Source organism: Haliotis asinina, chromosome 15 (genome assembly GCF_037392515.1).
Source record: "Haliotis asinina isolate JCU_RB_2024 chromosome 15, JCU_Hal_asi_v2, whole genome shotgun sequence".
Taxonomy (NCBI): Eukaryota; Metazoa; Mollusca; class Gastropoda; order Lepetellida; family Haliotidae; genus Haliotis; species Haliotis asinina.
Genome location: NC_090294.1, coordinates 18,740,153 through 18,801,935, shown reverse-complemented (window position 1 = coordinate 18,801,935; position 61,783 = coordinate 18,740,153). Strand labels below are relative to the sequence as shown.

The following is a 61,783-nucleotide window of genomic DNA, read 5'->3' as shown; positions in this document are numbered from 1 at the left end:
TATGTTGACAAACCATTACTATCTCGTTATTTCAAACCAACTCAGACGCTTGTCCATTGTGCAGTATAGATGATATGAAAGGTATGTAGCTCAAAATAACTACAAATCAGAATCGGTGCATAATATTTCTTGGCATATTGTTTTGGGACACCCCTCCCCTGAAGCTGTCAAGTCATAGGATAGTCCTTCCATCACTTTTTATGCAACATCGTTCCATAATTGTCCCAAAAGCTTTGATGTTTTTAGATATCTCTCCCTGAAGATGTCATGTTTTAGATATCCCCTCTCTGATGCTGTCATGTTTTTAGATATCCTTTCTCTGAAATTGTCATGTTTTCAGAAACACTTTCAGATATCCTTTTCCTGAAACTGACGTGATTTCAGATATCCTTTCCCTGAAACTGTCATGGTTTCAGATTTCCTTCACTGAAACTATTACGTTTTCAGATATCCTTTCCCTGAAACTGTCGCGATTTCAGATATCCTTTCCCTGAAACTGTCATGGTTTCAGATATCCTTTCCCTGAAACTGTCATGGTTTCAGATATCCTTTCCCTGAAACTGTCATGGTTTCAGATTCCCTTCACTGAAACTATTACGTTTTCAGATATCCCTTCACTGAAAATGCCATGTTTGTAGATATCCCACCTGGTAACCAGTCATATTTTTAGATATCCCTCTCTGAGTTATAAATTCACTCATGATGCTGAGAGCTTTCATGCTCTCAACTGGTAAGGAAACTTTTACTTTGAACAACCTGTAGTAGGATGAGAATAAACAAATCAACAAATATCCCATACTTGCTGTGTACAGTAGAATATATAGTTTGTCAGGTTTTAACTCAACAACTGTTTTTGTCATTGTAAGTGTAAGTTCTCAGTTGACATAAGTATATGCTCAGATATACTGCCCAGATATTTTTGGATAAGGTAGTGTGATTTTGGATGCAATACATGTAAAAGATACAAATTCATGTTTATGACGTACCTTTTCTTCACCTCCAAATATCAGGTTTTGAATATTGAATGAGTTCCGTCCGCTGCACTTTGTTCCGTGGCAAGACTTAAAAAATATGACATATTGCCAAGACACCCTACACCTACATTAGATGAGTCATGAAATTGTGCCTTTATTGTTTGATTTGTATTTTGTCTTTTTTTCTCTGTTTATTTTTTTTAAAGAATTCCATTATAGATCTGATCATAGTATACTTTGATTCCGGGCGTAAAGGTTTCAATTATAATTCCCAGAGATGAAATAGAAATAGCAATGTTTGTAAGGTAATATTCAGGAGGTGTATTTGTGTTGAAATATCCATCCAAATTTTTCAAACAAATCATGCAGTCATGTTTGTTTCTGTAATATTTTGTTTTTCCAGTATTATTGATGTGCATTGATTCAGGATTTGATTGTCTGGGTTCACTGTGAGGATATACAGAGGTCAAAGTATTATGTGTTTTTGACAGACATGATATTCATAATTTAGGAAATGAAATAAATGTTATGTATTTATCATGAAAGTTCAACATGTGTTCAGATAAGAAAGATATTATGTTTTTTAAAACACTTATCATGTTTACAACATCAGGTGGCTAAATAAGGATAACCAGTGTTGTAACAGATGATTTTATTAGTATTTGAAAAGAAAATCTTTGGCACAATGTTTTTTATTTAGAGATTTAAATACGAAAAAATGTAGATGCGTTATTAAATATTTGTCTTGCAACAAGGATTTGTTCACATTTACACAGTCTGCTTTTTTCATTCTCTTATCTGTAGTTGGGTATCTGAGGAAGTCAAATAATGCTTGTGTAAGACAGAAAATGTGAAAATGTACTATGTTACTGTTATTGCAATGTGCCTGTTCATTTTTGTAACACTGTTTTAATCCCCCACCCCTCTTGACAATGTCAGTCCCTTGTCCTACCTTGACAGGACTGTGGTAATTTTCGTAGAATTTATTGCATCATTGATACATATCTGTTACAACATGGAGATGTGAAAGAGTGTGTTTGGACATGTTCCATCCATTTTGTCTGTTTTATGTAATTGTTTCTGTAAGATGAAGACAGTTTCACCGCAGGTGTCAACTTTTGTCCCAGGGAGTTTTGCGTTTTCACGATGTAGGAAAGTCACAATATTGTGACAGGCCTGAAATCAGTCAGATCATAGTCCTGAGACATTAGACATTACTTTGGCAGTGTTCACGATGGTGTTTCAAAGTGACAGGACATTGGGTCCTGTAAGTTTCAGATGTCTGTCTGACCAACTGAAAATTTGCAGGACCCACAGAATTAAGTGAAACAAACATTTGAGATTTAACATTTCTTATAACTGGCATTGAAATTATTAACATTATATGATAACAGACATTAGATTTATAAAGAGCCAATAAGTGTCACATGCCACAAATAACAACTTCACACAAAGACATTGTGAAATATTAAAGTAGACACTGGGGCTGACGGGTTGGTGATTTCTATCTGACCACTGGTGAATCTGCCAGATTTGTCAGAGGTTCAGATGCTATTCGTGAACACTGCCTTGGACTTATAACATTAAGATGCTGTCAGTCTATAGACCACCTAAGTTTTAGTTCTCAGTTTGTTAATGTAGTTGTGCTCTTGATTACCCAAACTGCTGCATTAGACTTTTGACACTATAGCAGATTGAATTTGAAAGTCTAATGTTTCATAAGAAATGGTCACATTTTCCAGGATTAACAGAAATTGCACAACTCATACTTCTGTTGCCTGAGTGAGTGAGTGAGTGAGTGAGTGGGGTTTGATGCTGCTCTTCACACCATGTAAGTTTCATGTGGAGTAAGACCTGAGGGGATAGAGGGGCCAGATGCTTCCCTGTTAAGTGAAACCAGCAAGGAGGAGCATGACACTGACCTAGCTAGGAACATTACTAAGTGAATGAAATACTGTGGAGACTATACAATGATACCATTTTTCCTAAGCAGTGATGTCAAAAGATGCCATGCTTTTTGTTTGAAAAAATAATTTGGAATTTTAACCAAGGTGCCCTTTTAAACAAGTTGTCTTGATGGACATAATTCTTAGATATTCTTGGTACTGTACATTCTGTGGTAGGCTTGTCAGTCAAGATGGATGTGTCGAAAGGTTAATGTGGTCAATCAATGTACGATTATAAACCTTACAAATATTCAACATCCTTTCTTGAACGTATGTATACAAGTCGAAATAAGGTAAGGACTCTAACTTTTCATATTACTACAACAGGTTAGCTATAAGAATCGGAAGGCACAACAGTTTCCAATGGCAATGTGAAATAATCTTGAAATTACTTTTGGTAACAGAGGTATGAGTGTTTGATGAAGTAAAGCAAAGATGGGTGTTAACGGAGATTCATGACAGCTTAGTAAGTATGTTGTACTTACATAAACAGGTGCTAAACCTCTGTATAAGGCCAGAACAATTATATTTCTTGTTTTCTGGGTGTGCTGGTTGTATTTTTTCAAGAAAAATGAACAAAAAATTCACAGCTTAAAAAATAGATTCCTAGATGTACAAGAGCAAGACTTTGACTATGCAAGGCAGTTTGTTGGACACTAAACTCTTTATCTGTTCTCAGAGACTTTAAACTGAATTATCTAACAATATACTTTGAACACTTCTTCAGCAAGCGAGAACTTGAAAAACAATGCCTTAGAAAGCTTGTGTGGGGTTTTGCTGTGACAGGTGATTTTTTAGTTTCAATTATCTCTCCTGTCTGTAGGTTCCCTGAGGAAAAAGTATGTTAAACAAGAAATAAAATTGGTCTGGCATAAATAATCATTTTATCAATATGCCCAGACATTGTTCATGTAGGATGTTATGGCAGACTTGTGATTAACTGAAGAAATGGCGAGGTAGCCTAGTGGGTCAAGTGTTTGCTCATTATGCTGAAGACCTGTGTTTGATCCACCATATGGCAACAGCATGTAAAACCAATTTCCGATGGATTATTGTTGAAAGTGTTGTAAAATGGTGCTCAGTCATCACTGTGAATACTGGGGTCTGATTCTCCACATTGAGCCAGTACATCAGAGTCCATATGTTGGAATATACTCAAGTGAAAAAAGGTAATATCTAGTCATGGATGTTGATGGAATATAGCAGCAAAAACTAAACTAACTCTCGCTCACTCACTCAACAGGGGTGATGGAGTAGTCCAGTGGTTAAAGTGTTCGCTCGTCACGCCGAAGACACAGGTTTGATTCCCCTCGTGGGTACAGTGTGTGAAGCCCATTTCAGGTGTTCCCTGCTATGCTACTGCTGGAATTTTGCTATCAAAAAGTGGCGTAAAACCAAACTCACTGACTCACTCAACATACCGATACCAGTTATTTCTAAGAAGCCATCCTTGTGTGTATATACTATACAGTTGTATATAGCTGTATATAGCTGTATATAGTGTTATATTTCTTCTTATACCATAGTGTTCAGTCAATCTACATATGTTATTGTATGAGTGGTGTTTATTTTGTGTAATACATGTCCATTCTTTATGTCAATGAAATAATTCATTGTATCTTTGTTAATTGTTTCATACAATACTCAGCAAGAAAAGCAATATTATCAATGAACTTGGGATGATATTCTTCCCGTTTTTGACTTTGTGTCCATTTTATAACATGAAGGTGTTTTGCATGCTTTTATAGCTTTTCGTGTCAGTGTTTTTGTTATTGGCTGTGTAGAGAGTATACCATGTGTAGAGGCAGTATATAGGGCATAATGGCTATATATGTGCATTGAAAGTGGAATGATAACAATTTTCATCTGTACAAGATAATGTCAAAGGAACAAAGTTTTGGCAGTCTCAAATTTAATTGACATTGTAGTTTGTCTGAATGCAATAAATTACAGACAACTGATTCAGAAATAACTTTCCCTTACTATCATTATCATCCCCAGAAACAAATACACATATATTTTAGAACCTCCCTATGAAGGTGTGGACTGGTCTGTCCACTGTTGCACCTTTCAAATAGCTGACCCCCTCTGAAGTTATGGACTGATCCATTAGACAACTAACCACAAACAGATGTTGTGAAAAACATGGAAGCTTTCAACTGTCTTGAACCAACATTTTGTAACAACATTGTTGTAAACTTGAGTTTCTTTAACTCTTTTTCATTTTCTTCCACATGGTCTACGAGACATACTCACGAAGGAAACACAAACTGATTCTGGTGTGGAGATACTAGTACTCATTGGTCAGCAGGAACTATACTTGTTGTGATATTAACACAGAACCTAATAAACTCCTGGTAAATATTGCAATCAGTACAATGAATATACCATGATAAACAATACATTTGAGTGCTTATGTATACAATATAGAAACAACACTATATATCTTGTATAATCTATCGCTGGTATATTTACATCAATAAATAATATTAATGCTTATGCTTTTACAGGTAGTTGTCTTGAATAACAGAGCAGCTAAAAATACATAACAGCATGCATTCTTCCCTTGAAACAGGTGGGTGAAAACTGTTTTTGTTACAGATGTTGACAAGTATCAGCTGAAAACGAGACTCAGGTACACCCTGGAATAACTAAGGCCAGGTATATTAGAATATTAGAGTACCATGTTTTCATATACCAGCTGAAAACAAGTATTACCAAATGATGCATAAAAAGAAAGTTATGTTTGAGGTAACTGAGTTAGATTTGCATGAATTATTCATGCATTAATGCATTATAGATGCAAGTTATACATACATGACAAGTGCAGAGATGCCAACCACTCTGATTTTGGAGGAGGTACTCTGATTTTCAAACACAAAATCATATCTCTAATTTGTCTGTAAAAACTCCGATTTTTAGAAAAACCAAATATGTTGATAAATTTAGAATGTTTGAAAGAATTTTAGTAAGTAGCCATTTTAATATGTTCATTTGAGTTAAGTATTATCTGGTTAAGTATGCCCAGAAATTGCATTTTGTCCAGCAGACTAAATATATTTTTGAAGGGAGGCCGTCCTCAGACACTCACCGTCAAAAGGGTCCCGATCCCCCTCTTACGCTCACCCCAAACTCCCACCTTCAGGGCCTGAGAGCTGCTTTGGACAAGGCATGAATCTGCTTTCATTTGATTCAGGGTTGGCATCTCTGCAAGTGAGTCATTCCTCACCATGCATAGGTTGTTGCCAGTGTGAACATAATCATCACCAAGAACTGTGGTTTGTTATGAACATATGGTGGTTTTAATTGAGGACTTAACTGTAACTATCCACAAGGTGCAATTATATATTTCATTGATGGGCGTAAATAGATCCAAGTCATTGTTACAAGATTTAATTGAAAAGATAACCTGTGGTAAAGAAAACAGGCTAGACACAAGAAGATTTTGTTTTTACCAACATTTATTGACATCAATGACAACTGTAGCTGATATTCCAGTTTGCTAATGTCAGTGAGCAAGACGAGCAATATCAGAATAGAGTGATCACCTCCTCCGTAGCCCACACTCTATTTGATTATTAACAGTCAAAACATTAATGGTTCAATTAAAAACTAGTTTTAGGGTTTTAGAACTGACATTTTACAGCCATTAAGTGGTTTTGGGTCATAGCAACCAACATTTCTGTTTGGCTATCATTTTCCCAAAACTTGTTGGTCATAGTTTGGTAGATATGATCTGTTATTGTTTTGTTGCATGGTTCAGGGACTGCAGACTGTTGACATACAGACATTGGTTAATGGTATTGGTTATGTCCTTTGTGCCTTGCGTACCTAGTGTGTTGATTTTGCCATCACCAACTGTAGCTGTGTAGGAAAGATCTTAAGTCTTGTTTGTCCTTGGCTAGTGCTGAACAATCATCATTTGTTCCACTGGAGGAATAATCTCGTGACTTAGTTCAACAACAGTTCCTTTTATGATGACCTGTTTTTGATGGAATTTTTGTCATGTTTTTAGAAGCCTGATTGAATACAAATAAACTATAATTTCTTAATGATTTGTTATTTTTTGCACGAAGATCGAGGTTATAATTGGTCTTCACCAACCCATGCTTGTTGTAAGAGGTGACAAATGGGATTGGAGGTTGAGGTGGCCTGATTCATTGACTTGGTTGATATATGTCATTGTATCCTAGGTCAGTGCTCATGCTGTTGATCACTGGATTGCCTGGAATATAGCTTAGTGCTGTATAATAATATAACACAATGTATGTTGCATACAAACACAAGATAATAATATAAAACACGTTGAGTGTTGTATGCAAACACAATATAATAATATAAAACATGATGAGTGTTGCATACACAGTATGATAATATAAAATACGATGAGTGTTGCAAACAAACGGAATATAATAATATAAAACATGATGGAGTGTTGCATACAAACACAATGTAATAATATATAACACGATGAGTGTTGCATACTAACACAATATAATAATATAAAACACGATGAGTGTTGCTTACACAGTATAATAATATAAAACACGATGAGTGTTGCATACAAACATGATATAATAATATAAAACACGATGAGTGTTGCATACAAACACAATATAATAATATAAAACACGATGAGTGTTGCATACAAACACAGCATAATAACAAAACGCAAATGTTGCTTACAAACACAATATAACACAAAACACAGTGGAAGTTGCAAACAAACACGATATGGGAGTACATATTACACGAGGGGCGCATTATACACACAATATAACAACATAAAACCCAATTGGATGTTTGCCCGGAATATTGCTGAGTAATATTGCGACGTAAAACTAAACTCACCCCCAATTGGACACAAACAATATAATAATGATGGGAAATGCAATAAAAATGCAATATAACGGAGCTAACAGTTTTGCGAGCAAAATCTATAATGTGTATCTCGGCACAGTTATATTGTAGCGAGTGACGAAGCTCCGCATCACCACAGAAAATGTTAAGGTAAGCCCAAGGTGTATAACCACTCAATGTTCACGCAGCCATCACGCCCAGCTGTACACTGACATTTGTATCTCCCGGCGAGTTTTCAACAGTATGAGCCTCCGCTATCAAAATACTTGTCAGACAGGAATACTCTCCTATAAATACACTGATAAGCTGGGATGGCATGTGCGCGTGTGCATGATCAAATAACATAACGATGTCAAGTAAAAATTGAAATGCCAGTTCTATTCTGACCGAAAAGTACACATATATAAAAATACCGATGACGTAAGGCTGAGTTTGCATTACAGTTCAACGGAAAATGTGTTCTTTCTCTCGGTTTACTTTATTGGCCAACAATGCTGAATTCAAACGAGGGCATTTCGTTTCATTTCTCGAAAAGATTATTCTAGGAATTGCATCATATTTGATTTCCACCGCGAAACGCAAATTAACGTCTTAAACCCGTTTACGTAGTCTGTCGCAGGTAGTTGGGTATGTGTTAAAAATCACCGGAGGCTAAAGCTGGGTGAATTTGTGTTTACTCAGTCTCACTGTCCCTGAACCACATCATTTTACCTTCTTCTCCAGTCCTATCAAGAGTGGTAAATGTTAAATGAAGCAAGTCCAGATTTCCCCACGTGCAATCTCCCGACTCACGACGGCTCCTTTCCAGTTTACATGTAAACGGGTTCATTTGCTACTATCAGTATGATACATTCAGGGACTGAGTGTTAGTCGGACATAGGTTACGTGTGATGGAGTGCTTTACAAAGGTTACAGTTTTGTTGAACTTTGGCTCACAAACATAACTTGTTTCCCGAGTTGCCATGGACAAAACGTGCGCTAATAGTAATTTGATTTATTCTTACAATGCAACGAGGTATAGAAGGCGATACTACATCAACAGAGGCACGGAGACCCATGATTGTCGGAAGAGGCGACTAAATGGCCACGGCTGGTTACTTGCTTCATGCATGTCCTCCAAAGAAGTCCATTACAAGATTGAAAAAAAACATCAGGAAATAATCCAATATGTCTTAGTGTGGCATTAAACACATCTCATTTGCGGTTGCATACGAAAGATATTAGCTAGAATGTATTAAATGTTTTGTATTGTTGACAAAGTAAATTCTAGTATTCTTGTTGGGTTGAGTCACATCCTGTATACCGCCTTTAGAATGTAGAGTTGAATTTCAGAAAATGTAATCCCGTTGAGTTTCAGAAATTCTAATTCTGTTACGGAAATAATTCAGGGTTTTCTCAGTAAGGTACAGATTCCAGTATACTCTTATCGGGTTGAGTCCCATCCTGGAGAATATGCAGTTCCAAGTATAACATGTGTTGCAGGATCCAGGACCCCGTTTCACAAAACTCTCCTAAGCCTAAGATCTCGTAATCTTTCTCGTAGCGTTCGTACCTCCTATGCTACAATATACGAGGTGTGAATTCTAGGAGAATAGTTACGAGGTCTTAGGCTTTCGAGAGCTTTGTGAAACGGGGCCCTGGTTCACAACTCATTAGATCCTTATCTTGACCTAAGACCATTACAATTGGTGATGTATTGAACAGAGCAGATCGTATTATTGACGCTCAGCTAAGCCTGATTAGCCTTCTCACGTACCTTCATACGTCATTCTTTCTGTGACCGAGATATGTTGCTTAAATGGGTAAACTGGAACAAACTGAGCACAAAGCGATTGCCATTTCCTAATCTTATTGCATTCTTTGTTTATTTAGAAACGAAAATCATTTGTTTACAAATCCAAAAGTTACATTCATGTCCCGGGAATATGGACACAATAAAGGTGTGTGATTACCATGTTTTGGTACAGGTACAGAATACCGGATACCTTGTGTCACGTCACTCTAACCCTAACGCAAACCCTAAATCTTACCCTAACCCTAAACCAAACGCTAACCCTAATCCTAACCAAACGTAAACCTGCTTGCTTTTCAAAGATGGCAGAAGGTGTCCGGTATTCTGTAATCGTGTCCCATTTTTCGGTGTGTGTATGTACGCAGTAAGTCTTAGCATATGTAACTATCACCGTCAAAACTTATTTTGGTATTTACATATTACTGGAACACTGATGAGTGCTGCTGCTCAACTCAAAACAAACACAGCACCTGAAACTTCCACCATCATGATGCATACGTTGTTTAACTGTACAGCGTCTGTTATGCTTCCTATGTGTTTCTTAATTCCAACGTACCGTTTCTGCCACCTGAAAATAATAAGAATAAGGAATGCATCAGACATCGTTTTTATCACTAATGCCTTTAACACGCCCAATATACGTTTAGCTTCACCAAGACCTGGTATGTGTTGTGTCTTTGAAATCGTAGAAAGAGTAGACTGCATTGTTTCACAAAGGTTGTGTAATGAAGGCACCAAAGGTGATGATTGTTTGAATGACACTGGGAATGGCACCTGTTGACTGGTGGATACAGGTTCAGTCAGCCTAATGCCATACGCTCCTATGGCAAGTCTATACTGTCACTCTGAATCGTCATCCATTCATCGAAACACTAAATACATGCTACATTTTCAATGATCCTCATTGATGAAGTAAAATCAACTGAGGGAAACTGGCTATGGGCGTCATTGAACGATTTCAGATAATCGGCAGACCTGGGGACTGAGTTCTCCAAATTAATCTGTACTGATTATTAATCCTTGTTAAACCTGTCAGACAAAACTGTTTTTGTAGCTGATCAAAATTGGGTATGAATAGGAAATTAACTAGAAGATCCGTCCAAAATGTTTCTGGCTGTGTTTTTCGACATCCGGGGCCAAATTCATCAATGTAATAGTTACATCAACTACACCCTCCTCATGACTTGTTTAATTATCATTCTATCGCCCATACATACTAAAGAAGTTGTACATCCATGGAACTAGTCCTCATTTTACATGCCCCACTGGGACAGTGGAACAGCCTAGCTGTTAAAGGGTTGGATCGTCGCGTGGAAGGCCCGGTTTCGAATCCCTACATGGGTACAATGTCTGAAGCCTATTTCTGGTGTCCACCGCGGTGTTATTGATGGAATATTGAAAAGACAAAACAACTCACAATAACATAAAAAGAATTCCCCTCTGTCTAAAAAAAATCAATAGACCGAAAACATACTTTCTCTTCAGTAAAACGCCACGTTTGCTATAAGTGAGATGGAGTCAGTCAGTGGTTTTGCGTTCTTTGTTATTCGGAGGACCCGGATTCTGCACTCTATAAGTTCACAAACTGCTTACCGGGTACTAGCTGAATAGATTATTCTTGTTAATGCATTAATTCAGCAGTATTTGTCTCAAATCCATCTCACCTTGTTCTCTGGCTGACGGCGTAAAACGCTTTGTCATTGACAAGAATGTCCATTGTTCGGATGTAGGACCCGAAACCTATATGATCTCCACATGTGTGGCCCACGTGGGGCTAATCACGTCCATATAACATTTGATCGATCTGCGTCTTAGTCCCCTACCGAGCGACCAGGTGTGTCTTCTGTTGACAACGAACACGTGAAGATCCGGGTTGTAATTGATCTTCAGTAACCCATGCTGATCATAAGAAACGACTAACGAGATTGGGTGATCAGGCTCGCTGATTTGGTTGACACATGTCATCGTATCCCAGTAGTGCAGATTGATGCTCACGCTGCTGATCATTGGGTTGTCTGGTCCAGACTCGATTATTTACAGACCGCCTCCACGTAGCTGGAATATCGTTGAATGGGGCTTAAAACTAAGCTCACTCACGTACTCTGTTGACAATGCAGTGTGTAGAGCCTGTTAGACTTAACCTTAACTTATCAGATGGTCGGTGGTTTGACTTGGACATATTGTGTTGGTTCTACCGTTACAACACAACAGCACGCATGTTGATCTATTTCAATTCTGATGCAATGGGTGTTATTAGTCTGTATCCCAGTTCACAGCCATATTGTTTCCCTTCCGCCCAGTTCAGCATATAATGCCAAGGTGAATGAGTGAGTGAGTCTAGTTTTACGCCGCTTGTGGCAACATTCTTGTAATATCACTCCGGGGGACACCAGAAATGGGTATTCATACATTGTAACCATGTGGGGAATCGAATCCGGGTCCACGGCGTGATTGGCGAACACTTTATGTACTAAGCTATCCCACCACCCCATAATGTCAAAGACATGTTTAGATTTTACTCAGGTTCAGACTAAAATTTCCGTCTCACCGGGGCTCATTTTCAATTGAAAAGATTTTTTCTTTGCCTTTTATTAAAGATATACTTCCAGAGATTAGCTTATAGTTACTATGTACTAGTCCACAAGGAAGAGATATCACCTCTTACTGAGGGAGGGCTGGCGGGGGGTCAGTCAGGTCACGTGTCCTTGTGTAGGTACGTGACATAATGCAGAGTCATGTCTGACTGTGTGAGAAGGTAACGTGGTTTCAACCATGTATCAACTTCGTTTTCGAAAATTAAAGGTTTTGAGAACCGTCACCGGGTTAAATGACAATAAGGACTGTACTGACAGTCTTCAAATAATCACAGTTAATTAAGTGAACATACGTGTCACTTCATGCGTTTACACTACTATACCTTTATTTGGTGCATATAGTTGATGGAAGTTGTGACGTGCGAGTAATCAGTTTATGTATAATTGGTGTGATATCTTATATGAAAATAACTGGTTTTGTTGTTTCAGTATCAGTGATGTCGGGTGTTGTACATTGTTCGTGAATGAGTTCGTGAGTGAGTTCTTGAGTGAGTTGGTGAGATCGTGGGTGAGTGATTGAAAATAGTTTTAAGCCGCTATTTCAGCGGAGGACACCGAAAATAGGATTCACACATTGTACCCATGTGGGGATTCGAACCCGGGTCTTCAGCGTGAATACCGAACGCTTTAACTACTGGGTACCCCACCGCCTATACTAAGAGAGAATTATGTCTATAATATCTTATATAATAAGCGCATTTCAGTGTTAATTTATTATGGGCCGATTGTAGGTATAATATCATGTGCATAATCCTGCTGTAATGATTAATGGGAATACATTTGGTTTTACTGGTTTATGTGCTTATAGTTCGTGTGGCATATTTTGACCCATATTCAAATGGTAAATAATTTATCATAACTGGCGTTTTATATTATGTGCACATTATCCGTGTAATTGATTATAAGCACATACTTGTTGCAGTTATATCACATGCTGTCATTGCTGTACGCGAGCGGCTCGTTGAGTGAGGTGAGGCTTTCAACCATGGTGTGGAACACTAGAATTGGCTTCACGATTTGTACCCATGTGGGGAATCGAACTCGGGTTTTCGATTTGACGATCAGATGTTGTATCCAAATAGGTTACGTACCCCAATGTACCCTGGTGAAAAATGACGTGAATGACTGGAATGTACAAGAAATATTGATGAGAGTGTATTCGCCGTACACAGCTGGTGTGTTTATCATGGAAATACATACTGTGGCATATTTGTCCTGTATTGGGGTGGTGGGGTAGCCTTGTGGTGTAAGCGTTCGCTGGTGACATCGAAGCCCCGGGTTCCTTTCCCCACATGGGTACAATGTGTGAAACCTATTTCAGGTGTCACCTGCCGTGATATTGCTGGAATACTGTTAAAAGCGGCGTAAAACCATACTCACTGACTTACTCACCCATTGCAGTGTACTGCTAGTTCAGTCATGCAAACTCTGAGGCAAATATGTCCAATAAAGTCCACGCAAGTGTAGAAAATGTGGCAAGTCTTGATTTCCACAGCTTCTGAAAGTGAAGCAAGTCTCTGGGTTCATTTCCATGATATTTTATTCATTTTTACTTTGAAAATTTTTTTGTAAAAGATGTTCATTTTAGCAACTAGTTGTTAGTCTAGTGTATTGCTTGAATATATACAAATGTTCGATTTACCGTACACAGTTGGGAGATTTTACCATGTATGCAGTAAGTATATGTGTACTTGTGGTCGCTCCCTGACTTACGAATATAGGACACTGGCGCTAAGTGGTGATCAGAGGCTAGGCAAATATATATGGCTCGGAGGTTTTCATTGTTAGAAGTGAGCATAGGCCGTCAGTACAAAGATCACTGACTATGTCGCTATCATTGTTTCGCAAATATTGATTCAGCTGTGTTGGTGTTCTTTGGTATATTTTCTGATCTAAATTTATCTATTGTTTCCACTGTTTCCTATTTGTATAAAGCCTTTTGACAACTTTGTGATTCAAGTGCATCGACAGAGCTGGTAGTTTGGTATGTGTGATAATGGCCCCCTCACACACTCACTCACTGTTAGTGGAAAAATTCATTTTCTATGTCACTATGTATAGCTACATAACTCACAGTGGTTGCTCTAGTGAATCTAAACATTTGCTGGGTAGTATATATGGGATTGCACAATTCTACAGGATGGAACTCAACCCGACATATATATGAGTACTGGAATCTGTACTTTACTGAGAAAACCCTCAATTATTCTAATTACGGTAACGACCCGGGAAGGTCCGGGGTAGAATAGGCCTTCAGCGGCCATGTTTGCCATAAAAGGCGATTATATGCTTATCGTACGAGCTCGGTGACTTACTGGATTGGGTGGTCAGGCTCGCTGACTTGGTTGACACATGTCATCGGTTCCCATAAACCATAAATTCAGCACCTCGATCTAAAATGTCGGCAGACGACAATCGTTTTTGGAAGATTCCATGGAGTAATGAATTATACCATGTCGACAGGTTGTTTTACATTCTTCCAAACACCTTTGATAACTGTATTTGGCGCCATGTAAGGCATTCCTTACACAATTCAAACAGAAGAGCTGTATCTAGGCCTAGCATAGTTACAAGTCACTTAAACGTTATGGCCATATATTCCCCTCTGTCAATATCATTCTTCATTCAGTAAATGTGATTACCCGGTTTGGACGAGGGTGAGTGGGTATATTTTTACGCCGCTTATTGCAATATTCTAGCAATATCACGGCAGAGGACGCCAGAAATTTATAGCTTCACACACTCACTGCAACCATGTAGGGAATCAAACACGCGTCTTTCGGCGTGCTGATAGAACGCTTTAACCGCTATATAGGCTACCCCTACGTCGTCATTGATCAAGGCAAACTGCAGGGACTACGTGTTTTGCAGAAAGTAGTAAGTGTAAAGTTCGTATGTCCCGGAAGCACTTACGTAAATTTCTGTTATATATAGAGTCTTATATAGAGTACACAAAACACGTACAGCTTATCATACCTTATCTAATCATGTCACGCCGTTTCTTTAATAAGAGACCAAAAGAATCGATCTATAGTGAGAGAAGTGATTTATGAAACTTTCTTGTAGGTCGCCTTATAACGTGTTTGACAGCACGTTGACTCGATGAAGCTATGTATGGAACGTTTGTATTACTTATCTGCACAAACATCGATCTACTTACATCGATAATGTGAGTTTGATTTTACGCAGTTTTTAGCTATATTCCAGCAATATTCCAGCAATATCAGGGCGAAGGACACCAGAAATGGGCTTCACACGTCGTTTGCATCTACAAAATGTATTCTGTAAAACATGTTAACATCAACAATATATTACCTTTAAAAACATGGTCTGTACGTGTTACATTACATCTATAGAATACTGTATAGTACAAATAATTGTTTTTATAGTCATTGTGTTCTTTCTTCTGTAAAGACCTTTCTGTATAAATTAATCAAAGCACCATCGACCCAATATTGATAATAAATATTTGATATACATTCCTGTTGAATCTGTTTATTTATTTCAACCCTCAAACGACACTAGCTGTCACCAGAGACCATATAATTGATTATATGGTCTCTGCTGTCACGGGATGACTTTTCAGAGACCTGAGAAAGACTTGTTTTTGAAAACCTCACAAACATTTGGATAGCATCCATTCTTCGTCAACAATCTTTTTAAAGTAATTTATTTCGAAGATACGTTTTTATCTTTATTTCGGAATCCTTTTCGATGGCACTGGAAAATGTTTTAGTTTAACAAAATGTTGAGAACAAACGGGAAAAAGCGGAATTGGTGATTGAAGCTAAAAATAGATATCACGTGACATGTCAGCAGCGCCATTTTGTCTGTTGGACAGATCTTGCAAATAGTCCATTGTTGCTTTTCAATATACAATAACACACGTGCATGCATTGTGTTTGTAGGAACGCATTTTCATTCTTGCTATTCTGAAGAGACAATATATATGCATTTTTACAACATTAGTGCTGGGTAAACTAATGTTTGTGCCCGATGACCCCAATTCTATATCACTGCGCCTCAAACAGCTGACGATAAGACAGGAACACCTTGCGTTAGACATTTGACAGCTTTGACCCCTTGAGAACCACTATATGAGAATAGCGCTTCCTCTGCGACATGTGAGTAACACAGAGTAGTATATGTTCATAACTTTCAAGTGATGAAGATTAGCCCAGCTCTATTTACTTGTATGCTACCAGGAAAGGTAAACGCGTTTGATTTCATTGAACATTTTAGGCTATTTAGATAGGAAAGATAGCCCAGGCTTTTAGTCCAGTTGTAACAGTAATCTGTTGCCCAGCTTAGCCTGGTATTATGTATATAAGTCAAGTCAAGGCACACGAACATTTGCGTGCAACCAAAAGGGTTATGATCGGATTTACTTCCAGGTGGACTAAAGCATTTGGATTAGATCGAACAGCAGCATAATATCTTGCATTTTATAAATTAAACCTGAAAATAATTTCACCATACATGATATGAGATACTGAAGATGAAGGTGATTAAAAGGTGGGGGGCAGCTTGGTAAAATCTCTCTCTCTCTCTCTCTCTCTCTCAGAATATTTTTTTCACATATATATGTACAATTTATGTAGTTAATATGTGAAAGAGTGAAATATCTGTTACACTAAGATCAACCTAACTACAGTCTCAGTGATAGGGTAATATAAAACATAGAAAAGAGACTTTACTGAGGAGAACTCTGTGCAGAAATGTCTGATGCATTGGGTTTTTTTTAAGTCCAAAGGAACTTACTAGAACAGATCATGGCTTTATGCAGATTAGTGTGCCATGATATTGTAAATTGAAGGACACATTTTAAATGCCCAGTTTGAAATTAGACTTAGGTCTATTATAAACCATAACTAACGTAAAAACTAAAAGTTTTAATACTGAAACTGGTAGTACTTTTATACCCTATCAAAATGTTTATTGGTGACACTCTCAGTCTCACAGCTTAACCTGCCAGTAAGCACAGTAGGAAATCCCATTTTGGATGCTAACATAGTTTCTGGGTTGCTTAAAGGGTCCAGGAGAAATGAAGTTAAACTGTTCGTGCAGTCTTGATACTGTTCTCGTAATCCATCTCCAAAATATGGATTGGTGTCACAGATGGTGGTTCGAGTCACGCTGTGAGATAGAGATATCAGCTAAAATAAGATAATCATATAGAGGAATTAAACTGGGGAAAGAAAACTGCATGTCATGACAATTAACAAATATTATCCAGACCTGCTGATCTTTGGGTTTTCTTGCCACCTATATCCTTTCAGACATTTAATATGATGGTTGATTTAAGCTTTTCTTTGGGTATCATATTCTTTTAAATATTTCCACATAAACAAAATGAAAGACACATAAGAAGATTATCAATGGATAAGACATATTCAGCAAACATGATGAAAAAGCATAAAATATTCGAAATAGCCCTTTGTACCTGTTTGTATCACATGCATTTCATGCCAGGTGATCATCATCATACCTGGCTGAGTGACCTAGCTGCCGTCTGTAGCCTGATCTATTGTTTTCTGAAGCCATTTGTACTTTTTCTAAGTATTGCCCTATTTTACGAGTAAACATGTTTTTCTGGATATCCTATTACAGATTCCACTGAACGCCCAATTAGGCTGATGTGGGTTATTTTGACATAAGCAGTTTTCAATTCTGAAGATTTTAGGGACTCAGAGTGACTATTTAAAACCGTTTTTTTCCCTTCTATTTCCGACAGTACCTTAGAATTCAAGAAGGCTATGATATGCATAGAACAGTACTCAATAATATTTACATGTTTGTTGTAATATGAAGTACTATTACATGGACGCAGTTTAATCATTGTCATTATCATCATCATCATCATCAAGCACCAGATGAAGACCATGCGGTAGTGTATTTTGCAGAGGTTGCTTATGGCACTGTATCAGTGTATGAAGCTCCAAAACAGAGAAAACCCACAGGGCTGCGAACTAAAAAATGTTGCCGGCCCTGTTAACATGTAACCAGCCCTGTATTAGATATAGGAAACTGAGATATGGTGTTAAAAGAAAGTAATTAATGAATTACTTGTAGTGATGTAAAGTGAAACATGTGCAAAAGCAAATTAATATAACCATAACTTGTTGGTCACTGTTATTTCACTTAGTGTCACTGCCATCAGAAAAGAATAACATTATTCATTGACTGAAATCATTCTCTATACCATTCACCTTTCGTGTCACATACATGGGTAGGTTGATCTGTAGAAGTTACAGTTTGACTGAACATGAACTATACAGACATGATCTAGTTACCACATTTGCAAATTATTTTCGAAATATTTCCTGTATTCAATGACATGGTCAAATATATACCCTTGGAAAATGTAATGGCACACAGGGCCAGCTATGAAATAAAGTTGTAAGCCCGCTATGTAACTAGCAAGCAGCGGCCGCCAGGCAGACGCTATTTCATACACTCGGTATATGACAGTCTCTTCTTAGTGTATTGCTTTTATCTCATAGAAAATGCCATTGAAGTGATTCACCTAAAGGAAGTATATGATTGTGATTTGATTTTATTGTTAATAATGTTATGCAAAATAAAGTATTCATGAATGCAGTTTTGTATTCATTACTCAGTGTTAAAAAATGATACATTTGTGTGACATGAATGAAATATTTTCAATGTGCTTGACTGTATGAATAAAGTTATGTAAATGACATTCACCATGAATCATGTAATGGAAATTGTGGTAAATGTCAATGATTCATAATCTACTTATATACCCTATCAAAAAGTTTATTGGTGACACTCTCAATCTCATAGCTTAACCTGCCGGTATGCACAGAAGGAAATCCCAATTTGGATGCTAACATAGTTTCTTAAGGTTGCTTAATGGATCCAGTATTCCCTTTTGCTATATATTTGTACAACCTACCCTGTTTTTCTTGTTGTAACCTTAAATAGTAGACACTGCAGCTGAAGGGCATAACCTTGATAATAGTTCTATGACAGTAGACACAATCCCAGCACCTGCAGGGCATAACAGTGCTACAGGAGTAGAGATGATCCCTGCAGCTGGAGGGCATATCAGTACTATAGTAGACAGCATGATCTCAGTAACTGCAGGACATAACAGTGCTACAGGAGTAGAGATGATCCCTGCAGCTGTAGGGCATATCAGTACTGTAGTAGACAACATGATCCCAGCAGCTGTAGGGCCTAACAGTACTACAGGAGTAGACATGATCCCTGCAGCTGTAGTGCATATCAGTACTATAGTAGACAACATAATCCCAGCAACTGCAGGGCATAGCAGTACTACAGGAGTAGACATGATCCCTGCAGTTGTAGGGCCTAACCGCACTACAGCAGACAACATGATCCCAGCAGCTGTAAGGCATAACAGTACTACAGGAGTAGACATGATCCCTGCAGCTGTAGGGCATATCAGTACTATAGTAGACAGCATGATCCCAGCAACTGCAGGGCATAACAGTACTACAGGAGTAGACATGATCCCTGCAGTTGTAGGGCCTAACCGCACTACAGCAGACAACATGATCCCAGCAGCTGTAGGGCATAACAGTACTACAGGAGTAAACATGATCCCTGCAGCTGTAGGGCATATCAGTACTAAAGTAGACAGCATGATCCCAGCAACTGCAGGGCATGGCAGTACTACAGGAGTAGACATGATCCCTGCAGCTGCAGAGCATTACAGTACTACAGCAGACCACACGGTCCCCGCAGCTCTAGGGCCTATCAGTACTACAGCAGACAACATGATCCCAGCAACTGCAGGGCATAACGGTATGATAGGAGTAGATATGATGCCTGCAGCTGTTGGGCCTAACAGTATTTCAGCAGACAAAATGATCCCAGAAACTGCAGTGCATAACGGTACTACAGGAGTAGATGTGATCCATGCAGCCATTTAACATTACAGTACTACAGCAGTAGACATTATCTGATAACAACACTATGATCAGCTGCAGTTGTCTTAGACGTTTGAAATAGTGATGAGTTTAGTTCCAAACTGAATTGAGAACTACCAGGTAATTGCTTACATTATTCATTTTGATCTCTAATACATCCATACATATATACAATTAGAATAATCAAATTTGCTCGGAGCATTGCATGCATAAGTTAATGCAAATAGCTAATAAGGTGAATTGACTGATATGGATAGTGCATTATACATCCCATGCTAGCCCAATTAAGTGTCTTAGATGCCCAAAGATGAAATTGTTAATTATATCATGATCTTGGAAATTCACTGTTGTTATCATGATTATTGTCAGTTCAATGAAATCTTTGAAGATACTTACCTTAATTTTCTGTTCTGGCTATCAATAGTAGTTTTGTCAGACAAAAGATTATAAGACATTTACACAATGTTTTCAACGTTTTTATTGATTATACTTGATGCTATTTGTGCTTTAGGACATTCTTTATGTTAGTTAAGATCTCCTAAACAATAAACTGAGCTTAAACTCTTTAACATTGATTTCAGTATACCCATGAAGGTCAGGGGTAGAATAGGCCTTCAGATCCATGCTTGCCATAAAAGGCAAACATGCATGTTGTAAGAGGCGACTAATGGGATCAGGTGGTCAGGCTCACTGAATTGGTTGATAAATGTCATCAGTTCCCAGTTGCACAGATCGTTGCTCATGCTGTTGGTCACTGGTTTGTCTGGTCAAGACTTGACTATTTGCAGACAGCCACCATTTAGCTGGAATATGGCTGAGTGCTGTATAAAAACTAGACTCATGCCATCCCTTTTAGTAGATTTTGTGTTATTAAATTGATGTGTTAGTATTAAACTTTTTTTGCTTACTGACTTTCAAAGGTGTACTGAATTAGAATGATCAAAATTTAGTACTTTGTCAGAATGTCTTTAAATCATGTTTCATACTGATGTTGGAGATGTTTATGGTTTAATAGAAACATTACATGCATTATATATTGGGAAGTGACATTATGGCCTTGAATAGAAATGTGTATTATAAATAGTGAACGTGTTTACGAGAAGTAGGTGATGCATGGCAATGAGCAAACCCATTTGGTTTCTGGAAGGGAGAGCAGATATAGGTTAGTGCCCATGAAGAGCATGACAGTGAAATTGATTCTGAGTGTAGCTGTACACACCTTGCTCATAAGATTCTCACGTGGTCGATGTAGCAACTACACTTGATTTCAGACAACCTGGGGCCCCCTCGCTCACAACGGCAAATGTCAGTGGGCAGTACTTATATATGTTAATACGGGGCAATTGTCAAGTTAGTGCTCACCTTATCCTTTTTTGCCAGTATATTTGAATTCCATGCATGAAGTTCATCAGCATTCATTTTTTATGTTGTCCACATCGAGGTGGATGTATTACCTGGTTTGTATTTTTGAAAAAATGTCTTTTGAAACTTTAGGTTTTACAATGAGTAACAGTCTGCAAAAAGTTTCTGTCTTCAGTCCCAAACATAACTCTTAAATAAGTTAAAACTTTGAGTCAGAATGTCTAAACACAGTTATCAGTATTTTTATCATTATATAGAGAAAAGTGATTGATGATAATTATAGCTACTGTAAGGCTCTGGTCTGATGGTTGAATTTGGAGACTTCTGTCAGGTTTAGTTTAATTAAGGGGCACCTAGTGCAGGGATATGCAAATAATGGTCTGAACAAGAGGGTCAGGGTGGCCAAGTACAAAGATGAAGAGTAAGTGTTGCGTCTACATGGGCTATGTATCTGGAGATCACATGATCACTGAATGTTCTACGTGGATATCAGGTTACCTTAGCCTAGCAGCAAGTGGCTGCTTCGTGGGTCTGTTCCTCTCACTCATGTATGTTCCAGTTATACTTGAGGAAGTAGTTGTATGTAAACACAGATGTACAGTGCTCAGCTCTGTGTCAGTGTGCTACAGTTCCATCAGTGACAGGCTTCCCATACGTCAGGTAAGCCCGTCTCCTCAGTGTTTCTGTCACCTGGTAAAACATCAGTCTTATGTACTGAAGCTTGTCATTGTAAGGAATCTCTTCTGAATGTTGGGATTTGTTTTCTTCATAGCAATATCTTAATTTGAATAAAGCTACCATGAGCTGTAGGAATGGTGGGGTGAGTCACACTTGTTTCTACCTGTGTCAGTGCCTGGGCTCTGCATATTTTTTGTGTACTGTTTCTTAGCATAAGCGATGACTGGTTATGATGTGAAAATTTGTAGCCATGTTAGTTTAAGTAAAGTTTTAAGTGCAGTTTTTAGAATCCGGTATACAAGTCTAGAGGTCCTTGTCATAAATCTAAAGTTGTAACTTTTAATTTGGGAGATCATTGGGCTCAAACATTACGTTTACACCCCTCATAAAACAGGCTACTGTGTAGCACATAACTGGATTGCTTTACTTAAAAAAAAATTGAACAAATTTGCTTGGGTTTTTCATTCTTCATAGTCATGTCCTGAAGGGTATCCCTATTTTTCTAACACAGTGTTATAGTTTTCCAAATTTTTGATATTTAGAGTTCTTATTTTCTCAAATTCAGCATGTTTATTTTAAGATTGGATTATGCAATTATGTAAAACTAAACTCCAAAACCTGTGTTTAGTGTTCCAGCTATCTTTGAAATATAATGACTACAATCATTGAATGGCCAAAATGCCATAAGTTGTATGTAAATTGAGAATTACCAATTCTATGTTCAATTTACCAATTATTAGTGACATAAATTTGTTTTAGGTTGCTTATCAGCTGTTTGGCAGATCTAGGTGAAAACCTGATTAATTTTCACTTTTGTCACTCTGTTAAGGAGCTACAGCTACATGAATGAAGAAATCACACCTTTAAAATTACTAATTCATATGATTAAAGGATGTGTTTAACTATCATGCTCAATCTGCAGTTTGCCCTTGTTACAATTCCATATGATGTGCATGGTGGGCGAACTAGCTAAAGCACCAGGCGAGTGATCCAGCGAGGTTGAGGTGTCGCGCTCACCTGTGACTGGTTGTAGAAAGCCTTGGAGTCAACTTTGTGTACAGACTCTTTCCGCGTTGTCACAAACCCTAGTGAACAGTACAAAACCCTGTGCACTTAAAAGAAGCCACAAAGCCATTGGTATATGACCAGATGGTGGCCACATCAATATGTACAAACCCCTAGTTGTGGGTACCACAACACTTATGCAAAGTACTGTGACTAGGTGTCTCAGTCCTCCCAGCTCTGAATTGTGTGTCTCATTAGAACAAGAGTCACAATAAGCTTGGTGTGCCTTGTGGCAGCAAGAGTTTTATACTCCCTAGGGAGTTGAAATTGATAATATGATGTGACTGACACCCAATGATCGAGGGAAACAAACACCAATGCCTTGAGCAAGCACACATTACATGTGTGTGAAATCAGTGGTAGAGTTAATAAAGGATTAGGAGACAGATGTATGCGGTATAGTTCAGGTAATCTGCCTGAATACAAGTGACTTTTTTGGTATTTATTGGTTAGTAGCCATTTATTGTACTAAATGAATTCTTACTAAAATAGCTGCTGCCAGTACTGTTCAGTGTGAGGGGCTAATAGGTTCCTAATCAGAATTGATCATGATCACTGAGGTTGTTACTGCAGTTTCAAATTGAACAAAATAAATTAAAGTGTTTGTACTCACCACAGTGGTTTTAGTTTGCTAAGTTAAAAACATTAAACATGTTGTGATTCATTTCTTTAAGTTTGATCGGCCCTCTCATGATCTTGGTTATATCTCTTTCAGTGTTGCTATGGTTATTCTAAAGCATTGCATGAGAACTTTGACTTTGATGTGTTACTGATTAATGGAGGGTAGAAATCTTCGTATTGGAAGAAAATAATAATTTATATATTTGTTTGGGTTTTTTTCAGAAAGACTGAACACTTTCAGAGTTACAAGTCCACCTCTGTCAATTGTTTGAAGACCCAAGATTTGTACATAACCTGAGCTTCTTACCCCTGAGTGTACAAAATGGCAGCTCCTGCCATAGCAAACGGTGCCAGCACCAATGGTGTCCATAACTCCAGTGAACCATGCCCCCGGAGATACAGGAGAGAACCTCATCACAGGTGAGACAGTAACTCGTAGCATGGGTTCCACCATCAGTTCTCCCCAGGCAAAACTTTCATTTGAAACTAATGAAAGTAAATTTCAGTCATTGATCATTGTTGCAAAGTAGCTTGTCATATTCTCTACATTTTGTCATCACTTTTAACTTTAATGGAGAAGTAGAGCCATCTTACTCTTTTAATATGAAGGATCCCTTGAACAGCCAAGTGCATGAAATGGTACCACCTTTTTATGTGATGAAGCCTTGCATGATGTGATTTTATGGCTGTTTCAATTTTAAACAGATCCTTGTTATATTGCCTTAGGGAAGTCACTTTCTGTCTGTTTAATATTACAAGTGCACCATATTTTAATTTGATTAACAATGTAATGGGGATGAAATAGATCTTACCTCTCTTTTCAGCAAATGGGTAAAGTTTTTGTAGTAGAAAAATGACATGATGGTATAGTTCATTCATCATATGGACTGTGCAGGTGGTTAAATTTTGTTAATGTCATTCTAAACGCAGAGTGTGACATGATTATTGAGACCAGGCTGAACTGTGGACATGGCATCAAACACACTTTTGTCCCTTAAAAATCTTTTGTAAACTATGGTCAGTGTTTGTATATATAAGTTGTAATGTTTTATTTTCGTTGTGCTTTAATTCCCGGGCAATATAAAGTACCAGTACCACAATGAGATCAACCAATAGTTCGAAGATGGAGTTGAGTCAAATTATATAGATAACAAAACTTTATGGTTGATATCTTATAGTCAATAATAGTGACATTTTTTTTTTACTTCTGATACCGTTTTCGTGCATGGAAAGTGTATAAAAAGCTATACAGAATGTTGCTATTGTGAAAATACACAAGTTATCATCCATAACGTTTTGTCATCCCTATGGCACCAACTTCTAGAATGCCACTGAAACAAAAGTGAAGTTATGTTCATCAAGTTCAGCTAATAATGGTAGGGGTGGTAAAGTAGACTGATGGTTTGAGCAGTGGCCTGTCAATCGGGTTCGATTTATTAGAATATTGCTAAAAGTGGCTTGAAATCTCATCCACTCACTCACTCACTCTCCCACCCTCCCACCCACTCACTAATATTTGTCTATACGATAACATCAAATTCATCTGAGAATGAAGCTTAGACTATAGGGCAAGTATTCTGTAGACTGTTTGACACAGGTTGCTGATGTTATGAAAGGAATGTTGTGCATAGCAAATTTATCCGTGCCAAGCGTGATGTGTTGAGGAAACCTTGGATCATTGCCATCTTCGATAGTTTAAATTTGTTGATAACAAATTGTTTTTATTGTCATGACTTACCACTATAGTTTCTACATTGCTGACAGTCATAGTTCTGAAGCACCTACACTGCATAGTCTTGCTGCATTCAGATTTACCTGCAAAGATTCATTCGTCAGGAAATCTGTACTGGATAGATTTAAGCCTCCACCTCATCTGCCCTTGAGACTGAGGGAAAAGTATATGCCAAATGTAGCATGTAACTGAGGGTTATTGTGGTTAAAGTATTTGGTCATCACTCCAAAGGGCTGGGTTCTATTCTTCAGGGATAGGCAAAGGTAAGGGCCATGGGCCATTTTGCACATTAGAATAGAAAATGTCCCACTGAAATTTTTAGTTTACTATTGATACAAGGGCAGTGGCCCATTCTATATATTCAGAAAATTGCTAATGATCCTGAAAATGTCCCATTGTCAAAGCTCTCTATCCCAATCGCTGCACATGGGTACTATGTGTGAAGCCCATTTCTAGAGTCACTCCCACCACGGGTAACCCTACAGTCCAATCAACAAGTTCAGTTATGTTGATCTAATTTAGTGTTTACATCCTGACCTCGCCATTGGGAAAAGGAAACTCAGAGTGTTTGCTGGAGAACTTTATGTTAACACTTGAGAGTTGTTAAAAGCTTGATGTGAGAATTTCAACTTGTCACAGGGCTGTAGTCTTTCATGTGTGAAGCTTTTAACCTTCACTGCCTCATCTTCTTCCTGCCAACCTCCCTCCCTCACACAGCATTACTTCTGTTTGAGATTTCTATTCAAATTCTACTGAAAGAAGCGGAATTGGGTGACAGATTTTACAATTTAATGGTTTTAAGTGATGTGGGTGGTGGGATAGCCTAGTGATTAAAGTGTTCACTTGTCACATTGAAGACCTGGGTTCGATTCACCCCATGGGTACAGTGAATGAAGCCCATTATGTTGATAGTAATACTTCTGTCAAAATACCTGAATACATGCATGGTGTACCTGAAAATGTAAGCATGTTTAGAGAATTTGTAAGTAATGAAAGCTGTAGCGGAGTTACGTTTGACAAATCCCAATCACACAATATTCTTCAGTATCATGTGTAAAGTGGTGATGATACTTTCATTGCATTGAAGGAAATTGCAACTTGAATCAAATATTTAACAGCAAACGGCATACATTTACTGCATACAACTAAAAACCTCTCATAGGTCATTACAGGACTTCCAGTGCAGATACCTACTGTAACAAGTGAGTAATTAGAAGGCAGTTGGTGCAAATAAGCAAACTGTCTAAGGCCTTCCTGGTTAACTGTACTTGGGACATGACTTTTGTGAAGTATAGGCTGTAATTCTTTTTGTGATCTTTTAAGTTTTTACTGAGTTTTAATAAATCAGATATCTGAATATTTGTTCAGCATATGCACACTTTTACCTTGAGATTTACTCTGTGATCATGGATTTACGTTGCGGTTTCTTTTCCAGGTAGAATGGCCCAAACGATGCAACATTATTTCTTTGTATTATTTAGGACATGTTACATTCTAATTAGTGATTTTTATACACAATTAAGTTTGTTTGTCCTCCAAGATTGGCTAGTTGATGTACAATGTACAATGTCTAAATGGTGTAGGTAAAATTGTGAATGGTGTATAGTTCTTGGAACTCTTGTGCTTTCTGTTTTGTAAGAAAGACATACTGGTACTTTCCCAGTTTCTCCCTTGGATCCAGATAAAACTGTTACCTTTTTTATATGGCACTGACTAGACAAGTAAGATTTCATTAGCTTTTTCCTTAAAACTAGCTGTCGTAACCCTTTGTCATAACCCAGGATATATTCACTCTGCAGTGCTTTGTGTCACAATTGTATTCATTTGATAATAATCTGTTTCAGAGTTTTTGTCAACCGAAGCCTTCATTTGGAGAAGATCAAGTTCTTTGGCTTTGACATGGACTATACACTTGCAGGTGAGAACTTGGATGTATGAGCCATAAGCTAAAGTGGTGTCTTTCGCTATTTGGAGATTTTGGGCATTATTATTTTTCTTGGTTTCCATGGGAACAGTGTAGACTGAATCTCATGAAGGAGGGATTGGTTTGTTTCCAGAGCGCCACTGGAAAACAGTTCAATATCTTTCAACAAGACTTGGTAGATATAGGAAACAGAAGCTAAAGTGGTGCCTTTTGCTATCTAGAGATATTTGGCATGTATATTTCTTCTGGTTTCTATGGAAATGATTCAGATGTACAGTCTCACTCTCAAAATGGAGGGGTGGGTTTAGTTTCCAGAGCACAACTTGAAACTGTGTGATCTCTTTCAGCCAAAGTAGATATATGAAACAAGATAAAGTGATGCCTTTTGCTATCTACAGATTTTCGTCAGTTTTAGTTTTCTTGGTTTCCATGGAAATGAATTGCACTTAATCTCTAAAGGGAGGGGTGACCTTTGTTTCCGGAGAACAAAAACAATCAATATCTTTCTTCAAGACTTGGGAGGTATATCAAACATAAGCTAAAGTGGTGCCTTTTGCTATGTACAGGTTTTTGTCATTTGTATTTTTCTTGGTTTCCATGGAAATGATTCTGACTCCTCTAGAAAGGGAGGTGTGGATTTCATTTCTGGAGCACAGCTCAAAAACATACATCTTTCAGCAAAACTGAATGTGAGGCAGATTTTGAAGTGATGCCTTTTGCAAGTTCTAGATTTGTGGCATTTATATTTTGCATGATTTCCATGGAAATGATTTTGATTTCATAAAAAAAAAGCCCCATTGAGCTGGACTTTACGTAACTGTCAGATGACTTGTTCTTTAAATATGTGTGGGAGCTAGCGGGGTATGTCATCTTCTGATGACTCTTGTTTCTGGTGTTCCACACCATGATTTCACTGGAATATTGCTGAAAGTACCATATGACCTGACTCACTCACTCACTAAAAGTATCTAATGACAGTAACAGGTCATGAACAATAAGGCATAAAGAAGGTTAAACAATTAATTATGTATGTTATTGTGATAATCTGTTTCAGTGTACAAGTCACCCCAGTATGAAACGATGAGCTTTAACCTCTTGAAGCAGAGACTTTTGACCATTGGCTATCCTAAAGAAATTGGCTTGTTTGAGTATGACCCCTCATTTCCTGTCAGGTGGGTTGGAAGATAAAATATATGCTTGAAAGTTGAATCCATCAGTTACGATACTTTTCAACCATGAATGTTTTCGTTAGGAATGTAATTTTATCACAGTTTTCTGCCATTTGAGTGGAACATGATGTTTTGTTATTTTATCATTTTCACTGTTTTCATTTATCATGAAGTAAGCTCATATCTGTGGTTATCACGAGAACTTGTGTTTATCCAGTTATCTGTTTGTAATAATGTTTAACTATGTAGTCAGTTCATTTACTAGTAACATGTTTCAAGGAACACGATTATGAAGTGTTTTGAAATGTCATGAGAATCTGCTGATTCTGTATCTGGATTCAGCAAATTTGACTGATTTCTTGGATTAAATATCATGTTAGTGATAGAATTCCTCAATAATTTTGCATAATGATCTGTAGTTGTGTAAGTTTTATTTGCATACTATGCATGTTCAGAATAGCCAATGAATTCCTAACCCAGTGTCAACAAGCATCAATAGCTGAATGGCTGAAGATTTGAGAAAATACATCATTCATGTAAATGGAAGACTTATGTGTTCAACATTTCATACTGCACTGACAGCCATTTGGAAGTTATTATGAATCTATGAGCTGTTTGCATACAGGTTTTTTTTCCTCCTGTCTGTCAAGCTAACAGAATTACATACCTTCTGGCTTAACTGGTCTATGACTGGTTAAGCAGCTTATTGTTCTGTGTTACCCATTGTGAAAACTTTTATGGTATGTAGAACGTTTAATTGACAAGATAGTCCTGACACAGAGAACAGAAAAATGCCTTAAATGTTGTAGAATTATTATTTTGGGCTAACTGCTGTATTGTGATTGTGTACTACCTGTTGTGAGGACAGACCCGTGAAGGTCCCGGGGTAGAATAGGCCTTCAGCAACCCATGCTTGCCATAAAAGGTGACTATGCTTGTCGTAAGAGGCGACTAACGGGATCGGGTGGTCAGACTAGCTGACTTGGTTGACACATGTCATCGGTTCCCCATTGCGCAGATCGATGCTCATGTTGTTGATCACTGGATTGTCTGGTCCAGACTCGATTATTTACAGACCGTCGCCATATAGCTGGAATATTGCTAAGTGCGACGTAAAACTAAACTCACTCACTCACTCACTGTTGTGAGGACAATTATCATATTTCTACCAATTGACAAAAAGAAAAGATAGCTTCTGTTAACCGAAGAATGAGTCAAATTATATAATTTCACAGTGGTCAAGAATTGTAAACCAGTTGAGCACAAGTTCTAAAGAATGTTACGTCTTGACATTTGTTTTAGCAAAACATACATCTCTGTGGACAAGAACCACTGGTTTATTGCCTATAGTGACTTTCTGTTGTATGCTCTTAATACTGTATTGCATCATGCAGGATGTTAGAATCTACCATGAAATGTAACTGTAGGTTGTAAACTAGATATTGTCTGCAAAGATTTATGTTTCCATTTTAGCTCACCAACTTCTGGAAATAAAAAGACCAAACAACAACAAAAACCGTACACAACCCAAACACTTTTCATTATTTCTTCTCTTGCATTTGAAATTATTTCAGCTTTTTTGGGTCCACTTATAACGAAATATTGCAGTGTTTTCTATAAGAATAAATCATGTTGACAGAAAACTTTTTATAATCTGTTTGGGTCCACTTATAAAATTTCAATGTTTTCTGAGATAATTATTATGCTAACAGAAACCGTTTTTGCACTCAGTTTTATGGTGAACCATATTTACATTGAATCTGTGCTATTTCTTCATATCATGTAACTTCAGATGCTGATTCGATGATGCAGACATGGTAAATTGCCTTTCATAGTCTCATATTCCAGGATCAACATTGTTTCAATATTGATGACATTTTTTTAAGCAAGCACTTCCATCAAGACCAAAAACCTTGAAGTCAGATGAGTAGAATTAGCCAAGTTTTGTCTGACTTGAAGGTTTTACTGATGGAGAGAGTCTAACCACTGGCTGCAGCTACTAACACTGATAATGTGCCCTGTATGACTTGTTTGTCTGCTAGGGGGTAAGAGGCTCACCGTGGCACAGGCGATGACATTGGGCTGGCACGGACTGCCCAGCCTAGTAGCCGGCCCAGCCAGTAGCCGGCCCAGCTAGACTCCGGCCGGCGTGTATGTTAGAATGGTCTACACTCTCTCACTCGAGGTTTTCTTTACATTATTGTAGTGTTTGCTGTGTGCTACACTCTCGTAGGGTCAAGAGCTTGCTGTAACTGACAAGCAAACATCATCATCATTAAATCTAGTTAGACATTTCTGTGTAAATGAATCATTCTAATCTGAGTGTAAATGAATTTGAAGTTTTGGGCAATTTCTGATAGACCAATTTAAAGCATTTTTTAAAAAAAGATTTCAGTTCTTTAATTTGCTCATGCATGATGTATTTTCATTTATCGATAATCAGTGATAATGGGAATTATATTTTATTGAATGAGCATATAGAGGAATAGTTTGTTTCATTCACTGGCAGTTTATGTGAGGCATGTGTGTTGACAACACTATAGTATATGGTACAGATTGAGACAAGTAGATCCTGTCTGCCCCAGTGCAGTTGTGTTCACAAAAAGCACATTTTAAGATCATCTCATGGAATGACACCTATGAACGTTCTGAATGCAGTTTTATGATCTCATTCTTTTATACTTACACACGATAGACAGTAGTGTCCAGTTCTTCAGTGTCCTGTTCTTGACCCATCGTCACATTAATTACAGAGGACTGTGGTTTGACAAATGGTATGGTAACCTGCTCAAGGTGGATGCTTACGGAAATATTCTCGTCTGTGTGCATGGTTTCAATTTCCTTAAGCCGTAAGTATATGGATTTGTTGATACAAGACAGTGTGATTGGTTCTTAGATTTCACAAGGGCTGCTACAATTCATCCAAGCCTCTAATTGGTTTTCGATACTGTAACCTAGATTTGATCATTTTCAGTTCGGTACTTCATTTCTGTAAAAAGATAAGATCTCATTTAACTCTTATAGTTTATCAAACAAAACATATCACACTGTTTATTTGTTCCAAGATGTGACTTAGGAAATCATTAAAGGTTAAAATTTCGAAAGTCAAATGTGTGGAAATAATTTTAATAGATGCTCAAATATTAAAGCAGAATAATGATGTTGGTTATGGAAAATTGAAACTAAGGTGTCAGATTTGATTTTCAATGAATCAAGCCGAATTGTTGCAGCCCTAGATTTCACCTGTTACGCTTTCCAGTGTCCAAATATCTGGAAACAAAAGTAGTATAAATGATTTATGCAACATTTGTTGGTACCATTGTTTTAGAAGCGAATTCAAAATAATTTGCACTTATGCTTTTGCTGGTCATCATGCATAATGCATAATTCTGTGTAACAGATTTTAGTGTACACAGTGTTGAGAATGCAATTCCATAGATAAAGAGACCAGTCTTTTAATAAATGTGCATGTAAGTCATAGTAACTCAGTTGTGTCATAAAACTCATTGGTTTAATAGATGCATCATAAAACTCATTCATGTAAGAATACTCAGCCTTGTAAGAATTTATTAAAATTGGACTCATATCATATTCTTATATAGTGGCTGTGTGATATATAATGTATTCAGATGTAATCATGGATTTAATATCATTATCATATTTATGTTGATGATATACAGTAACTTATCTATAGTTAGCAAATTAGTTAGCAAATTAACCATCTCACCTGATTATGTTTCCAGCAATGAGGTGGCAGAGCTTTATCCAAATAAGTTCTTGGCTCTGGATGAGAGGAGACTGTTTGTACTCAATACACTGTTTAATGTCCCAGGTAAATATTGAAGTGGACGATAGTTGAGTGTAGTTGTTGGAACACTGTGATTCAGACAAATTTAGTTTCTTTAACTTTGTCTTCTATTAGTCCCCAATATGTTCTTCAAGGTATTATAAAATGAGAGTATTTTAAGGTGTGCTCAACCGTCCCCAACTCCTGAAATCACTCTGAATTGTTTACTCTATCCAGAAAACTACAGACCACCAACTTGAGACATCATTGAGAAAAGGACGTTGAATGAATTTGAATTAATAAAGAAATATACAAAAACAAAACACTGTGCATCTACAACTAATTTAAATAGACCATGTTTATATGAATTAATTGTACATTCATCGCAAGTATGATTGGTTTGGCATTCCACGTTGTACACTGCAGAATCTCAAATACCCACAAAATTCATGGATCCAGATCCTGTGGTCCATAAGGGGTCTGGCAGTATTATTTCATAAAATTTAACATACATATAGTAGACAAATGGTGAACTTGGTCAGTAGATCACTGACCTGACCCATAAGTGATATGTTGGCCAAGAACACCTACAGCTATGGTGTGTTGACTTGCCAAGCATGTTTGGCCTAAATTCAACAGACAGGCCTGTGGCACAATACATGACCCACTTTCAGTCCAGTGACCCAGAGTGACCCAGAGTGACCCAGAGATCTAGGTCACCTGTATACATGCACAGTATGACAGAGAATCCATCAGTGCTTGGCTTAAGAGGACATGAAGAACAGATACAGCACTAGGTCATGAATATACTTCCTATTAATTTCCATAAAATGTTAGGTATATTGGACAAATATGTGAGTGACAGAATAGTTAACTATAACTTGAACATTTATTTTTACAGCAGTTAGCTTGTTTCTGACAAGCAGAATTGAAAAAAAGAGAAAGATAGACTGCGCAGAAAGTTTCATTTCCAAGTTTACATTTTCTGAAGTCAGTGGATTTGATTATAGTGAAAAAACTGGATTTTTCTACACAATAAAATGTTTGACAGTATGCAAGAAAAATGGCAAGACAAACATGCATCATGAGTATAATGACATTACACATCAGCATTCCAAGTTATCAGCTTACAGCTGAATTGTCAAACAATTTGTCCCAGTGTATATGTTAAACAGATTCTCTGCAGAATGACTGATTGTATAAGGTGCTCTCACTACACAGCAGACGTACTGTGAAACAGATTAATCTTGAAACTCCTTGCACTTAGTGGATCTTGTGCTACAGCTGTTGTTATGTATGCCACATTATTGAAGTTAAATTATCCGTAGTGTGATGAGTGCTCCTTGCATTATCCTGGTGTTGTCATTGACCCTGTGTTTTGTTGCAGAAACCTACATGCTAGCCTGTATAATAGATTACTTCACATCATGTCAGCATTACACAAAGTAAGTAGTGTGAACCCTTGAGTATTATGTGCCATTTGTGAAGGTGCCAACAACAGTTTGTTACAGTATACAATGAAGAGTTGCTTCTTTCAGTCATTCAAGAATCTGGTTCCTCATCCTTAAAACATTGATAGACCTATGACATTTATAAGTCTATGATAAACTATAGGGTTAAGACGGGTCATAACGTTCTGAACGCTTTGTGGATCACGACCGTTGTGATAAATGGGTTTGAATCATGACTTTGGTCGTATTTAAGACCATCTGGAGAGCAGAGTGAGTTTATTCAGTCCCAAGTCCCGGTCATACCCAAAGAGAAATAAATGGTACTTGATGTCTCCCTGCCTTCTGTCCATATATATTAATGGGTTAAAGCAAGTATGGGTTGGCTTATCAGTATAATTTGGTTCAGTGGGGCATCCTTGTAAAAGTGTGGGATGATGTGGATAAGCTCCATTAAGCCACCATCATTTATTAGACCCGATTATCCAGAGGCACTGGTATCTCAGTGTGATATCTATGTTTGTTGTTTTATCCAGACTAGTCAAAATCATCAAGCATCATCACTTATTATTTTCTCCCTGCATTAAGAATAATGCATGGAATTCTGACTTAACCAAAATACTGTACCGTATGGTAACTCAGTCATCCACAACAGGTGACAGAATGGCTTATGATCTGGGGGTTGTGTTTCAGGGAGAAGGAAGGTGTAAGGAGTGGAGAACTGTACATGTCATTCAAGTCAATATTCCAAGATGTCCGCTCAGCTGTAGACTGGCTTCATTACAATGTAAGTTTCAGTCTTCAGATCTGTGCTGTCCCTGAGTCTTACATTCCATGAGTAAATTTGACATTGTTCCAACAGCACTTGGCTTTCTCCCTGACGTATTCAGGTAACAAGTTTTGTGCAGTGCTGGGGACAATATTGAGGTTTGGAAATTCACTTTACTGAACAATTAAAATAAGGGCTCATGAATGTTTTCATTTTTTTCTGTATTATGACACATTGGAATACATGAAGTTATATTGCTTTGTTCTATTGCACTTTGATGAGTGTCCTGTACACATGACTGTTTTCAGTTGGCATGATTTATGTTGGTACCAAACTGAATATGCCATGTTGTATCACATGTAGGGCAGCCTGAAGGATGAGACAGTAAAGGAGATGGACAAGTATGTGCACCGAGATGAGAGACTTCCATTGCTGCTACAGAGGTACAAAGTTAAACATGCTATTCTGCTATGAAGGATCAGTGGGAAGGGTTTAAGTCATGATGGGGACAGCCATGTTATAGTTACATAATACTGTAAACAGCCAAATTTTCGCGAACTTCACGTCAGACTTCATGACGCGAGAATAAAAACACGTGATAATATAGATAGATCATACACTCTATTCAGGTAAGTCAACAACACAAAAACAATACAGGTGTCATTGCTCAATCACGTGTCACCGCTGGGCTAATCTGGATTAACACGGGTCAATCACGTTCTATTTTCATTGCTCTAACACCTAATTAAAATCACGTTCTATTTTCATTGCTCTAACACCTAATTAAAAAGGATTAATTCTGGAATCAATTACATTAATTTGTTGTTAGATCACTTTGCAAATCTGTTTATTTTATATCAGCTCAAAGGCCATGCACCTGCGTGTCATGTAAAAACATTCAGAGATGCAACTGTAACAAGATCACCTCACGAAAATAAGAAGGTGCGAAAAAGTTTAGTGACCATCACTCGCGAAAATTTAAAGGCACAGAAATAAGACAGTTTACAGTAACTATGTATTTTGGAACAATAAGGCAAAGGCAATAAACTAAGAACTAATGCTTGTAATTTTGAAGTAAGAATCACTAATCTGACTGGTTTTAACCATGATGCATAAAATCGTCTCCTGAGTCAAAAAAGGCCTGGTACTGGTCTTCAGTCATTGTATCCCATTTGCATAAATTTAGGCTCATTTTGTTGATCACTTGATTGTCTGATCCAGACTGGATTATTTGCAGGCTACTGCAATATACCTGTCGAGTGCAGCATCCAACAAGAACTAGCCAAACAAAGGCAAAGGAAACAGATCTCTAATGAATGTCTAAATGTTAGTCACCTGAGGTAGAAGATTGTTTGAGGGCATGTAATGTTTCTGAAAGGAAACCTTTCTGTATTTGTTTTGATTGCCTCTCCCATGAAATATCTAGAGACATCTGTTGTTCACTTGACAGATTGAGGAAGCATGGTGCCAAGACGGTGCTGATTACGAACAGTGAATATCTTTACACTGATGTAAGTCAACTCATTTTTCAGATATTCTTAAGTATGACTTGATCTAAGTTATCCAAGATGAATTACTATCAGGCTGTGCTTAGTTACTGGTTCACATGGGATGTGGGTATTTCATATACTGTACATTCCTAAATAATTGCAAGATCCTAGGTCATAGTAGAATTTGGTTGCATGGCTTTGGTTTACTGGTTCACTGGTTTACTGATTTGCCATTGATCAAGACCTGTCTTCGTGATGTAGCAGTTAAGGCATTTGCCAGGAGAGTGTAAGGTCACGAGTTCTGTGCCCAGTCTCGTCATACCAAAGATGTTAAAATTGGTACTTGTTAGTCCCTGCCTGGCAGCCGGTATTAATGGGTACAACAAGGACTGGTTGGCTCTGAGTCAGAATAATGTGTGTGAGTGGGCTGTTCATTCTTCACTGTGTCATGGTATCTCATTGAGCTAGCACTATAAGACCGGTGTAAGTCTCAGATAGTACAAGCAGCCACAGATACATGTGCACTTGTGTACAATGTGTGAAGCCCATTTCTGTGTTCCCCACTGTGATATATATTGGTGTAAAAAGGCGGTGTAAAACTAAACTCACTCATTCACTCATTAGGTCATTGTTTCCATTATTGTTTAATTATTATTAACAATTAGGAGCTAAACTTTGCTTTTATATCTCCAGAAAATTATGACCTATCTGCTGGACTACCCATCAGAGGTAAGTTGTTCTTCAGTTGATAAGCAGTTGAGTTTTGCAAAATGGATCACAAAAACAAGGAACTTATTTTTGAGTATATAAGACAATCAGTCAGTTTTGATTGTCACTACCATACAATGATTAGACAAGCAGAGTTAGCTCCCTTGTTGAGCGAGTATTAATATGATTAACTCATCTTTTTGGAAATGGTTGTCCTGCAGACTGGAGGCTGTATTCTTCCTTATGGATAAAAGCTCACAACTTATACCCATGTACCTGTAATTTATAATTTATGATTGGACTGATTGGGTTATATTGTACATTACCTTTCTTAGCATTAGCATTGGTGGATATTGTAAAATGTTACCTTTTGAAAATATGTGAGTACTGCTGTTATTTTCATTGAATCAGATCTGTTAGATGTATTTTGGTTCAGCATATCATCACCTTTGTCATGTTTAAGATTAAAGTACATATTCTTATGATGCAGAAGCTGACATTTATTTTGCACATGTATGCTGAGGGAAAGAAATAAGCAAACACTGCTTCATAACAGTGTTCCTGAGGTAGCCTAGTGGTTAAAGCGTTCACATGTCACACCTAAGACCCTTTTACAATTCCAGTACAATGTGTGAAACATATTTCTGGTGTCCCCTACCGTGAGATGATATTGCTAAAAAAGGTGTAAAACTGAACTCACTTTTTAATTTCACTCACAGTGCAGTGCAAGCCTTGCGAAGATGTATGGAAAAAGAATATAGGAGCACTTGCTCTTTCATGTGTTCCCGTATTTGTTTCCCTCAGTATATCTCATCTTGTCCTTAGCAGCAACATTGAGCTGATCTTTTGTGTTTGTGTAGGATGGTACTGTGCAGGAGTGGTCCACCTTCTTTGACTGTGTTGTGGTGGATGCCAAGAAGCCACTATTCTTTGGCGATGGGACAACTCTCCGACAAGTGGATAGAGTATGTCTATTTTACTTGTCACCAAGTCTGTTTTCATCAGCTCAGATTATGTCACCTGGTTCATCTACCAGCTTGAATCATGTTAATACCGAGGAATTTTCAAATATTGTTTTATAAGTTTCATAATGTCGAACTAGTCTCTGAAGAGGGGCAGCCCTGTGGTTAGAGCATTCACTTGTCATGACGTAGACCCGAGTTCAATTCCCTACATGGGTACAATGCGTGAAGCTCATGACTGGTGTCCCGCTGTGATATTACTAGAATATTGCTTAAAGTGATGCTAAACTAAACTCATTCACACAGTCAGCATCTTAATTAAGCTGACTTTGTGTCTCCTAAAAGTAATGCTTTCAGTAGTGAAGACATTTTGTTAATGTATCTGAAGGTAAATTAATGTCATCAACTGAAAAGTTTTTCTTTTAATATTTTTATCAGCATTGAGTTCAGTATTCAAAGCAAAGCACTCAACAGTATTTGCTAACTTTGTTGCTGCATGTTTACAACAGTATTTTAATTCTATGACTAGAGTTGAAGAGAATAATTTTCTTGCAGAGCACAGGGTCCCTGAAGCTTGGCGATCATGTTGGGGACTTAAAGCCTGGGCATGTATACTCAGGAGGTAGGAAATTTTATGATACTGTCACCTGTGTGTACTTGCTAAGGTAGGGTTCAGTGCCAAGTAGTCTGACATGTGAAGATCCAGGTTAGAATTGATTTTCAGTAGCCTGCTTGTCTCAAGAGACAACTAACATGATCGGGTGGCTGGACTGTCTGATTTGGTTGACACATGTTATCTTGTCCCTATTGCAAAGATCAGTACTCATGCTGCTGATGACTGGACTGTCTGGTCCAGACTTGATTATGTATAGACTGCCCCATATAGCTGGAATATTGCTGACCGCAGTGTAAAAGTAAACTCACCTCAAGTAGTTTCAACAAATATCTGGTCTACTTGACTTTATTTATGATTCTCCTCATACAAGGTTTGATATTGAAATCATTGCCATGATTACAATAATAATAATGATTTTTACAAGTGAGAAAAGGATAATTTGAAAGTCAGTTTGAAGTGATCTGTATACTGGCGTCTCCTATTCTCACGGTACTTACGAATATCAGCTGAAAAAATAATATAAACAGTTCTTTTCATATGTATGCTTGTTGTTTTTAAATGAAGAGATCCTCCCTCTAACATCTGCATCTATCAACTGCTTGATCCATCAAGTGTATTATCTCACTTGAGCTCGATGAAAAACATGGTCATCCGCTGCTGACTTTTCGAGGCATCTCCTGTTCTCGCGGTACAACGAGAAAGTAATGTTATTAGGTGTAAGGAAGGGGAATCTTATCGGGAAGGGCGGGGAAAAGTTATGATTTTTCCAAGTTGGTTAAAACTCACGAATATTCGTTACACTGCAAAATTTTGATAATTCACTGACTTGAGCCACTTCCTAGTTACTGGTCAATGATGTAAACAACCACTAAGTATCATGCATCGGCAACCTCGGCAGAAAATGTGTTTACCGCAAGAATAGGAAACGCTCAAGAATAGGAGACTGCCCTATATAACAAGGGCACAAGAATGTTTGTCAATGTTTGGGAATTGGCGTATTGTGTTTAACTGTTTTTGGAGACACTGAACATCAAAGTGCAATTAGTGGTAACTCTTAAATGACCTTGCCTAAGTTACATTTCCATTTTTCTAACTGTAGTCCCTGTACTACTATGTTCCATGTTTTTTTATGATTGCTGCATTTGTCATGTAGGGTCCTGTGATGTGTTATCCCAGCTTCTTGGAGCCAAGGGACGTGATGTTTTGTATGTTGGTGATCACATATATGGCGACATCCTCAAATCAAAGAAGAAGCGTGGATGGCGGACATTCCTTGTTGTTCCTGAGCTTGGGCAGGAGTTGAGGGTGTGGACAGACAAGCAGGAGCTTTACAAACAGCTTGAACACCTGGAGGCTGTGTTGGCAGATTTGTACAGGTAGGGAGACATTAAGGTGGGCAAACATGCAGTTAGACAAAACAAGTGGGAAGACATACAGCAAGAAACAGGTGGGCAGGCCACAGGTGGGCAGGCCAGACGTGGGCAAAAATGCAGATAGTTACACAAACAAGTAGGCAGACATACAGCAAAATTCAGGTGGGCAGATGTCCAGGTAGGTAGACATACAGGTAGGCAGACATAAAGGCTTACAGATGTGCATGCATGCAGGCAGATATGCAGGTGGGCAGACATACAGGTAGTCACACACACAGCAGCATACAGGTGGACAGGTACTGTTAGGCAGACATAAAGGCTTGTAGACTTACATGCAGGCAGATATGCAGGTGGGAAGACATACAGGTAGGTAGGCGTACAGATAGACATTCACAGACACACAAAACACACAGGACTCACTTACCGGTATACACATGGAACTGACTGACAATTTTATAGTTTGTTTACCTCTCTCTTCTTAATATTTGTTGTTTAATTATTTTTTCCCCTCTGTTCCTTCTTCAGAAACCTGGACAGTAGTACAGATGACAAACCCGATATCAGTGGTATACAGCATTCCCTCAGGGTGAGTCTTGACACACTTGCCTGGTGTCACTTCGTTTTCACTGGAGTTTCAATGGGTATTTAACAAAATTTCAGGACCAAATCTGGATCTGCCTATGCTCGCAACCATATGATGATATACATAGGCTGTATTGCATGTGTATTTTTGTATATATCTGACAGTTTCCCTCCTGATCTTGCAGGATGTGGTTCACAAGCTCGACATGTCGTATGGCATTCTGGGTAGTCTCTTCAGGAGTGGTGAGTACATACAACATAGTCGCAACATGATAAATAGCAAGTAAGGTTTACTATGTGACTCATGCTGTTTTCACTACGGGTTATGGTGTATTGTTCAGTAATGATGCAGTAATTATCTACCACAGGTAGCAGTTATATTACTGTGTTATAAATACCTCATCAGTAATTATTTCAAGAGTGAGTGAGTTAAGTTTTATGCCACACCCAGCTGTATGGTGGTGGCCTGTAAATAATTGAATCTTGACCAGACAATCCAGTGATCAACAGCATGAGCATCACACTGGACAGCTAGGAACCAATAACGCGTATCAACAAAGGCACCAAGAAATACCAGATCCTATTAGTTGCCTCTTACTGAAGGCCAATATTCTAATCCAGACCTTCAAGTGCTAGTGAGCGTTTGTTTCTCCATTATCATGTGAGAGAGCTTCATTACATTCTCAATATTCTAATGCATGGAATAAAATAACATTCCAATGTATGTTGCAGAACTTGACTTGTTGAAAAGCAAATTTGATTGGCTCTTGTCATGCTCATACAATCGTACATTTGGCTTGCACATCATGATGAAAGATTGATACTGTGATGTCTGGAAAGTTATGGTGTTCATAATCTGAGGATTACCAAAACAGTACCAAGTAATGAAAAAGACTCTGACTCAACGCCAGCCATTTGTGAGTTTTATAAATAGCAGTCAGTGAAGTTTTTGCTCTCAATTTTTTACACATGCTATGTTCCAGGTTCCCGGCAGACATTTTTTGCATCTCAGGTGATGCGCTATGCTGACATCTATGCTGGGACATTCCTGAACCTGCTTCACTACCCATTCTGCTACTTGTTCCGAGCTCCCGCCATGCTGGTAACGACCATTGTTAGCCTGTATTAGCCATACATGCAATTGCAGTTGAAACTAAAGGAGGGATGTGGGGTAGAATTGTGTTTGAAGCATTTGCTCATAACCCTGATCACCAATGTTTGATTCTCCACATTTAATATTGAAGCTAGTTTCTGGTTTCCCCCTTCCTTCATATTGCTGGAATATTGCAAAAAGTGATGTAAAACCAAACCCACTTTCTAAGTCCTTGTATTTTGGTCTATGACTAACAGACAGATTTTCCACAGCTACCATGCACCAGCTGTAATACTGGGTGCATCTTGCTGCTATGTAAAAGACTCCGTGGGGTCCAAGAAAAGAAATAGTCCCAAGAAATCTCGGTTTGATCCAGCGTAACATCTTGACTGCCTCTAACAAGTATACTTGCATCGGTTCTGGTCGAATATACCCCTTAGTTTTACCTTGTAGCTATATCAGTGGTATTTTTAAACAAGTTTCACATGTTGGGAAAATGGGCATAAGAAACAAAATTCTCCTGGAATTCTTTGTTACCACCGTGAGACAATTGCTTTTTCTGTCTATTTGCCAACATGTAATATTATGAGACAGGCAGTCAACATGTTAAATGTAACAGACATGAAAATTTTGTCCTTTGTCGGGCAGTTAATGAAAGACCTCAGGCTTCTGCAAATGGTAATGCCCTGAAAAATAGCATTACCCTTAAAGAAACCATCTGTGCTCTGCTTCCAGATGCCCCATGAGTCTACTGTTGAACATGAGCCATCACTGAAAGAGACAGAAGAGGATTTCACTGGAATTGTTCGGAATCGCTCTATCAACAGCATGCCTGAACTCGGAAGCCCAAAGAAACGAGCTCGTCAGACATCATCACCATCAAAACAGGTCCTACATCTTCGAGCCAACACGCCGCGTAAAGTCACTCATACACACGATGAGGATGATTCTGATGACTCTGAATCTTCCAGTGCCAATAGTGATAAGTCTGTTTAAACATGCTAGTCACAGCACAGTCAACTAGATCTATGCAATAATGTAGACTATGGGTTGTGGATCTGTGAGATGCCTGGGACGCAGCAGTTGGATGAATTGTCTGTCAGGGCTGTGTGGGTTATGGAGACGTGGGTAGCATTGCCGACTGTCTGTGGTTCAAGAGTGAGACTATCAGGAACCAAGGGATTTGAAGGACATCACAGCTGTCATGGCTGTGTGTGCATTGTTCCTGTCCGTGGTTCATGTGTGAGACTGTCAGGAACCGGGGATGTCAAGGACATTACCATTGTTATGGCTGTTTGTCCATTGTGCTTGACTTTGGTTCACATGTGAGACTGTCAGGAACCAGGGCATGTCACGGATGTCTCAGGTGTCATGGCTGTGTGTCCATTGTGCTTGTCTGTGGTTCACATGTGAGACTGTCAGGAACCAACGGATGTGTGAAGAAAGTGGCGGTTGTGATGGATCATTGTGTGTCCATTGTATAACCGGTGTGTTTGTGCCTTGTTCAGGGTTAGCCTTATAACCACAGTTACTGGATAACAACAGGATAACTGTGTAGTAACAAAGACACAGGCAATATACAGCTCATTTTGAATTGTTGTGCACAATGGGCATTTTACTTACAGAAGCATCAAAATACTGGGGCATGTATTATTTGGTGTCTGAGTTTTCTTATGCAAATTTAGGTGCATGGTGACTTTGTGTGAAATATTCTTATCAATGTTCTTTCATGAAAATACTTGTTATGTCTTTTCTTACAGTTCCTAATAAGATAATGTTGCTTATCTGTGTGCTTATTTATCACAAAAGTATTGCTTGACTTTATAAAAAAAATATAAAAATGTTATTTACACTTGTTGATGTGCAAAAATCAACCTTTTATATGCTTTGTTTTGTGGGTTTGTGTTTTAATCTATACAATTATTTGAGATGATTTGTTATTGCCACAAATTATGTTAAACATAATCATGAACATGATGAAACACCAAAATATTTCATGACTAGACTGAAATAAATGAAACATTGATCTGAATATTAACGCCTTCTTAAGCGGGTATTTAACACTTGATATGTATATACTGGCAGTGGTAGACATGTGTCAAATACCAAATAAAAGATGGAAATGTTATGAAATCCACAAAAACAGTTGATAGCTGGTATCTTTAAGGATGTACAGAGTTGGGTGGTCGCTGGCTTTGTTTGTACAGGTGCAATACCAATTCATGCTCATTAACCTTAATTGCCAGTCTACTATAACACAAAATACTGGTGTGAAGTCGTGTTTTAGTATTGCTTGCTATGCTGTTATTAATCCCATCATTCATGGTGAACATGATGGTATATTGATATTTGTAATATGTATATCTAAGAAGTAGCTTATTCAAAAATACTTAGTATAAACTTGGATGGTGACGAATGATAATGATAAATAATGAGTCTACTGAAAGCAAGCTTGGCTCCATACACAAAAATCATGCTCAAAATGGTGACACTGTTGTCCCTGTCTACGTTCTCAGCTTCCTGGGGAACATTCAGCCCAACCTGCCTTACCAGGCAGCGGAATGTTAACAGTAATAATACCTCCGGGTTCAGTTTACTGGTGTGTAAGCAGAGGCAGCTTGTGACAGGCAAATTTAAAGGAGTCAGACTTGTGGATAAGTCGAAAGCACTCATAATTTTACTGCTGACATACTGATGGCACACATTCCTATCAGCCTCTTTAACATTATTATGCATATATGTCCTCATCTGAACACACTACTGATAATTGGGGTCTAATCACCAATCTTCACGAGAACAGTGTACCTTAACTCTCATCTTATTTCATGACATACTAACAGGATTGGTTGGTCAGACTCGCTGACTTGATTGCAACGTCTTCGTATCCTAAATGTGTAGATCGATGGTCATGCCATTGATCACAATATTGTGTGATCCAGACTGGATTTTTTACAGACTGTCGCCATGTCACTGTAATATTGCTGAGAGTGAATTTAAGCAGCGAAGAAACAAACGATTTCATAATGTTATTGTTATCAGAATTTAACTGGCAGTGTTTGGAGGAGTATAGCTGTGCCTTAGTTGTATGTTTTCTTACATACCTGTGTAATGTTACTCCATCTGTTCATTTCATAAAGTTCCTTTCCTAGTCTGCAGACATTGATGTGTCTATCCTGCTATGTCTTAACCTTGTCAGTATGACTGGTACTATGTACTCTATTACTTGGCTTCTTCCCCCGTGTATTTGTTGAGTGTTTTTATGTGTTCATTGATAGCTTGTCTTGTGTCACAGGCAGGTCCTTAAGCATCTTGGTTAATAGTCCTTGTTTGCTTTATCAAAGAGGCCTTTGAGTTCCTGATCAAGTAGGTCCTTGGGTACCTTGTCAAACAGGCAGGCATAGTAAGGTCTTTGAGTGTCTTTTTCTGTTAGTAGTGATGCCTCCTTGGTTACATGCTTAACTCATCTGATAATACATTACCAGGCCCTTATGTTACAGCATCCAGTCTCAGCTTATGAACTTTAATTTGTTGTATTTGTCTAGTTAATTTTGTGTATTCCTTCTTATAAAGGCTAGATGATGTTGATGGCAATGTCAAAAATGAAACCCTTGAACCCTAGTGTCATTCTTGTGAAGGAGTAAATCTTGGTAAGCTTCAGTCATGTTCTCTACACATACTGCATCATGGCCAGGAAGATGTGTTGATCATCAGTCAAGTTTAAATACTCTTTTAGCTGGGTTGACACATGCCACTTTATTGCAACGATGCTCATGATGTTGATCACTGGTTGTCTGGTCAAAACTTGATTATTTACTACCCCCAGCCGTACAATCGGAATATTTGTGAGTGCCGTGTGGAACAACAGACAAAAAATACATACTCTTTTCAGTATTTATCACGTAGCTTACTCCTGTTTGAAGTGCAGGCTGAGTTAGCTTTGTAGATGAAGCAATTGCTTGTCACATCAAACACCCAAATTCAATTTGCCACATGGGTACAATGTGTGAAGACATTTCTGGTGTCCCCTGCTATGATTTTGCTGAAATATTGTCAAAAGCTCTGTAAAACTAAACTCAGTCACTCACTCATGTGTTTCCAGTTCTTGGTTTATCAGATTAACCTCTGTTTGTTTGTTATGATTCATTCACAATGATTGTTTAATGATGATGTTTCTGTTGTTGTATTTAGTTTAGTTTTATGCTTCATGACAATTGTGGAACATATTTTTCTTTCTTTTTGAAGTAACCTATATTACACATATTGGCATGATGACTTTTGGAAACAATGTATAGAGGCATGGTACTCCAGTTGTCTACTGCCTTGAGATACCATTTTTATCTTGAAAATGTGTTTAGAAATAGTGATGAAGTTAGAGTATGAAAATATTTGATACATGTTCAGGCATTTGAAGAATGGAAACACATGAAGGGATGATCATTGTTAAAAATTTGGTGAATTCTTATCAATTCTAAATTGTGGAGGAAATGAGGTAAGTTTAGTCTTTTGTTTTAGATATATTGAATGGTAATCCAAACCAGCATGACGGGTGTAGAAGTAAACATTAAATATACGGACAACTATAAAGATAACCTTAACCTCATTTTAAAGAACCTACAGATCCTGCCTTTTGAAATATTGACACAAATGAGGTTCCTGAACACTAAAGGGAGCCATCTCTCTGTAACTTATAACTGCTTTGTCAGACTAGCCTGCCCGGAAATGCTGCTGATTTCTATACATGCTCATGTATTTTGAACCACATATGATGGTGCTTCCATCTCAGTAACCATGGTTACACTACAAGTCTTGCTCAGACAATATTATTGTTTCTTAAAATTGAATATTAGATCACATGATTTTAGGGTTATATATGCCTAATCTTTTTATTTCACACACACCTTTTGTAAGTTAATTGAGTTTTGTTTGTCAGTTTGGGATTGTAATAATGTCAAATGTTGTCACTAATATTTTCCTCTTCAAAGTTGAAAGTATACAGTGTGTTTTCTGTTGGGGTTAGTGTATTGAAACTGAAGGTGGTATAAATGTTTGTTTGACGAGCAGTTAAACGATATAACCATGAAACATTTAGTTTTCCAGTTTGAAAAGATATTTTGTTTAACTTACAGTTCAAGTCCAGCATGCCAGAATTTTGACAAGTGTGAGTCATGATATTCAATTGTTATACATTATTTACAGATTTGTATCCAATACATGTACTTTTGTTTTAATATTTGGTGCTTTCATGTATAATATTACCACTGATTTTATTTATCATGTTTATTGTGAAGAATCCTTATGTTTTATTCTTGGAGCATTTTGATGTGCAAAACTAAATATTTTAGCATAAATATCTATACAATGTGATTTATAGTGCTTATGTGTTTTAGTGATCAGTAATATAATTGTTTATTTACACTTCCATGTTCAGATCTGTTTCTGTCATATAGCCTAGAGAATATTCTAAATCCGAGTAGACTTTGAACAGTAGTTTGTTTTATAAGCTTGTTACTCGAATACTCTTTATTGGTTTTGACAAACATACCAGTACATTTTGTTGATCTTTACAACAGAGGATGGGATGGCTGAATGAAGACAGCATGATAATGAGAACTGTGATTTAGTGAAGTTGTATATTGTTTGTTGGATTAAGAACTCCAAACCTGTATTCAGGACAGGCTTCTTTATCCTTGTCCATCTCTTCATGTTTTGTCCCAGTGTGCTATTGCCAGCATACTCTTTCCTTGTCCCAGCTTCCGCCACATAATCTCACAGCTTGAATGCCATATCCTTGTTCCTTACGTTCATGTCCATTATCTTGGCAGTCTTTGAAGTCCTTCCCAAACTCATTTTTAAAATTTTTTTCTTGATCAGCTTGTCTTGAATTGCAGTCCTATCCTTAACCACTCTGCTACCATAGTGATGTACTTGTTTCACCTTTGTCGTTTCCTGGCCCAGCCAAAGTACTGTCTTGCCAATTTAATATCATGTCTGTTTCCAATACTATCAAATATGAAGTTTCTTCAACTTTGTTACAGGTTCCAGAAAACATACCATCATGTCAATTTCCAAACCTGTCATACCTTACTTTGGTTTTGTCACTGTTGTTTTTCCCTGATCATATTTGTCATGATCGTGTCACTATTTATTATACTATTATCTATTTTTTGTGGAAACACACAGTTTGCATGTACTCAGACATTGATCATGTGTCATTGTCTCAGAAAGATTTTTTCTTGGTGCAGTCTGACCACCAATGTCCTTGTAGGTGCTTGTCACTGAGTGGTCTAAGCAGCTGCTAGAGTACTTACAATGCCTTCTACATAAACTCAAATTTACTATGATATTTAATGTAGAATATATGTACAGTATGTACTGGATGTACATATGCCATATTAATGTAATGTTTTATAATCAATTGAAGAGTAAATAGTTGCATTCCAACTTGTTTCTTGTGTTTTGTGTTGGAGGTCATGGGGACCAACCTGTGTCTCTGCTGTCCCCAAGTCATATGGACAGCTCTAGCTTTGTATCATTTATAGAGTATCCTTGTTTAAGGCCACTTGCAACTAAAACAACAAACATATAATTATCACTTGATAACATTAATTGCTGATAGTGAAAAAAAACCAAAACACAATTATAAGCGTACAATTGCAAATCAAAAGTGTAATGTTTGTGCTAGGGTTGACTTCCCAGGAAACGAAGCACCCGGGAGACCAAACCGGTCAGAGCGGATGGATCTACGCTCAAAAGTATCAAAGACTCTTCATTGGCTGGTTCATTTGTCAATACGCAGAAGGCTCATTGTGTGTGTAAAGAGATTATCTGTTTGGCATTTCAGAAGTATGGTGAGTAATAAGAAACAAGTTAATGAGATAATAACTTTTATTGCATCCTAGCCACATAAAGAAACTGGGAATTGTCAAAATAGTATCCCAGTTTTTAAGGATGATAATGTCAATGGTACATATAATCCTTAATGAAGGTATCATGAGACCATAACAAGTCGGGATTTTCAACTTTAAAGTCAATCACAATAACGTCAAGAGTTCACAAGCGGGACAGGGGTCAAACGACCATGTGGGATGTCACGCCAGAATCTCTCAAGTTCTGTTGCAAGGTGAAAGCCGTTATCTTAGGAAGACGGCGTGGACGTTGATCCATCTCGTCCGAAACATGCTTTATCGGGGAGATATCCGGTGAATTTGCAGGCCAAGGCAGTACGTCAACGTTGTAATGTTGCAAGAAATCCATAGCAACCCTTGCCGTATGAGGGCGGGCATTGTCCTTTTGGAATATTAACCCAGCGCCATGACGTTGCAGGAAAGGAATTGCCACAGGTCGAAGAATCTGATCCCTGTAGCCCACACCAGTTAAGTTGCCCTGAACAATCACCAAAGGAGTTCTTTTGGCTTGCTGTTATTTCACCCCAAATCATCACGGGACCATCACCAAAGCGAGTCCTCTCCAAGACACAGGCCTGTGCGTAACGTCCATTGTGAAATGTTAATTCTGGACTCATCAGCTTCAGTCTAATAGTTTGCATTGCATCACGTGTGAACCAGGTGACAAGGAATGCTTATCTGTGTGATTTGAACTGTGTACTTCAACCGTTCTTTAAAGGTTGGTCATTAACTGAGAGATGATAAGTAAATGATCCACAAAATACATCTACTTTGCCTTGAAGTCTTTGAAGGGCATTTAGAAGTGAAATGCATAAGGATGAAGATTTTATGGATATCAACTTCTTTATATGAGAACACAACGTTTCGGAGTTAATGCTTGCTCCTTCATCATAACCTGATGAAGGAGTAAGCATTAACTCCGAAACGTTGTGTTCTCATATAAAGAAGTTGATATCCATAAAATCTTCATCCTTATACTTTGCCTTGCACTTTTGTATTTAAATCTGCCTCGCTACATAGATGATAAGCGAATGGAAAGGCGAGATATTGTGTCCATACAACTTCTCCATACTATTATATTGCTATGAAAGACTAAACAGTTCTTTGAAACAAACTGCATTGTACTTGATCAACACTTTTATGTTTACAGCCTTTCAATGTCAAGCAGTTGCTTTATCAGTATTTATTCAACAGTAGACATAAGCTTACCAGAATCAATACTCTACCACATTATAACACGCTTCCAGTAAGACAGGCGTCTACTTTATTCAGCATTAGTCAAATAGCATGCGTTGCATATTTGATGCGTATTTGCGTCATCTCAACCTTATACCTCCACGACTATTATTTCTGATGAATAATTTAATCGGATCCACAAAAAGTATCTTGATGGCAGGGGCGTAGGTACCATTACAAAAAGTCCGGGTTTACACATGATTGTTGCTAAAACAGTTGGATAAGCAATCAATAGTATCTAAATGTAAAGCTTTGCAACCTATCGAGCTTACACAAAAACTGGCTTGCTGCTCGCTTGATGGCCAAACAATTGTACTTGTCCCGATTAAATCCCAAATGTACTTGGCACGTCAGTATCAACATTTTACGCTTAAATCTCTGCTGCCTTTCTGAATCAAAACATCATCGTGCACGTTTATGGCGCTTGCGGATAAGGCCTTTGTGCGCATGTCATCATCCGGGGAAACGCTCAACTACCATGTCCCTTGACAGTAAGCACTTTTGTCGGATTGATGTTTTCTGCGCAGCAATGTTTTTATTGTTTCATAACATAGACGGTAACGACGGTCCAGCAAATATTTTCAAGCGAACGTAGCTTTGTACATTACTCTTGGGGCATTATATTGTGAGAAAACAATTTCTTCTTCATTCATGTTTTACCTTACGAGGATCATATGCCTTAGTGATCTTATCATCTAAGTGTAGTCAAATGTACTGTTTATATTTTCTTTTGGTCAACTTTAGTACGGGATGAAGTTTCCAAATGTGGGTAGCCGTTCGGGCAAGCAATCCCTGAAAGTTGCTCATCCACAAAATACGTCACAAGCCTGAACGAAGGCTTTCATCATTAAATGTTGTATACCGGTATACAACAATCAAGTCAGTATTATCAGGCCACAATCGTTCATGAATTAAAAGTGTAATACAACTTAAGAAGTCGGAGAGGGTGATATATTTACTAGGTGAGCCCATGAAAATTCACCAGCCAATCTGGGGCTTTACTGGCTATTTCGCACCCTGGTTTGCTTGTGTATTGGAGTTGCTATAGACTCGCAATAAATATCAGTTAGAGGCGTGAAAACTATTAGTTATATTTGTTCGGAATTGTGTACAAGCCATTTGTTACCTGAATGACCTGCAGTCAGTCACTACCTTACTCATAAGCCACAAAGTTTTTGAGCGGACGGTTTTGACGCCCGTGAAGATCCGGAATAGAACTAGTAACCGATACTTGATATAAAAGAAGAAGATCCAGATTAGAATTGATTTTCAGTAGCCTGCTTGTCGTAATAGACAACTAACGGGATCGGGTGGCTTGACTGGCTGATTTGGTTGACACATGTTATCATATCCCTATTGCAAAGATCAGTACTCATGTTGTTGGTGACTGGATTGTCTGGTCCAGACTCGATTATTTACAGACCGCCGCCATATAGCTGGAATATTGATGAGTGCGGCGTAGAACTAAACTCACTCACTATTTCACTTTTAACGCTTAGTGTTGCCTATCCGCCGTCGTTGTCAAACCTGTATCCACGCACGCATTGATGGGCACACACGGCACTGAATTTGTGAAGTGACTTTTTGCCTTTGCCTTTGTAAAATCATACAGATTCGAATATTATCCTGCAAACAGTTTATTAGTGATGAGCAGAAATCATGTTATTATCTCTTTGAATTGAAATGGCCCGACATCAAATAATGCACTGTCACTTTATTCAAGTTACTTTATGGACAGGTAAATTTGTAGTAAGTTTAAATCTTAAATCACCCACTCACTATTATCTCTGTTTCATTTTTTAGTTATGATATGAATAAAATAGCCGATGTGACTAAAATCGCAGCTCACTTGTTGCAATCGATCAATCACAAGCAGCTGAAGGGATTGTGTGAATGACCTAGACAACCGTGCAGCAAGCAGGAATCCCTACGATCCAAACCATGGTGGCCTGACTTTTGTTGCTAGCAATCTCTTGACCGTTTATTGTGTTTATCAGCTGTAGCTTATTGTGTTACTTATTCAGAAACTAATTTTAAAAATATGACATAATGTAGTTCATACTGTCCTTCGACAATAGCTTTTGATACACTATATATATTGCCGATGTAACATCAAATTCACACACTCACTCCCTCACTCACCTATCCATTCATCACACAGTCCACAATACCAATAATATTGCATAGCAAGGAAAGTATGTCAACAAAACGTGGTAGTCATGGGTAAATCTGCACTGCTACACGACTAACACTACACCTAGCCGTATTTAGCCCATACAGAAAAATCATATACGATTATCTCCCTTTGTCCTTATAGATAAGGAAACGCACGCACACACTATGCTATGTATAGTGTGTTAACACACGCACACACATGCACACACGTAGTAGAGGTACAGTTATCTTCTCTTTTATAGTAGATTCTAAGCACCGTGGGGCAACACATATACCCACTCTCTCTCACACAGGGACACATATAGCACATAGCGAAATACAAATGACAGTAAAAGCATTAGAATTAGTGATTCAGTAAAAAGTAAGATACGCTGGAAATATTTAGCAACAAATACACATTAGCCAATACTAACTCGAAATAGTTTGACAGTTGGTCCATGTATATTGGATCAGGTAAATCTGAAATAACCTTCGATATAGGGTACACAAAATGAGGCCCTGTCATCAGAGCAGTTTCCATAGCACCACGTCATTGTCCATAGATAAGGTCGACAATGACTGTTGCCTCAGTTACTACTTTTGTCACTGTTCCGTTGTGGAGGCGGACGCTGTGGTAGAGGTGGAGGACTTTGGGGCGAAGGTTGTCGATTGGCATTTGTTACACGATGTGACACAGTGTGGGTTTTCGGTTCAGTTTGGTTCGATGGTTGCTGTGATCCTGGTCTGTTCCCAGAAGGACCTTCATTACTTGTATGTACAGAAGACTCAGGGTCCATATATATTTCATCACAACCATATGGTTGATCATCACTTGAAGATGCAACTTGCGTATTGCGAAGTATATGCTTTGGCCTCGGAGGGAGTGGTGGCTTCTCACTTCTATTCGGTTTCTCAACAACGTACGTTGAATCTTTACACATTTCATACTGTGAAACGTTGTAGAAGGATATCGAGTCTTGAGGTAGCGATTCCAGGTTCGATTGAGAAACATGAGTTGACTTACCCTGTGTGGCGTTCTGACATGATGCTGATCCCGCAAGGAACTTATGTAACTGCATTCTTTTCCCTTCTTTCACATTGCCTAGTAAAGGTTTTGGGTTAAGGCATGGCTTTGTAAAAGAAACTTGTGTTGTGTTTTGCAGTTTTGCATCTTCCGGAAGTGATCCATCATTCTCCAAAGAGTATTCCTCCAATTTGTCAGAGTCACCCGACCCTTTGGTCTCAAGACTTTTGGATGTCTTCGGATTTTGCCTTTCTAACTTTTCCCGACGGAGTGCTGCTTCATTTTCTAAGGAACATTCCGCCACAGTAGTGTGAATTTTGGTTTCTCCGGAATCCTGATCAGGATCGTCATAAAGATCATCTTCACTTGATTGCCCTTCACCATCTACATTCTCATATTGATCCCGATCTTGGCAGGGACAGCCTTCATCATGAAGTAATGACAAATGGGCAACGCATTTCGGGTTATTCCATCCTCTGGAAATGAATATTTCAAGCAAGTGAGGTAGACAAGACTACCTATGACTTTATGATACACAAAATAGACGAATAGTAGAATGGTTTCAAATCAAGATAATGGCTCTGATGAAGTTCATCAAAATCTGTTCATGTTTGATTCAAATCCTGACATTTGGTATGTAAATGATAGCATATTCAGTATATTAATCTACTAGCAAATATTAAGAATCGTTTAAAAACGCATGTGGTACACAAAATAAATGAATAGTAGAATATACAAAAATGTTAATTGCAAAGTCGTTATTTAAAAAAAATACCTTATGGATTCGAGTAGTTTTTGTTGGACAATAGTCATTTGCGGTCTTTCATGTCGTTCGGGACTCCAGCAGAGAAGCATGAGGGAGTAGATTGAATCTGGACACTTCGCAGGTTTGGGAAGAATCTTATTTCCAGATGTGGTGGTCAGGTACTCATATAACTGTGAAAAGAAGATCATAAGCTGGCTAATGTTAAACACCCATCTGGGGATCAGTTAGACAGGACAACTGATCACAACTGAGTACTGAGTTGATGGTTCTAGGTATGTTTTAGCCCCGGGTAGTTAATGTATATCAGTGTAATGTTTGTGCAAAACATGTCGTGATTTTTGACATTTAACTGAAACCAACGACGATAAAAGAGTTCAGATCGACCAGACATCACAAACAGAGCTTATTTCTGCCAAAGAAACTGAGGACGGTGCATCAGAACAAATAAATGTTGTTCAGCAATGAAGTTACCTTATCCTTTGGAATACTCTCGAGTGTGTTTAGATCCTTTAGATTATGGTAGGAGCTGAAGTTGAAGAAGCCATTCCAGAGGATCAGTCCAAAACTGAAGACATCACTCGCCCATGAGTAGGTACCATCTCGTATTACCTCAGGAGGTGATCTGGCAAAACCAAATGATAGATAAGTACGGATGAAGCAGCACTAAGCTATCAACGAGAGCGAATATGTTACAAGGAGGTTTTACGCTGTCTTTCATTACAGTGATATTATTGATTGTAAACTTTTAACTGAATGTAAGCAGAAGGAGTGCCTCTTTCAGCACTATTTCAGCAATATCACAGCGGGGACCACCAGATATAGGCTTCGCACACTGTATCCATATGGGAACTCGAATGTGGCGTCATCCAACAGGCTACCAAACTGCCCGTGAATGTGAGAAGCAAGAGGTACAGAAAGCGCCGCGTGGGTAAATTCAACGAACATATTAACTACTCCGAATAATGAATTCATGCTTCATGGCACTAAGAATCATATAGCATTGATATCCTGAAATCTGAGAACCTCTTTTTCAGGCTATAATGTAATAGAATCGGCATTAAATGACAAGGTTATGAAGCCCACGACGCTACCTTCTGTACACAAGTTCATCCTGAGGTACAACAAAACTTTCATCAGCAATCACCCCATCCTCAATGTTACATGATCTTCGTATGTACCCAAGGTCGGAGAAGTATACCTGTGACAAAAAGGGTTTTTTAGGTTTGTAACGTAAACTTCTGATGGGATAAAGAGGCCATTTTGACGTTTATTTCGCTGAACGACATGACAACCTTTCTTTGAAATTGTGAAATGAAATGATAGGATGTCCTGAGGATAGCAGTTTGGCGTGCGGGAGGATTGGTATGTCGTTACTTCTATTCGGTTTTCCCAGGAGAATTGAAAGGCTTATCTGGTGGAGTCACCAAGCAATTGTTAATGGAGAACTGATACATAAATGGATCAACAGATTTAATGTGTCATGATGGACAAAGGACAGTAATGGGTTTTGATTATTATGCTAAATTTGTAGAAGGTTATATTTGCTATGCTTGACAGCCTTAGGAAAGCCAAATGGTGCCAATACTTGGAGAGTGGAGGTTCGAACACACAGTTTTCAGGTCTTGCGTTAGTGATGGGAGATAAGTCTAGGTGACTGTAGCGGCTAGTCATTTATCCGCTTCTTGTCCTCAGATCATCCTAGTAGTTTCAGTACTAAATACAAGTAACTTCTGGCGGCATTGAGATGTCTTTGAGGACATCGGATGGTAACATGAACCTAAATACATGCTACCCTCACCTTGTAATCGCCCTTTTCTTCAGATATCCATATATTATATGCACTCAGACTACCATGGACCCAGTTTCGCTGATGTAGAAGAGACAGCGTCTTTGCTACTGCACTCAAACAGCGGATGTACTCCACGAACCCCAAACCGAAGCTCCTAACGTCCACCGCGTTGCTCAAGGAAACACAGTCTCCAGTTGGGAAGTTGTACACCTGTGTAGTGGAATTTACCTTTCTTATGAATGGACCACATGCATATATGTATCTATGTATAGAGGCGAAATCATAATTGTTAATCACGTTGAGGTTCTTGAAAGGCATTTGAAACTTGATATACAGGTTAAAGACAATTGTTATGCATGACAACAACTTCTTTATTGTATGTCTGACCGTTTCTGGGCTATTCCGTACCGATTCATCTGGTCAATTTGCTTCTTCTTTTTTGTTTTCTGGCCTATTCCTTTCCCCTTCGGCGGTTGAATAGACATACAATAAAGAAGTTGTCATCCGTAATGTTTGCCTTTTACTTGTTCATCATGTTGTCTACACAATTGCTGGATTAATTGTTAAGATTGCAAGTACGATGTTTGTATGAAAATGATGCATTGGTTATATTTGTTTTACAGATCTGCTGATTGCATGTTTTGTGCAAAAGTTCAAACAATCTGAATTTGCTCTGTAAATAGTGCACTGTTAGCATCATAGTTACATGACACTTTTACCAAATATTCTGTTTCATTCCTTTTCTCAACAGTCACGTGGCCATATAATCCTGGGATGCTTTCTGTATTCAACTGTGACTCCTCTGTGTGTGTCAGGCGTCGACGTAGTACATCCCACCTCTGGTTTGGTTTCCGCTAAGAATCGTATGAGGGAATAAATAGTGATCTTGTTATCTTTGTATTTAGTCAATGGCTGATAAAATAATGGAGCACATGCTTGTGGAAGAGAAGACGTCACAGTAATAGATTAAAAAATGTACTGGTAGAATAATTTCCGGTAAGACATAAAAAAAAACACCTCAACTTCCAACACCCACAAGCACGCACGCACGCACGCACACACCATTGACAACTATTGGTAGATGTGTCATGTGACCCGTGAAGGTCTTGAGTGTGGTGTAAAACTAAACTCATTCACTCACCCACTCACTCACTCACTCACTCACTCAGATATCATGTTTGGGTTCGAGCTGAAAGATACTCGGTGTGTTATGATAGAACACTGCAGAGAGGGAAAAGCGATTGTCCTTACCACAAAATACACATGTTCTTCCATTGGTCCCAGTTCCTCATACAACGGTTCTTCTTCTGACAAACAGGTTTGACTTTCTTCGAAGTTTTGGTAGGCATGAACTGCAACATCTGTTGTAAAGACATGTAACATTAAAGTATTTATGACAGGCATGTGCAGATTATGGAGACATGTACAGATTATGGTTCGTCATGGGAAACAACTGTAGACAGTTATTGCTCTGAATCCCATAGATAGTAGCAAGCAAGACAATGCACTTAGGGGGTAGCCTGGTGGTTGTGGCAGTACTTGACCAATGAGAATAGAGAATCCAACGTTACAACGTTGGTTTTGTCAAATTGTACACAGTCGTCTCAATCTCGGCTGCAGTGATCTAAATGCGTATAAAGGCAACATATATATGTCAAATAATGCTGAATGCGCTTGTGGATACCACAATGAAAATGTTATTCATTAACTCTTCACATGTAAATTATATAAGAATATATAATTTATATGCATTATATAATGCATGCTTTTATCTGAATGTTACAAACGGTGTTACACGGAACACCGCCAAACACCAACAAAGAAAATAAGAATATTATAGAATCTCTCCACCAATTCATTTGCAAGATTACACGACAGGATAAAACAGTAATGAAACGTAACTGCAAGCGTGTTGGTAATTACAGTTATCGATGCAAAAACGATCACGATCACGACTTCACTTCATTTTACTTGGTCTATTTCATTCTGTCTTTTTGTCTAGTTCTAGTGTGTTCTGTTTGTGCTATATTTGTAGAAACACAAAGCCGTTCTTGTTTACCAAACGACATTCTCTTATAGGACAAATCGTATGGATAACAACTTCTTTATTGAGTGGTAGCGACGTTTCGGTGCAGATTCTTGTACCGTTGTCAAGCATGAATGATGCATAAAATCCACAACTTATATATATATATAGTATATATATAGTATACAAAGAAAACACAATTGATAACCGGAGCAACATAATGCCATAATTGGGGAAACAGAAAGCTGGAGAAGCCAGTAGTAGACAAAGGATAGTGAATGGAAGCCAGACATGTACAAATAAAGGGGGGTTACAATGAAGGAGGATGAGATGTTTATGCAATAGATTGGGCTTGGTAGAGGAGGGCATCATAAGCAGATGGAATGAAGTATCCTTGGTCACGGTTGATGGTGGGCATGTGCCGTTTGATGTGAGTGGCTTCGGTGAGTTTGTGTTTGGTGAAGTCCGTTTGGTTGTTGGCTAGGATTGTGATGTCAGACCACTCTATTTGATGATTAGGGTTTTCTTTGATGTGGTCCGAGATGGCTGATTTGCTGTCCGAGTTAGTAACAGAGGTGCGATGTTCTTTGACTCGGGTTTTGATGGGTCGTGATGTTTCACCAATGTAGCTTTGACCACAATCACAGTTAATTTTATATATAACACATTTCGGGTTGTTGCTGTTGACACTGGGTTGTTTTCTTCCGTTGGCATTGAGGAGGTTGTTGAGGCTAGGGGGTGCTGAGAAGGTTGTGTCAATGTTAGCTTGTTGTTTCAAGAGCCGGCTGATCTGATGCGATATTTTACCAACGTAAGGAATGGATATCTTGATTGGGGCTGATGCTGGTTTAGGTCTTTTGGTAGGGGTTGACAGTGTGGCTTCAATGGTTCGGTTGACTATTTCTGGCGGGTAGTGGTTACGTTCTACAAAGACTTTCCTCAGGTGTTCAATTTCTTCATGTAGATTGGTTGAGCAGATGTTTTTGGCTCTTCTGGTCAATGTAGAGATGACGCCGGACTTGACTTTGGGGGGATGGTTGGACCTGTAGTGGATGTATTGATCCGTATGGGTAGGTTTTCTGTACACGGAGGTCTGAAGTTGGTTACAGGAGGTGGAGGTGCGGGATACAAGGACATTGAGGAAAGGTAGTTGGTTGTTGTGCTCTGTTTCAATGGTGAATTTGATGCGGTGTGTCTGTTCCTAGACATGACAGGAACAACAAAGGGATTGATGGCCATGACGGATTAAGACTCTGTACAGTTGGAAAAGAATGGTCTTTGAGATAGAAACAATTGATAATATATTAATTGTCTTCAACCATTTTTCTCCAAATATAATATACTGACTGCAAAAGAAAGGTAAGTTTCGAAGAAATGAAATCTCATTAAATTAAGCGTACATGTTTGAGTCTTCAATTAAAAAACTTGACCCAAACCAGAGTTGCTCTCTGTTGCGGTTCAGTATGTGTCCGATGGGTCAAATAGTGATAAAAAATATATGCCCCATTTACAATTTTAATAAGAGTACTTTCTACAATTATTCCGGGTTGTTATGAAGTGCGTATTTCTGACAAAATGTGGACGCAATTAGTTTTTGATGTTGAAAATTTGAATGATTTTTCTAAACACTTATCAAAATTAAATAAGCATAATTGCTGTCACCTTTCAGTTGTATGCATGCTGCTGATCACGACCTGGGGCACTATATTCATCCAGAAATAGTGACTCTGGTTAGATTAACGACGTCCCAGGAAGTGACTTCTCAGTTTGAGCGAATCTTCCTGAAAGATCTTCCTTACAAAGAGAATCGTATTTCATCGTGTGATGTTTGTATGCAGCTTGCAGGTGATATATGTGCTTAAGACTGTTTAATTCGTTATTGGAGCTTAAAGTTCCGTTGTGTTCCGATGTTTGGACAAGTTTTTGAGCACCTGAAAACTAATGTTTTGGGGTGAATTTGACTTTGATAATCTTCATCTGATGTTTTCAAATCGATCCCAATCTAGAGAAATCAAGGTGTTCGACCAGTTAGTGCAAGTATTAAAACTATTGTTAAAATGTTCTGTGTCTTCTCACCACAGGCGTTCACGCATCATGGCCATGCCATTGGCATTTGCAGCATCTTACATCATTAGTGATCTGAAATGTAGGTATCAACACTGATGGTACAGTATCCTCCATTAGATATTGTAGATCATTTGGAGATTTTCAGATAAATACACTGGTGAAAATGTTTTGCCGATCGCTACGTTACCATCATATGCAATCGATTAAAACTTCATCTAAACATAATCATGGGTGATTGGCCTATCGATGACCAATCATGACACCTACCAGTTATATCTACAAGTCGATTTTGACTCTCAACTAAACGACATAAATGACGTATTGCTTTGTCTCCACAATCCCGGAATCCGTTTCCACTCCAAAGTAGGTGGACGAGGTGGCAGACTAGCGGCTAGAGAGTTCTCCGAAAATCCGGGGTCTATTTCCACATGGGTATCCTGTGTAAAGCCCATTTCTGGTGTCCACCACCATGATATTGATGGAATATTGCTAAAACCCTGGTCTGTTCACAGAAACGAACAGTAAACAAACAACTGACTTGAATTGTACACGACAGTGGAATCAATATCGAGATGTCTTGTTTAATTCATAGTCTATTGTGTGGACTTAATAAGTGCACATTTCATCCCAATCTATCATCACTTCACGAGCTGATGCTTTCTATGGAAAATAAACAGACAAGATTAATTACGGAGTTTACAGATTACCATTTACCGTCTGAATGCCTGGTATTTATTGGATTACATTGGGTTGTACAGACGTATTTGTTTACGGCTCCGTTATCTGGATGGAGAACATGAAATTCACCGTACAACTATCCGTGACATGTATTGTTTCCCTGTTCCCCATGCTGCACGTCATGTGTCGGGTAAGTGAAATGTCCCCAGTAATTTGATACAACCCGTATGACTAAGTGTGGCCCCGGGATAAGTGGAATACTTCTACTTTTATGGATTTGCTGTTTAAAAGCTTTAATGTGAATTAGAACCGGAAAATTTCGATCGTGGTTTAACACTTTGAAGGCCGGGTTAAATGCATTACACACAGTCGCAGTGTCTCAATTTGACCAATACACTGAGTGTTTCATTTCGACCAAACTATTCTTCTTTTCCAAATACACTGACCTTTGCGTTTCGACCAAAGCATTGTTCTTTTTCAAATATATTGTTTCATTTCGACCAAACCATTGTTCTTTTTCAAATATACTGACTGTTTCATTTCGACCAAACCATTGTTCTTTTCCAAATATATTGTTTCATTTCGACCAAACCATTGTTCTTTTTCAAATATACTGACTGTTTCATTTCGACCAAACCATTGTTCTTTTTCAAATATACTGACTGTTTCATTTCGACCAAACCATTGTTCTTTTCCAAATATACTGACTGTTTCATTCGACCAAACCATTGTTCCTTTAACAATATACTGACTGTTTCATTTCGACCAAACTATTGTTCTTGCCCACATACACTGCTTTATTTCCCTCACTGCCACAAACAGCACAACGCAAAATTTTGGGATATACAAGGATGTTGCAGATATATGCTGATAGCATTGATCCAAGTGCCCAAAAGACGTTATTTAGGCCTTGAGTGTTTAGGAGCACAGAGTAGTAGCTATTTTCACAAAAGACGCTAATTTTACTATGATGTAATTTTCGTAGCATGTGTGCAGTCAACTGTTCATGTGTTGCATTCAGGGTAGACCGATACATGTAGTCGTGTTCTTTCCCGAATCGTGCTATACATCTTAAACTATTTTACTTTCGAGTCTGTGGTGAACGTAATGACTCAAATCAAATGTGCCAGTAACATATTTTGTATATTTTAGAAGTTTTGCGTATTAAATGGAATTCATGTAAATAAATAATTTCATTGCACAGATTTAGTCATCTTATTTTCCCATACTACCCAGTCTAACCTGAGCCCTTCCCTACTTAAGCCTTTTTGACTATATAACCAGTATGGGTAATTATCTAAGCAGTCAGGGTAGACCGATACATGTAGTCTTGTTCTTTCCCATCTTAAACTGTTTTACTTTCGAGTCTGTGGTGAACGTAATGACGTGTGTCAGTAACAGATTTTGTATATTTTCGAAGTTTGTGTATTAATTAGAATTCAATAAAATAAATAATTTCATTGCCATATTCCCAAATGCATAATACTGTGATCGTATTGCTTCAAACAGCCAAATAAATACTAAACATTCATTATAATGTAATATTAGTAAAATGATTAATAAAAGCGATATACACATCAACATGTCAAATTTTAGGGTTAATCTGTTTTTGTAGCATTAACGAAATATAACGTAGTTTCTAACGTGCTCAAAGAGCACAACTCCTTAGGCGAC

At 38.1% G+C, this 61,783-nt stretch overlaps 1 protein-coding gene and 1 long non-coding RNA gene across 3 annotated transcripts; one reads left to right on the top strand and one right to left on the bottom strand.

The window, feature by feature from the left end:
• The first annotated feature begins 16,181 nt into the window (after positions 1-16,181).
• On the top strand, positions 16,182-43,305 carry LOC137264848 (cytosolic purine 5'-nucleotidase-like). Of its 2 annotated transcripts, XM_067800193.1 has the most exons (18): positions 16,182-16,290; positions 24,034-24,231; positions 27,388-27,461; positions 28,522-28,639; positions 31,390-31,485; positions 32,380-32,468; positions 33,811-33,868; positions 34,565-34,658; positions 35,004-35,083; positions 36,091-36,151; positions 36,824-36,859; positions 37,699-37,803; positions 38,356-38,422; positions 39,570-39,792; positions 40,315-40,375; positions 40,557-40,614; positions 41,355-41,473; positions 42,200-43,305. In XM_067800193.1, exons 2-18 carry the CDS (start codon positions 24,134-24,136, stop codon positions 42,458-42,460), a joined length of 1,698 nt encoding a protein of 565 aa, XP_067656294.1. In that variant the 5' UTR covers positions 16,182-16,290; positions 24,034-24,133; the 3' UTR covers positions 42,461-43,305. The 2 variants fall into 2 exon arrangements, with proteins under 2 accessions (XP_067656294.1, XP_067656295.1); XM_067800194.1 differs by lacking the exons at positions 16,182-16,290; positions 24,034-24,231; positions 27,388-27,461; positions 28,522-28,639 and adding an exon at positions 30,702-30,821.
• A 10,267-nt stretch (positions 43,306-53,572) lies between these two features.
• On the bottom strand, positions 53,573-54,748 carry LOC137265843 (uncharacterized). Its single transcript, XR_010954944.1, has 3 exons — positions 54,641-54,748; positions 54,021-54,171; positions 53,573-53,719 (listed from the first exon to the last, which is right to left on the bottom strand). It is a non-coding gene; the product is annotated as an uncharacterized lncRNA (long non-coding RNA).
• Between the last annotated feature and the right edge of the window lie 7,035 nt (positions 54,749-61,783).

Bases quoted from the DNA above. Each gene is read 5' to 3' on its own strand.
- LOC137264848 (XM_067800193.1), top strand. From the start codon at position 24,134: ATGGCAGCTCCTGCCATAGCAAACGGTGCCAGCACCAATGGTGTCCAT. The intron at 36,152-36,823 runs GTAAGTCAACTC...TTATATCTCCAG, and splicing joins GTGAATATCTTTACACTGAT to AAAATTATGACCTATCTGCT. The intron at 38,423-39,569 runs GTAGGAAATTTT...TTTGTCATGTAG, and splicing joins TGGGCATGTATACTCAGGAG to GGTCCTGTGATGTGTTATCC.